This window comes from Phocoena sinus, chromosome 3 (genome assembly GCF_008692025.1).
Source record: "Phocoena sinus isolate mPhoSin1 chromosome 3, mPhoSin1.pri, whole genome shotgun sequence".
Classification (NCBI taxonomy): domain Eukaryota; kingdom Metazoa; phylum Chordata; class Mammalia; order Artiodactyla; family Phocoenidae; genus Phocoena; species Phocoena sinus.
In genome coordinates this window covers 95098784-95170872 of record NC_045765.1, presented here as the reverse complement: position 1 = coordinate 95170872, position 72089 = coordinate 95098784, and the positions used below count along the sequence as shown (strand labels likewise).

The 72089-nt window shown below is 40.1% G+C and overlaps 1 protein-coding gene across 1 annotated transcript; it reads right to left on the bottom strand.

Annotated features, from left to right (window-relative positions):
- Positions 1–25946: 25946 nt before the first annotated feature.
- Positions 25947–66351, bottom strand: PCSK1 (proprotein convertase subtilisin/kexin type 1). The gene is made up of 14 exons (XM_032627234.1): positions 66053–66351; positions 62791–62895; positions 59402–59512; positions 57314–57460; positions 55925–56001; positions 50216–50304; positions 47401–47573; positions 46172–46384; positions 43579–43679; positions 35303–35536; positions 32038–32195; positions 30521–30654; positions 28782–28943; positions 25947–26659 (listed from the first exon to the last, which is right to left on the bottom strand). The coding sequence occupies exons 1-14, from the start codon at positions 66230–66232 to the stop codon at positions 26282–26284; spliced, it is 2262 nt and encodes a 753-aa protein (XP_032483125.1). The 5' UTR covers positions 66233–66351; the 3' UTR covers positions 25947–26281.
- Positions 66352–72089: the final 5738 nt, after the last annotated feature.

The window sequence follows — 72089 nt, the reverse complement described above, 5'->3', positions numbered from 1 at the left end:
GGGTAGTAGAGTCATTTTCACAATGTTGATTCTTCCAATCCAAGAACATGGTATATCTCTCCATCTATTTGTATCATCTTTAATTTCTTTCATCAGTGTCTTATAATTTTCTGCATACAGGTCTTTCGTCTCCTTAGGTAGGTTTATTCCTAGATATTTTATTCTTTTTGTTGCAATGGTAAATGGGAGTGTTTTCTTGATTTCACTATCAGATTTTTCATCATTAGTATATAGGAATGCCAGAGATTTCTGTGCATTAATTTTGTATCCTGCTACTTTACCAAATTCATTGATTAGCTCTAGTAGTTTTCTGGTAGCATCTTTAGGATTCTCTATGTATAGTATCATGTCATCTGCAAACAGTGACAGCTTTACTTCTTCTTTTCCGATTTGGATTCCTTTTATTTCCTTTTCTTCTCTGATTGCTGTGGCTAAAACTTCCAAAACTATGTTGACTAAGAGTGGTGAGAGTGGGCAACCTTGTCTTGTTCCTGATCTTAGTGGAAATGCTTTCAGTTTTTCACCATTGAGGATGATGTTTGCTGTGGGCTTGTCATATATGGTCTTTATTATGTTGAGGAAAGTTCCCTCTATGCCTACTCTCTGCAGGGTTTTTATCATAAATGGGTGTTGAATTTTGTTGAAAGCTTTCTCTGCATCTATTGAGATGATCATATGGTTTTTCTCCTTCAATTTGTTAATATGGTTTATCACATTGATAGATTTGCGTATATTGAAGAATCCTTGCATTCCTGGGATAAACCCCACTTGATCGTGGTGTATGATCCTTTTAATGTGCTGTTGGATTCTGTTTGCTAGTATTTTGTTGAGGATTTTTGCATCTATGATCATCAGTGATATTGGCCTGTAGTTTTCTTTCTTTGTGGCATCCTTGTCTGGTTTTGGTATCAAGGTGATGGTGGCCTCATAGAAGGAATTTGGGAGTGTTCCTCCCTCTGCTATATTTTGGAAGAGTTCGAGAAAGATAGGTGTTAGCTGTTCTCTAAACGTTTGATAGAATTCACCTGTGAAGCCATCTGGTCCTGGGCTTTTGTTTGTTGGAAGATTTTTAATCACAGTTTCAATTTCAGTGCTTGTGATTGGTCTGTTCATATTTTCTATTTCTTCCTGATTCAGTCTTGGCAGGTTGTGCATTTCTAAGAATTTGTTCATTTCTTCCAGATTGTCCATTTTATTGGCATAGAGTTGCTTGTAGTAATCTCTCATGATTTTTTTTATTTCTGCAGTGTCAGTTGTTACTTCTCCTTTTTCATTTCTAATTCTATTGATTTGAGTCTTCTCCCTTTTTTTCTTGATGAGTCTGGCTAGTGGTTTATCTATTTTGTTTATCTTCTCAAAGAACCAGCTTTTAGTTTTATTGATCTTTGCTATCGTTTCCTTCATTTCTTTTTCATTTATTTCTGATCTGATTTTTATGATTTCTTTCCTTCTGCTAACTTTGGGGTTTTTTTGTTCTTCTGTCTCTAATTGCTTGAGGTGCAAGGTTAGGTTGTTTATTCGAGATGTTTCCTGCTTCTTAAGGTGGGCTTGTATTCCTATAAACTTCCCCCTTAGAACTGCTTTTGCTGCATACCATAGGTTTTGGGTCGTTGTGTCTCCATTGTCATTTGTGTCTAGGTATTTTTTTATTTCCTCTTTGATTTCTTCAGTGATCACTTCGCTATTAAGTAGTGTATTGTTTAGCCTCCATGTGTTTGTAGTTTTTACAGATCTTTTCCTGTAATTGATATCTAGTCTCATGGCGTTGTGGTCAGAAAAGATACTTGATACAATTTCAATTTTCTTAAATTTACCAAGGCTTGATTTGTGACCCAAGATATGATCTATCCTGGAGAATGTTCCATGCGCACTTGAGAAAAATGTGTATTCTGTTGTTTTTGGATGGAGTGTCCTATAAATATCAATTAAGTCCATCTTGTTTAATGTATCATTTAAAGCTTGTGTTTCCTTATTTATTTTCATTTTGGATGATCTGTCCATGGGTGAAAGTGGGGTGTTAAAGTCCCCTACTATGAATGTGTTACTGTCGATCTCCCGTTTTATGGCTTTTAGTATTTGCCTTATGTATTGAGGTGCTCCTATGTTGGGTGCATAAATATTTACAATTGTTATATCTTCTTCTTGGATCAATCCCTTGATCATTATGTAGTGTCCTGCTTTGTCTCTTGTAATAGTCTTTATTTTAAAGTCTATTTTGTCTGAGATGAGAATTGCTACTCCAGCTTTCTTTTGGTTTCCATTTGCATGGAATATCTTTTTCCATCCCCTTACTTTCAGTCTGTACGTGTCTCTAGGTCTGAAGTGGGTCTCTTGTAGACAGCATATATAAGGGTCTTGTTTTTGTATCCATTCAGCCAATCTTTGTCTTTTGGTGGGAGCATTTAGTCCATTTACATTTAAGGTAATTATCGATATGTATATTCCTATTCCCATTTTCTATGTTGTTTTGTGTTTCTTGTCTAGAGAAGATCCTTTAGCATTTGTTGTAAAGCTGGTTTGGTGGTGCTGAACTCTCTCAGCTTCTGCTTGTCTGTAAAGGTTTTAATTTCTCCATCAAATCTCAATGAGATCCTTGCTGGGTAGAGTAGTCTTGGTTGCAGGTTTTTCTCCTTCATCACTTTCAGTATGTCCTGCCACTCCCTTCTGGCTTGTAGGGTTTCTGCTGAGAGATCAGCTGTTAACCTTATGGGGATTCCCTTGTGTATTATTTGTTGTTTTTCCCTTGCTGCTTTTAATATGCTTTCTTTGTATTTAATTTTTGACAGTTTGATTAATATGTGTCTTGGCGTATTTCTCCTTGTATTTATCCTGTATGGGACTCTCTGTGCTTCCTGGACTTGATTAACTATTTCCTTTCCCATATTAGGGAAGTTTTCAACTATAATCTCTTCAAATATTTTCTCAGTCCCTTTCTTCTTCTCTTCTTCTTCTGGAACCCCTATAATTCGAATGTTGGTGCGTTTAATGTTGTCCCAGAGGTCTCTGAGACTGTCCTCAGTTCTTTTCATTCTTTTTTCTTTAGTCTGCTCTGCAGTAGTTATTTCCACTATTTTATCTTCCAGGTCACTTATCCGTTCTTCTGCCTCAGTTATTCTGCTATTGATCCCATCTAGAGTTTTTTTAATTTCATTTATTGCATTGTTCATCATTGCTTGTTTTATCTTTATTTCTTCTAGGTCCTTGTTAACTGTTTCTTGCATTTTGTCCATTCTACTTCCAAGATTTCGGATCATCCTTACTATCATTATTCTGAATTCTTTTTCAGGTAGACTGCCTATTTCCTCTTCATTTGTTTGGTCTGGTGGGTTTTTACCTTGCTCCTTCATCTGCTGTGCATTTTTCTGTCTTCTCATTTTGCTTATCTTACTGTGTTTGGGGTCTCCTTTTTGCAGGCTGCACGTTCGTAGTTCCCGTTGTTTTTGATGTCTGTCTCCAGTGGCTAAGGTTGTTTCAGTGGGTTGTGTAGGCTTCCTGGTGGAGGGGACTAGTGCCTGTGTTGTGGTGGATGAGGCTGGATCTTGTCTCTCTAGTGGGCATGTTCACGTCTGGTGGTGTGTTTTCGGGTGTCTGTGGCCTTATTATGGTTTTAGGCAGCCTCTCTGCTAATGGGTGGGGTTGTGTTCCTGTTTTGCTAGTGTTTTGGCATAGGTTGTCCAGCACTGTGGCTTGCTGGTCGTTGAGTGAAGCTGGGTGCTGGTGTTAAGATGGAGGTCTCTGGGAGATTTCCACCGTTTAATATTATGTGGAGCTGGGAGGTCTCTTGTTGACCAGTGTCCTGAAGTTGGCTCTCCTACCTCAGAGGCAGAGCCCTGACTCCTGGCTGGAGCACCAAGAGCCTTTCATCCACACGGCTCAGAATAAAAGGGAGAAAAAGTAGAGAGAATTAGTAGAAGTATGAGGAAAGAAAGAAGGAAAGGAGGAAAGGAAGGAAGGAAGAAAGACGCAAAGTAGGAAAGAAAGGAGGGAGGGAGGGAGGGAGGAAGGAAGGAAGGAAGGAAGGAGGGAAAGAAGGAAAAAAGACAGAAAGAAAGAAGATACAGTAAAAATAAAATAAAGTATAATATAGTTATTGAATTTAAAAATATTTAGAAAAAAAAAGGGATGGATAGAACCTTAGGACAAATGTTGGAAGCAAAGCTATACAGAGAAAATCTTACACAGAAGCATACACCTACACGTTCCCAAAAAGAGGTAAAGGGGGAAAAATCATAAATCTTGCTCTCAGAGACCACCTCCTCAATTTGGGGTGATTCGTTGTCTAAAGGAGGGAAGGAAGAAAGGAAAGAAAGAGAGAAAGAGCGAAGGTAAAGTATAATAAAGTTATTACAATTAAAATTAATTATTAATAAAAAAAAATTTTTTTTAAAACTATGGACGGATAGAGCCCTAGGACAAATGGTGGAAGCAAGAGTATACAGACAAGATCTCACACAGAAGCATACACGTACACATTCACAAAAAGAGGAAAAGGGAAAAAAATCATAGATCTCGCTCCTAAATTCCACCTCTTCAATTTGGGATCATTCCTTGTCTATTCAGGTATTCCACAGATGCAGGGTATATCAAGTTGATTGTGGAGCTTTAATCCGCTGCTTCTGAGGCTGCTGGGAGAGATTTCCCTTTTTCTTCTTTGTTTTCACAGCTCACAGGAGCTCAGCTTTGGATTTGTCCCTGCCTCTGCGTGTAGGTCGCTGGTGCTCAGACAGGACGGGGTTAAAGGAGCCGCTGATTCGGGGGCTCCGGCTCACTCAGGCCGGGGGTGGGGGGTGGGGGGGAAGGAGGGGCACTGCGTGCAGGGCGGGCCTGCAGCGTCAGAGACGGCATGACATTGCACCAGCCTGAGGCCCGCCCTGCGTTCTCCCGGGGAAGTTGTCCCTGGATCCCGGGAACCTGGCAGTGGCGGGCTGCACAGGCTCCGCGGAAGAGGGGTGTGGAGAGTGACCTGTGCTCGCACACAGGCCCCTTGGTGGCGGCAGCAGCAGCCTTAGCGTCTCCCGCCCGTCTCTGGGGTCCGCGCTTTTAGCCGCGGCTCGCGCCCGTCTCTGGAGTTCCTTTACGCAGCGCTCTTAAACCCCTCTCCTCGCGCACCAGGAAACAAAGAGGGAAGCAAAAGTCTCTTGCCTCTTCGGCAGGTGCAGGCTTTTCCCCGAACTCCCTCCCGGCTAGTCGTGGTGCACTAACCCCTTCAGGCTGTGTTCAAGCTGCCAACCCCAGTCCTCTCCTTGCGCTCCGTCCAAAACTGAAACCCGAGCCTCAGCTCGCAGCCCCGCCCGCCCCGGCGGGTGAGCAGACAAGCCTCTCGGGCTGGTGAGTGCTGGTCGGCACCGATCGTCTGTGCAGGAATCTCCCCGCTTTGCCCTCCGCACCCGTCGCTGTGCACTCCTCCGCGGTCCCGAAGCTCCTCCCTCCGCCTCCCGCAGTCTCCGCCCACAGAGGGCCTTCCTAGTGTGTGGAAACTTTTCTTCCTTCACAGCTTCCTCCCACTGGTGCAGGTGCCGTCCTTATTCTTTTGTCTCTGTTTTTTCTTTTTTTCTTTTGCCCTACCCAGGTACGTGGGGAGTTTCTTGCCTTTTGGGAGGTCTGAGGTCTTCTGCCAGCCTTCAGTAGGTGTTCTGTAGGAGTTGTTCCACGTGTAGATGTATTTCTGGTGTACCCGTGGGGAGGAAGGCAATCTCCGCGTCTTACTCTTCCGCCATCTTCAAGGTCCCCCCCCCCCAGCACCACTTATTGAAGAGGCTGTATTTCTCCATTGTATATTCTTGCCTCCTTTATCAAAGATAAGGTGACCATATGTGTGTGGGTTTATCTCTGGGCTTTCTATCTTGTTCCATCGATCTATATTTCTGTTTTTGTGCCAGTACCATACTGTCTTGATTACTGTAGCTTTGTACTATATTCTGAAGTCAGGGAGCCTGATTCCTCCAGCTCCGCTTTTCTTTCTCAAGATTGCTTTGGCTATTCGGGGTCTTTTGTGTTTCCATACAGATTGTGAAAATTTTTGTTTTAGTTCTGTGAAAAATGCCATTGGTAGTTTGATAGGGACTGCATTGAATCTGTCTATTGCTTTGGGTAGTATAGTCATTTTCACAATGTTGATTCTTCCAATCCACAAACATGGTATATCTCTCCACCTGTTTGTATTATCTTTAATATCTTTCGTCAGTGTTTTATAGTTTTCTGTATACAGGTCTTTTGTCTACTTAGGTAGGTTTATTCCTAGGTATTTTATTCTTTTGGTTGCAATGGCAAATGGAAGTGTTTCCTTGATTTCTCTTTCAGATTTTTAATCCTTAATGTATAGGAATGCAAGAGATGTCTGTGCATTAATTTTGTATCCTGCTACTTTACCAAATTCATTGATTAGCTCTAGTAGTTTTCTGGTAGCATCCTTAGGATTCTCTATGTATAGTATCATGTCATCTGCAAACAGTGACAGCTTTACTTCTTCTTTTCTGATTTGGATTCCTCTTATTGCTATGGCTAAAACTTCCAAAACTATGTTGAATAATAGTGGTGAGAGTGGGCAGCCTAGTCTTGCTTCCGATCTTAGTGGAAATGGTTTCAGTTTTTCACCTTTGAGAATGATGTTGGCTCTGAGATTGTTATATATGGCCTTTATTATGTTGAGGTAAGTTCCCTCTGTGCCTACTTTCTGGAGGGTTTTTATCATAAATGGGTGTTGAATTTTGTCGAAAGCTTTTTCTGCATCTATTAAGATGATCATATGGTTTTTCTCCTTCAATTTGTTAATATGATTTATCACGTTGATTGATTTGCATATATTGAAGAATCCTTGCATTCCTGGGATAAACCCGACTTGATCATGGTGTATGATCCTTTTAATGTGCTATTGGATTCTGTTTGCTAGCATTATGTTGAGGATTTTTGCATGTATGTTCATCAGTGATATTGGCTGTAGTTTTCTTTCTTTGTGACATCTTTTCCAGGTTTTGGTATCGGGGTGATGGTAGCCTCATAGAATGAGTTTGGGAGTGTTCCTCCCTCTGCTATATTCTGGAAGAGTTTGAGAAGGATAGGTGTAAGCTTTTCTCTAAATGTTTGATAGAATTTGCCTGTGAAGCCATCTGGTCCTGGGCTTTTGTTTATTGGAAGATTTTTTTATCACAGTTTCAATTTCATTGCTTGTGATTGGTCTGTTTATATTTTCTGTTTCTTCCTGGTTCAGTCTCTGAACATTGTGCTTTTCTAAGAATTTGTCCATCTCTTCCTGGTTGTCCATTTTATTGGCATAGAGTTGCTTTAGTAGTCTCTCATGATCCTTTGTATATCTGCAATGTCTGTTGTTACTTCTCCTTTTTCATTTCTAATTCTATTGATTGCAGTCTTCTCCGTTTTTTTCTTGATGAGTCTGGCTAATGGTTTATCAATTTTGTTTATCTTCTTAAAGGACCAACTTTTAGTTTTATTCATCTTTGCTATTGTTTCCTTCATTTCTTTTTCCTTTATTTCTGATCTGATCTTTATGATTTCTTTCCTTCTGCTAACATTGTGCGTTTTTTTTGTTTTTCTTTCTCTAATTGCTTTAGATGTAAGGTTAGGTTGTTTATTTGAGATGTTTCTTGTTTCTTGAGGTAGGATTTTATTGCTATAAACTTCCCTCTTAGAACTGCTTTTGCTGCATCCCATAGGTTTTGGGTCATTGTATTTTCATTGTCCTTTGTTAATAGTTACTTTTTGATTTCCTCTTTTATTTCTTCAGTGATCTCTTGGTTATTTAGCAGTTTATTGTTTAGCCTCCATGTGTTTGTATTTTTTACAGATATTTTCCTGTAATTGATATCTAGTCTCATAGCGTTGTGGTCAGAAAAGATACTTGATATGATTTCAGTTTTCTTAAATTTACCAAGGCTTGATTTGTGAGCCAAGATATGATCTATCCTGGAGAATGTTCTGTGTGCACTTGAGAAGAAAGTGTATTCTGTTGTTTTTGGATGGAATGTCTTATAAATATCAATTAAGTCCATCTTGTTTAATGTATCATTTAAAGCTTGTGTTTCCTTATTTAGTTTCATTTTGGATGATTTGTCCATTGGTGAAAGTGGGGTGTTAAAGTCCCCTACTATGATTGTGTTACTGTTGATTTCCCCTTTTATGGCTGTTAGTATTTGCCTTATGTATTGAGGTCCTCTTATGTTGGGTGCATAAGTATTTGCAATTGTTATATCTTCTTCTTCTATTGGTCCCTTATTCATTATGTAGTGTCCTTCTTTGTCTCTTATAATAGTCTTTATTTAAAAGTCTATTTTGTCTGATATGAGAATTGCTACTCCAGGTTTCTTTTGGTTTCCATTTGCATGGAATATCTTTTTCCATCCCCTTACTTTCAGTCTGTGTGTGTCCCTAGGTCTGAAGTGGGTCACTTGTAAACTGCATATATACGAGTCTTGTTTTTGTATCCATTCAGCTAGTCTGTGTCTTTTGGTTGGAGCATTTAATCCATTTCCATTTAAGGTAGTTATCCATATCTATGTTCCTATTACCATTTACTTAATTGTTTTGGGTTTGCTATTGTAGGTCTTTTCCTTCTCTTGTGTTTCCTGCCTAGAGAAGTTCCTTTAGTGTTTGTTTTAAAGTTGGTTTGGTGGTGCTGAATTCTCTTAGGTTTTGCCTGTCTATAAACTTTTAATTTCTCTTTTGAATGTGAATGAGATCCTTGCTGTGTAGAGTAATCTTGGTTGCAGGTTTTTCCCTTCATCACTTTAAATATGTCTTGCCAGTCCCTTCTGGCTTGCAAAGTTTCTGCTGAAAGATCAACTCTTAACCTTATGGGGATTCCCTTGTATGTTATTTTTTGGTTTTCCCTTGTTGCTTTAAAATTTTTTTTTTTTTGTATTTAATTTTTGATAGTTTGATTAGTATGTGTCTTGACATGTTTCTCCTTGGATTTTTCCTGTATTGGACTCTCTGTGCTTCCTGGACTTGACTGATATTTTAGTTCCCATATTAGGGAAGTTTTTAACTATAATCTCTTCAAATAGTTTCTCAGTCCCTTTCTTTTTCTCTTCCCCTTCTGTGACCCCTATAATTCGAATGTTGGTGTGTTTAATGTTGTCCCAGAGGTCTCTGAGACTGTCCTCAATTCTTTTCATTCTTTTTTCTTTATTCTGGTCTTCAGTAATTATTTCCACTATTTTATCTTCCGGGTCATTTATCTGTTTTTCTGCCTTAGTTATTCTACTATTGATTCCTTCTAGAAAAATTTTAATTTTATATAGTGCATTGTTTATCATTGTTTGCTCTTTAGTTCTTCTAGGTCCTTGTTAAACATTTCTTGTATTTTCTCCATTCTATTTCCAAGATTTTGGATCATTTTTACTGTCATTACTGTGAAGTCTTTTTCAGGTAGACTGCCTGTTTCCTCTTCATTTGTTTGTTGGGTTTTTACCTTGCTCCTTCATGTGCTGTGTATTTCTCTGTCCTCTCATTTTGCTTAACTTACTCTGTTTGGCACACTTTTCTCAGGCTACATGTCCATAGTTCCTCTTGTTTTTGGTGTCTGCCCCTAGTGGCTAAGGTTTTTTCAGTGGGCTGTGTAGGCTTCCTGGTGGAGGGGACTGGTGCCTGTGTTCTGGTGGATGAGTCTGGGTCTTGTGTTTCTGGTGGGCAGCACCACGTCAGCTTGTATGTTTTGGGGTGTCTGTTCCCTTCTTTTGATTTTAGGCAGCCTCTCTGCTAATGGGTGGGGTTGTGTCCCTGTCTTGCTAGTTGTTTGGCATAGGGTGTCCAGCACTCTAGCTTGCTGGTCGTTGAGTGGAGCTGGGTCTTAGCGTTGGGATGGAGATCTCTGGGAGAGCTTTCGCCATTTGATATCATGTGGATCCAGGAGGTCTTTGGTGGACCAATGTCCTGAACTCGGCTCTCCCACCTCAGAGGCTCAGGCCTGACATCCAGCCGGAGCACCAAGACCCCATCAGCCACACGGATTTTGGGAGGTCTGAGGTGTTTTGCCAGCGTTCAGTATGTGTTCTGTAGGAGTTGTTCCACATGTAGATGTATTTCTGATGTATTTGTAGGGAGGAAGGTGATCTCCACTTCTAACCCCTCCACCATCTTGAAGGTCTCTACAACAGTCCATTTCTCTGTGTTTTGTACCCTGAAATTTCCTCCTTCTGTAGTTCAGGAACTTTCTGGTTTGGTCAGTTGACTGATCATAAGGTGCCCAAGTGAGGACTTTACAAAGCCCCTGTTCTTAAAAGCCTGGATGGAGTCTCCAAGGTGTCCTGTGTTTTCCTTGACACTTGAAGCCACCAATTTCAGAAACAGGGCACATTTCTCAGTATAATTGCTTTACAATGGTGTGTTAGTTTCTGCTTTATAACAAATTGAATCAGCTATGTATATACCTATACCCCCATATCTTAAGGAAGGAATTTTTAAATTAATCTCTGAAGGGCAAATAGAAAAGAATTAACTAGAAAATAAATTGAGAAAGAGCATTTCTGGCAGAATAGTGCATAGTCATGACTAACTCGGGGCATTGCAGTAAAAGAAAGAAGGCCAGTGTGCTACACCCAGAGAGCAAGTAAGGCAGTAAGTTGCATGAAGCTATAGAAACACGTTAGGGCCAGATTTTTCAGAGCTTCAGAACCAGGTTAAGCATTTTGGTCTTATCCTAAATCCAGTAGGATTTAAAGAAGAGAGTGATGTGGTAAGATATACAATTCAGAAAAATCACAGTATGAAAGGACAAGAGGGAGAACTCTGTTGAAAGAAGATGGCAGTGTGGACCAGGATAGTGGGTAGGAGATGGAGAAAAGTGGGTAGATTTGAAAGATACCTGTGGTATAGACTTCATAGACTTGTTAACTTAGAACAGGGAGATGAGCAGGAGGCCAGTCCAGATTTTATGGGACCTAAAGCTTATGAAACTGCAGAGTTCCTCCAGAAATTGATTTCCTGTATAAAGGAAGGTCCAAAGATGGCTGGCAGAGGCCCAGAGACATTGGAGACATGCAGAACACAATGAGGTCTGGACGAGGAAGAGGAGGGGCTTCCTTTCCTGCATCTCTCTTTACTGAGGGGCAACACTTTCCCCAGAATCCTTCACAGCATTTCTCTCAAGTGTAGGAGGTTGGATAGAAAAATAGACGATCCCTTCCAATTCTGAGGCTCTCTGATTGTGGTGGGCAGAAAACAATTTAGGCAAGTGCATTATCATCTGTGAGCCAAGAAGGCAATGCACACCCATGCTCTAGTAACAAAATACAGTTATTGTACAACAAGATACTGTTGAAATAATAATTTATGCTTGGACAACAGAGGTAAACTGAGCTGTACTCAACAAATTGGGAAAATGGCCACTCTATCTATTATGGACATGAGTGACTGCGTAGGCTCCCTCTTTTTTCTCACATCTCACTTGTCTCCCCTCATGAAGATGAGTTCCAGCTCTCCCCAGGGATCACTGTGGGTGGGCTCCAACTCATCTCCTCATTGATAACAGTTGGCACACGTTTTCTGTCAGCTGACGGGTGCTGTAGCACTTTGTACTGAGGCAAGGAGAAGGCATGAGCTGTACAGTCTCAGAAAGAATCAGGCATGTGGTGATTGTAAACCTTACCTCTGATAGAACCCAGAATCACGCTAGGAAAGTATTAACTGGAGGTAGTTTTCTGGCAGATCATATCTCCCCAAGTGAGCTGAGAGAACACTGGTCCTGGAAGACGGTCCAGGAAAAAAGGATTCTGTCTGGAGAAGTACATCTGCCTCTTGAACAGTTAGAATGCACAGCATTGTATTGAGAGGACTTCTGAGAACTCCTGCAATAAGGGAATACAAAACACTCAGTTTTTCATTCACTGTTTCACAACTGTACATGACCAGGGAATCCCTTTTTAACACACACACACACACACTCACACACACACACACACACACACACGCCACTGATTAATATGCTGAAAAATACACTTTCAGGGAAAAAAGATACATCAGCATCAAGGCAGGAAGGGCAAATAAAATGGCCCAACATAGTAGAAAACTCCTAGAGATCATGCCCAGACTAATAACATCCATTTTCAATATGTTTTGGCAGCCCTTGGGCTGGACTACACATAAATTCATGTGGAGTTGATTCTTGATCCAAAGAATGCGTGAGTTATTGGATTGGACTGTTGCTCTCTTAAGAGAAGAACTTTGGTTCATTTCAAGATCGGTCATAGAGTGATTACTGATAAAGACAACTGCCTCTCCCAGCTTTAAATTTATTGAGATTTGAAAATTTGAAGTAAAGAAGCAGTATAAAATCTATCTAGTTGTTTCTGGAAGCATAAGATTGTCTATTGAGGCATCAGTTTGAAAGTTGGAAGTACAACCGAAAGGTCAAACAGGATGGCATAGTGAAAAGGTGGGGTCAGATAGACCAGTTTTAAAATTTTGGCTTAGCTGTGTAACCTTGGGTCAGTGACTTAACCTCTCTGCATCTCAGTTTCAATAACTATGAAAACATTTCCCTTGTAGCATAATGCAAGCATTAGAAATAGTACATCCATTCTCGCGAATTATTATCTCATCATTGTGAAAATATAGAACCTATGTGCTTATCATGTAGTAAATGTTCACTTAAAGCTATTTCTATTAATTCTAATAGAAAAGAACTAAGACACATACTATTCATTTGATTCCCATACTATAAATATTTTCTCAAATCTATGTCACCTTTTTGTCTTGCTAATATAAGGCATAGCCTGGGATGTGGAATTACTGCCAGGTTAAAATCTCAATTCTACTACTTGTTATCTATGTGACCTTGAACAAACCACAGTACCTCTCTCTGCTTCAATTCTCTAATCTACAAAATAAGGACACTCATATTATCTATCTCCTATTTCGTTTACAATTTTTGTGAGAATTCAACTAAACAATGCACCGTGCTGCAGATACAGTTAAGGCCTCATTGTTTTCAATTGTTGTTAGTATCAACAATTCTCAATGCTTTAAAAAATGTTTGCATTTGAAAACTCTGACTCATTGCACACAGAAAAAGTGATTGGACATAAGACAAAATGTAACAAATGATTTCTTTATTTCTTCATCTCCTTTCTCTTCACATGTCACCTGTGGCTTTCCTTGGCCTTGGGTAACTGCTCTCTGAGTCTTAACTGTCACTTTGACACTAACTTCTCATTGCAGTCCAATCTTCATTGGCTACAATTAAATGCTTTCCAATATTGCCTTAGGAGAAGAAGGTTCCCATTGCAATGACAATTTCCAAGGCAACATCACCTTGGCCAGTAATAATTTACAGTATTTCCATCTTTTTCTTTTTTTTACATCTTTATTTGACTATAATTGCTTTACAATGGTGTGTTAGTTTCTGCTTTATAACAAAGTGAATCAGTTATACATATGTTCCCATATCTCTTCCCTCTTGCGTCTCCCTCCCTCCCACCCTCCTTATCCCACCCATCTAGGTGGTCACAAAGCACCGAGCTGATCTCCCTGTGCTATGCGGCTGCTTCCCACTAGCTATCTATTTTACGTTTGGTAGTGTATATATGTCCATGCCACTCTAACACTTTGTCACAGCTTTCCATTCCCCCTCCCCATATCCTCAAGTCCATTCTCTAGTAGGTCTGTGTCTTTATTCCCGTCTTATCCCTAGGTTCTTCATGACATTTTTTATTTCTTAGATTCAATATATATGTGTTAGCATACGGTATTTGTCTTTCTCTTTCTGACTTACTTCACTCTGTATGACAGCCTCTAGGTCTATTCACCTCACTGCAAATAACTCAATTTCGTTTCTTTTTTTTTTTCCTTTTTTTTTGCGGTACGCAAGCATCTCACTGTTGTGGCCTCTCCTGTTGCAGAGCACAGGCTCTGGACGGGCAGCCTCAGTGGCCATGGCTCACGGGCCCAGCCGCTCCGCGGCATGTGGGATCTTCCCGGACCAGGGCACGAACCCGTGTCCCCAGCATCGGCAGGCGGACTCTCAACCACTGTGCCACCAGGGAAGCCCTCGTTTCTTTTTATGACTGAGTAGTATTCCATTGTATATATCTGCCACATCTTCTTTATCCATTCATCCTATGATGGACACTTAGGTTGCTACCGTCTCCTGGCTATTGTAAATAGAGCTGCAGTGAACATTTTGGTACATGACTCTTTTTGAATTATGGTTTTCTCAGGGTATATGCCCAGTAGTGGGATTGTTGGGTCATATGGTAGTTCTATTTTTAGTTTTTTAAGGAACCTCCATACTGTTCTCCACAGTGGCTCTACCAATTCACATTCCCACCAGCAGTGCAAGAGTGTTCCCTTTTCTCCACACCCTCTCCAGAATTTATTGTTTCTAGATTTTTTGATGATGGCCATTCTGACTGGTGTGAGATGATATCTCATTGTAGTTTTGATTTGCATTTCTCTAATGATTAATGATGTTGAGCATTCTTTCATGTGTTTGTTGGCAGTCTGTATATCTTCTTTGGAGAAATGTCTCTTTAGGTCTTCTGCCCATTTTTGGATTGGGTTGTTTGTTTTTTTGTTATTGAACTGCATGAGCTGCTTGTAAATTTTAGATATTAATCCTTTGCCCATTGCTTCATTTGCAAATATTTTCTCCCATTCTGAGGGTTGTCTTTTGGTCTTGTTTATGGTTTCCTTTGCTGTGCAAAAGCTTTGAAGTTTCATTAGGTCCCATTTGTTTATTTTTGTTTTTATTTCCATTACTCTAGGAGGTGGGTCAAAAAGGATCCTGTGGTGATTTACGTCAAAGAGTGTTCTGCCTATGTTTTCCTCTCACAGTTTGATAGTGTCTGGCCTTACGATTAGGTCTTTAATCCATTTTGAGCTTATTTTTGTGTATGGTGTAAGAGAGTGATCTAATCTCATACTTTTACATGTACCTGTCCAGTTTTCCCAGCACCACTTATTGAAGAGACTGTCCTTTCTCCACTGTACATTCCTGCCTCCTTTATCAAAGATAAGGTGACCATATGTATGTGGGTTTATCTCTGGGCTTTCTATCCTGTTCCATTGATCTATCTTTCTGTTTTTGTGCCAGTACCATACTGTCTTGATTACTGTAGCTTTGTAGTATAGTCTGAAGTCAGAGAGCCTGATTCCTCCAGCTCCGTTTTTTGTTCTCAAGATTGCTTTGGCTATTCGGGATCTTTTGTGTTTCCATACAAATTGTGAAATTCTTTGTTCTAGTTCTGTGAAAAATGCCAGTGGTAGTTTGATAGGGATTGCATTGAATCTGTAGATTGCTTTGGGTAGCAGAGTCATTTTCACAATGTTGATTCTTCCAATCCAAGAACATGGTATATCTCTCCATCTATTTGTATCATCTTTAATTTCTTTCATCAGTGTCTTATAATTTGTACATACAGGTCTTTTGTCTACTTAGGTAGGTTTATTCATAGATATTTTATTCTTTTTGTTGCAATTGTAAATGGGAGTGTTTTCTTAATTTCACTTTCAGATTTTTCATCATTAATGTATAGGAATGGCAGAGATTTCTGTGCATTAATTTTGTATCCTGCTACTTTTCCAAATTCATTGATTAGCTCTAGTAGTTTTCTGGTAGCATCTTTAGGATTCTCTATGTATAGTATCATGTCATCTGCAAACAGTGACAGCTTTACTTCTTTTCTGATTTGGATTCCTTTTATTTCCTTTTCTTCTCTGATTGCTGTGGCTAAAACTTCCAAAACTATGTTGAATAAGAGTGGTGAGAGTGGGCAACCTTGTCTTGTTCCTGATCTTAGGGAAATGCTTTCAGTTTTTCACCATTGAGGAAAGTGTTGGCTGTGGGTTTGTCATATATGGCTTTTATTATGTTGAGGAAAGTTCCCTCTATGCCTACTTTCTGGAGAGTTTTTATCATAAATGGTTGTTGAATTTTGTCAAAAGCTTTCTCTGCATCTATTGAGATGATCATATGGTTTTTCTCCTTCAATTTGTTAATATGGTGTATCACGTTGATTGATTTACGTATATTGAAGAATCCTTGCATTCCTGGGATAAACCCCACTTGATCATGGTGTATGATCCTTTTAATGTGCTGTTGAGTTCTGCTTGCTAGTATTTTGTTGAGGTTTTTGTATCTATGTTCATCAGTGATATTGGATTATAGTTATCTTTCTTTGTGATATCCTTGTCTGGTTTTGGTATCAGGGTGATGGTGGCCTCGTAGAATGAGTTTGCAAGTGTTCCACCCTCTGCTATATTTTGGAGGAGTTTGAGAAGGATAGGTGTTAGCGCTTCTCTAAATGTTTGATAGAATTCGCCTGTGAAGCCATCTGGTCCTGGGCTTTTGCTAGTTTGAAGATCTTTAATCACAGTTTCAATTTCAGTGCTTGTGATTGGTCTGTGCATATTTTCTATTTCTTCCTGATTCGGTCTTGGCAGGTTGTGCATTTCTAAGAATTTGTCCATTTCTTCCAGGTTGTCCGTTTTATTGGCAAAGAGTTGCTTGTAGTAATCTCTCATGACCTTTTGTATTTCTGCAGTGTCAGTTGTTACTTCTCCTTTTTCATTTCTAATTCTATTGATTTGAGTCTTCTCCCTTTTTTTCTTGATGAGTTTGGTTAATGGTTTATCTATTTTGTTTATCTTCCAAAGAACCAGCTTTTAGTTTTATTGATCTTTGCTATCGTTGCCTTTCTTCTTTTTCATTTATTTCTGATCTGACCTTTATGATTTCTTTACTTCTGCTAACTTTGGGGGATTTTTGTTCTTCTTTCTCTAATTGCTATAGTTGCAAGCTTAGGTTGTTTGTTTGAGATGTTTCCTGTTTCTTAAGGTAGGATTTTATTGCTATAAACTTCCCTCTTAGAACTGCTTTTGCTGCATACCATAGGTTTTGGGTCATCGTATCTCCACTATCATTTGTTTTTAGGTACTTTTTGCTTTCCTCTTTGATTTCTCCAGTGATCACTTCGTTATTAAGTAGTGTATTGTTTAGCCTCCATGTTTTTGTATTTTTTACAGATCTTTTCCAGTAATTGATATCTAGTCTCATAGTGTTGTGGTTGGAAAAGATACTTGATACAATTTCAATTTTCTCTTATTTTACCAAGGCTTGATTTGTGAGCCAAGATATGATCTATCCTCGAGAATGTTCCATGGGCACTTGAGAAAAATGTGTATTCTGTTGTTGTTGGATGGAATGTCCTATAAATATCAATAAAGTCCATGTTGTTTAATATATCATTTAAAGCTTGTGTTTCCTTATTTATTTTCATTTTAGATGATCTGTCCATTGGTGAAAGTGGGGTGTTAAAGACCCCTACTATGAATGTGTTACTGTCGATTTCCCCTTTTATGGCTGTTAGTATTTGCCTTATGTATTGAGGTGCTCCTATGTTGGGTGCATAGAAATTTACAATTGTTATATCTTCTTCTTGGATCGGTCCCTTGATCATTATGTAGTGTCCTTTGTCTCTTGTAATACTCTTTATTTTAGTCTATGTTGTCTGATATGAGAATTGCTATTCCAGCTTTCTTTTGGTTTCCATTTGCATGGAATATCTTTTCCATCCCCTCACTTTCAGTCTGTATGTGTCCCTAGGTCTGAAGTGGGTCTCTTGTAGACAGCATATATATGGGCCTTGTTTTTGTATCCATTCAGCCAGTCTATGTCTTTTTGTGGGAGCATTTAATCCATTTACATTTAAGGTAATTATCGATTTGTATGTTACTATTCCCGTTTTCTTAATTGTTTTGGGTTTGTTATTGTAGGTCTTTTCCTTCTCTTATGTTTCTTGCCTAGAGACATTCCTTTAGCATTTGTTGTAAAGCAGGTTTGGTGGTGCTGAACTCTCTTAGCATTTGCTTGTTTGTAAAGTTTTTAATTTCTCCATCAAATCTGAATGAGATCCTTGCTGGGTAGAATAATCTTGGTTGCAGGTTTTTCTCCTTCATCACTTTAAATATGTCCTGCCAGTCCTGTGTGGCTTGCAGAGTTTCTGCTGGAAAATCAGCTGTTAAGCTTATGGGGATTCCCTTGTGTGTTATTTGTTGTCTTTCCCTTGCTGCTTTTAATATGTTTTCTTTGTTTTTAATTTTTGACAGTTTGATTAATATGTGTCTCGGCGTGTTTCTCCTTGGATTTATCCTGTATGGGACTCTCTGTGCTTCCTGGACTTGATTAACTATTTCCTTTCCCATATTAGGGAAGTTTTTAACTATAATCTCTTGAAATAGTTTCTCAGTCCCTTTCTTTTTCTCTTCCCCTTCTGGGACCCCTATAATTCGAATGTCAGTGCGTTTAATGTTGTCCCAGAGGTCTCTGAGACTGTCCTCAGTTCTTTTCATTCTTTTGGCTTTATTCTACTCTACAGTAGTTATTTCCACTGTTTTATCTTCCAGGTCACTTACCTGTTCTTCTGCCTCAGTTATTCTGCTATTGATCCCTTCTAGAGTATTTTTAATTTCATTTATTGTGTTGTTCATCGTTGCTTGTTTCCTCTTTAGTTCTTCTAGGTCCTTGTTAACTGTTTCTTGCATTTTGTCTATTCTATTTCCAAGATTTTGGATCATCTTTACTATCATTATTCTGAATTCTTTTTCAGGTAGACTGCCTATTTCCTCTTCATTTGTTAGGTCTGGTGGGTTTTTATCTTGCTCCTTCATCTGCTGTGTGTTTTTCTGTCTTCTCATTTTGCTTATCTTACTGTGTTTACGGTCTCATTTTTTTCAGGCTGCAGGTTCGTAGTTCCCATTGTTTTTGGTGTCTGTCCCCAGTGGCTAAAGTTGGTTCAGTAGGTTGTGTAGGCTTCCTGGTGGAGGGGACCAGTGCCTGTGTTCTGGTGGATGAGGCTGGATCTTGTTTTTCTGGTGGGCAGGTTCACGTCTGGTGGTGTGTTTTGGCATGTCTGTGGACTTATTATGGTTTTAGGCAACCTCTCTGCTAATGGGTGGTGTTGTGTTCCTGTCTTGCTAGTTGTTTGGCATAGGGTGTCCAGCACTGTAGCTTACTGGTCGTTGAGTGGAGCTGGGTGTTCGTGTTGAGATGTAGGTCTCTGGGATATTTTTGCCGTTTGATATTTCGTAGAGCTGGGAGGACCAGTGTCCTGAAGTTGGCTCTCCCACATCAGAGGCACAGCCCTGACTCCTGGCTGCAGTACCAAGAGCCTTTCATCCACACGGCTCAGAATAAAAGGGAGAAAAAGTAGAAAGAAAAAAGAAAGAGGATAAAATAAAATAAAGTAAGATAAAATAAAATAAAGTTATTAAAATAATTTTTAAGCAAAAAATATTTAAGTAAAAAAAAAAATCGGACAGACAAAACCCTAGGACAAATGGTGAAAGCAAAGCTATACAGACAAAATCTCACACAGAAGCATAGACATACACACTCAAAAAGGCGAAAAGGGGAGAAAATCATAAATCTTGCTCTCAAAGTCCACCTCCTCAATTTGGGATGATTCGTTGTCTATTCAGGTATTCCAGAGATGCAGCGTACATCAAGTTGTTTGTGAAGATTTAATCCGCTGCTTCTGAGGCTGCTGGGAGAGATTTCACTTTCTCTTCTTTGTTCTCACAGCTCCCTGAGTTCAGCTTTGGATTTGGACTCGCCTCTGTGTGTAGGTCGCCTGAGGGCGTCTGTTCTTCGCTCAGACAGGACGGGGTTAAAGGAGCAGCTGATTAGGGGACTCTGGCTCACTCAGGCAGGGGGGAGGAAGGGGTGCGGATGCGGGGCGGGCCTGCAGAGGCAGAGGCCAGCGTGACGTTGCACCAGCCTGAGGCGCGCCGTGCGTTCTCCCGGGGAAGTTGTCCCTGGATCCCGGGACCCTGGCAGTGGCGGGCTGCACAGGATCCCGGGAGGGGAGGTTTGTATAGTGACCTGTGCTCGCACACAGGCTTCTTGGTGGCGGCAGCAGCAGCCTTAGCGTCTCACGCCCGTCTCTGGGGTCCGCGCTGTTAGCCGCGGCTCCCGCCCATCTCAGGAGCTCCTTTAAACAGCGCTCTTAATCCCCTCTCCTCGCTCACCAGGAAACAAAGAGGGAAGAAAAAGTCTCTTGCCTCTTTGGCAGGTCCAAACTTTTCCCCCCGACTCCCTCCCGGCTAGCCGTGGTGCACTAACCCCCTGCAGGCTGTGTTCACGCCGCCAACCCCAGTCCTCTCCTGGCGCTCTGACCGAAGCCCGAGTCTCAGCTCCCAGCCCCGCCCGCCCGGTGGGTGAGCAGACAAGCCTCTTGGGCTGGTGAGTGCTGGTCGGCATCGATCCTCTGTGCGGGAATCTCTCTGCTTTGCCCTCTGCATCCCTGTTGCTGCGCTCTCCTCCCTGACTCCGAAGCTTTCTCCCTCCGCCACCCGCAGTCTCTGCCCGTGAAGGGGCTTCTTAGTGTTTGGAAACCTTTCCTCCTTCACAGCTCCCTCCCACTGGTGCAGGTCCCGTCCCTATCCTTTCATCTCTCTTTATTGTTTCTTCTTTTGCCCTACCCAGGTACGTGGGGGGAGGTTTCTTGCCTTTTGGGAGGTCTGATGTCTTCTGCCAGCGTTCAGTGGGTGTTCTGTAGGAGTTGTTCCACATGTAGATGTATTTCTGATGTATCTGTGGGGAGGAAGGTGATCTCTGCGTCTTACTCTTCCACCATCTTCCCCCTCTAGCCCATCTTCTTCATTGATTCTAATTTTTTCCCCTTTCTTGAATTTGTAGGTAAGAGCTGCAAATTCAAATCTATTTGGCTTTAATGTCCATTTTGTTTTCACAGCACCACAGTAATAATAACAGTCTCACTAATTATAAAAACTAAAATTTATTGAATATTTATTAGGTCAAGAACCATACTGAATTATTTATCTCCATTATCTTATTTAATTCTAACAGGGAACCTATAAGCTGTAGACTTCATTGTCATACATGAAGAAACAAGACCCAGAGAGGTGAAGTAACCTTCTCAAGGGCACACAGCTGGGACATTGTAGAGCCAGAATTTAGATTCACTTGTGGCTGACTCAAGAACCTATACCTTTAGCCACTTTGTGTTGCTGTTGCATTTTCAGACTTTTCTTGCCCTTTAATAATGATGATGCCAGAAGTAACTCTAAAGGATTTAAAGCAGAACCAGATATAGAGGCTACTCTCCTCACATCAAAGCGGCATCTAGATTTATAAACCATCTGCTGTTAGGGCTACTAGGGCCAGGGATGAAGGAACTGATGATGGAAGGGAATAGTCATGACAGCCCTGCAGGAGCAGACTTGAGAATGTTTCCCCCTACCTTCTCCTATGAAGACCCTTTTTGAGACTGTGGCCCCTTCCCCAGGTAAATATTCAGTGAAAATACCTACAATATGGGCTTCTATGGAGGTGGAGGGTATGTGGGTGTGGATGAGAGTGAATGTCCTTTATGGAGTTCCAGGCAAGTTGTCTGAAAGGAGCACATATGATAGAGGTCCCATATAGAAAGTGATTTTTGCCTCCCTTGCACATGCCCTGAGAATGGTGGACACATAATGACCATAGTCACCTCTTTGCCCATACACTGATGGTAGATTAGTGCTTACCTAACATCTATATGTAGCAATATACAGGCAACACAAATTGTGCAGATGTACAAATTGCAAGCCAAAACCCAAGTGAGCAAAAGTTACTTCATTTTTTTTTTTGTAACAGAACTTTGTTTATGTTGAAAGTTGTGTTTCTAATAAGTGGTGTCAACTTGATCTCAGCCAATCAAGTTTTCTTCCCTTATGCTGGGGTTGCTTCTGAGAGCGGCTGGTGGACCATGAAGGCATTGGATGGGGTAGGGATGGGGGAGAGAAGGGAGCATAGGTGTCTGCTCTGAGCTACCTTCTACCAATGCCATTGTCAGCTGAAACGTTCATTCTAGTCTTTGGGAAGTCTTGTGCTGATCAATGTTACTCCATGCTCCTTGAGAGTTATGTGAGAGTCATTTTTGCTCTTGGCTATTACCTCCTAAATGACTACCTGTATGCCGTTGTTTATTATTTGAGGCTCTGCTTCCAGGTGGAACTAAGCTTGGGCAGGGTTTTTGTTTATCTATTGGATCAGCATTAAGAGGTGCATGGTTTAATACTGGCTCTGTTTTTGTACTCTAGGCTCAAGAAGGCACAATTTGAAAGGGATGGTATTGGCAGTGGAACGAACAAATGGAACTTTTATTAGTTTTGTTGATATAGTAAGGCTGTGTAATCAACTACCTGAAGACTCAGTTGCTTACAACAAGCATTTATTCTCAATTCAACTTGCCAAGGTGACGAGTTCAGTTTATTTAGGCTGCACTCATCTGGACAGCTCTGGTTCCTGCTGTGAGATGGCTGGGGTTTGTTCCAGAATGTGGGTCTGCTCCACATATATCTGTTCCGGAAACAGGCCGAAGGGGCAATAGCTCCCAGGAACATACTCTTCTCATAGCACGGAACCACCGAAAAGTAAGCGCCACGCCAAACTGCGAGCAGATTTAGGGCCCTTATTTGCACCACGTTCACTAATATTTCGTTGACCAAAGCAGATCAAGCTTAGCATCCATAGGACAGGAAAGTACACTCTGTCCACTGGGGCAGAAAGAGTAGAGTGAATAATCATCATCGTGTGTATTGGTGCTATATAGCCTTGTAAAATTATGAGGCAGTTAGGAAAACATTACTCTTCCTGCTTATGGGTTTAAATTTCTATTTAAGAATTAATGTCTATCCTTGAGTCATGTGTGTGTATCTGTGTTTGTACTCACAACCTGCACATCGTTAGTCCAACAGTTACCAAATGGGCATTCAAAAGAAAACAGAGATATATCTTCAACCCTCCTGGTGGGAAGACTTTGAAGGTGGCTGGATATGGAGGACAAAAGCCAGTTGAACAATCCTCTGGAATTCTGGAAAAATTATTTTAGTTTTACTGAGTATTTATAACTTAAGGGGAAGGAATGGGGTCTGGGGGAAAACCAACACTCCCCCTCCCACCCCCCGGTAGGAAGAGGTCAGATTCTGAAATGGTGGGTGGAAATTCCTGGAATGAAGGTTTGAAGCAGGAGAGAAAAATGGGCCTGAGAATAGGAGAGCAGAGTTAGGAATTGGGGGCTTCTAATGAGGGGCCCTCTGGGAGGGAGTTAATGCTTAGTTGCTGTAATCTGGCCTATAAACAATGTCATGATTAGTGAACTGTTGCAGATGACTTCTCTCACACGCAGTCCCTGTAGTTCGGGTTTTTTGTTTTCTGTTTTTCCCTCAACACTTTAGTTAACGCTCAATCATACAACTCACACAGTGAAAGACGGGGCTATAAAGGAAAATGAAATATACCTATTTAAGCAGATTCTTAAATTACCTTCAAGAAAGCCCATTTAGGGACTTCCCTGGTGGTCTAGTGGTTGAGACTCTATGCTTCCACTGCAGGGGGCTTGGGTTCAATCCCTGGTCAGGGAACTAAGATCCCACATGCCCTGTGGTGAAGCCAAAAAATAAAGAAGAATAATTAATAAAAAAGGAAAGAAAGCCCATTTAACTTCTTAATGTAAACCTTCACCTTTTCCTTTTTACAGTTCATTTGGGAAATATAATAAGTAAGAGAAGGAGGTCCTGTTTTTGTTGGAAACATAAGCTTTTTTTTTTTTGACTTTGTGAGAAACCATTTATTCTTTTGATTTATAAGCATATTGTACATATTCTAGTTAATACATCAAGTATATAATGTGGGAGTTCCTTTAAAAATGCTAAGACCATACATGTTAAACTCAGCTACACATTGTATTAGGCTACTAGACAAATGTCATTTTTAATACCACAACACATATATATTACACTTTTTTTTTTTCACTGACAGAGGAACATGCCTTTCAAAAATATTTTATTGGATGAAACTCTTATTCTCAGGAAAATTTTGGTTTTTGATATAATTTATTATGCCTTTTAAAATTCTGTTTGATAAAAGCATTTGGTAAAGCATTATAAATACCTGTAAAGAAAATATAGTTTAAAATTCTGAGGGAAATATTATATAAGTTTCCTTTTCTACATTTTCACAAAAATCCACACAGGCACTAAGAAAGACTGACAAAAATATTTTATGTCTGAACAGTATGTTCCAGGTTGGAAACATTCAAACATGACTTTATTTAAACATTAAAGCTTCTCTTGATTGAACCTTTGGCTACAATCCAATGGTTGGTTGGGGTTTTAACCAGGAAAAGATACTGTCAGAATAATGAAAAAGAAAGCTTCATACAATTAGCACTAGGTTAGGAATGGGGATAGGATGACTTTTCATTTTTTACTGTTTATTGGCCTCTCTGGGCCTTAGCTTTATTTTTTTAGTTGAAAATTGATCTAACAACTATCTGGTACTTTTCAGCTTTATTTAATACTTTTTGTTGTGCAGAAATTTTCAAAATTCTATCTAACACTGTGTATCAAACATGTGATACTTCCAAGGACAGAGTGATACTGCAATTCTTTCAGGAGAACATCCTAGATGCATCATGGGTATTGCTCTGGAAATACCCTCATTCTGCACAAATTCAAATGGTAGAATTGGGGGTGAAAGTTTGTCTTACCAAACACACTTTAAAGCAAGTGACAGACTCTAGGGTTCTTTTCCTGATCTAGTTCAATGTAGTTCTCTTCCTGGTCCAGTGCATGTGTGGCCTTAAGAAGTTCAGACTTCATGGAAGAATTGCAAACAGCAAACTCAGTGGGAGAATGCCAGTATTGTAGGCAACTGGAACCTTTGTGAGCATATAGGAAGTGGGAAGTGAGGGGATTGGCAGTTAATGAATTAGTATAAATGAGCATCTGGGTAAGGTGAGATTAAACACATAAGTCAAATAGGATTTCAGAGCTACTTTCAGGGGTCTCAAATACCATTTTTTTTTTTTGGCCTATAAATTAGATCATGACAGATTCTTATAATTATTGATTATCATACAGAAAGAAGTTGGGGATATTTCTTTCCTAATGCATTTACACTTTGTACATGTTCATTAGTGCAGGAAAGGGTAAAATCAAATGCCTATTGAATGCTGACCTGTAAGGTGCCCGTGATAAGCAGCACGGAACAGGGTATCATGGGGGCATGTGTTCAAGTCTAGCTGGGAAGCTGCTACTCAGCTCCAGCCAACTGTTGCGATGAGGGAAGATGGGTCTGAGAATTAGGTTTTATGTGAAATCTCATATTTTCAATAATCACTCACATATTTAAAACATTTAACAGGCCAAACAAAATCTAGCCTTTGGGCTGCCAGCTTGTGTCCTCTGAGTTGAAGCTTGGAAACAGTTTGGTGAGAATTTGGATACTATCATCTATAAGACTGAAGAAGGGCCTTTCGTGTCAAGGAATAAACACTCAGTTTCAAAGATCCAGAAAAATCTGCTCTAATGAACATAATTTAAAAAACAAATGAAACCTCCCACTGGCTCTCCTTATTATGAATATTTTCCTGTTATTGGTTTTCCATGTTATGAGTGGTTTCCTATTATGACTATTAAAAATATTATGATTAGGAATTTGCCAAGTCCCGAGTATAAGGTTGTTCTAAGAAAGTGGTATCAGTAGCTCTCTCAGTATTTAGTTTGTGGCTGAGAAAGGAGAAAGTAATGAGGAAGAGAGGAAGGCCAGAGCTCACAGCATGAGTCACAGTCACCTTTAGATCCATGGAGGCCTCTCCATGGCACACCAAGCCAAGCAAAGAAAAATGCTCTAAAACTGCTCAAACCAGAAAATGCAGGGTTTGAGGCCTGTTTCTGGATCTAAATAACCCAGCCTTTCCCCAGAATGATCTAATGGCCACTTCCTGAATGAGCAGTACTTTGGAGTAGAAAGACCCAGGGTGTGAGTCTGATTGTGAACTCCTTCATTAGAGACTTTCCAAACCCTTCTTTGGCATCAAAATTTGAATCACCACATGGCAAAGACAGAGGACAAGCTGTTAAGAATAGTTTCCCTTCCTCTCATTTTTTTGCAGATTACTTTTTCAAATTAACTGTTGCCCAGGTGATGCCTTTTCTTTTCAGACAGGAAATGGGAGGCTTGAGGAGGCATTCTCATGTGGTATGAGGACCACGTGTGAACCGTGGCTCCAGAAAGAACAAAACATTTGACTTGTGCAGGCAGGGAAGATGTGTTTTGAAAGAGCTATAATCAATTCAGGAAGTTGGATTTGCTGCTTGAGCTCATAGCTTTCAACTTTCCAGGTTGGGGAGAAAAAGAAAAAGTACCGCAAAGGATATTACAAGCAGAAGAATCAATGACAAAACAACCACTTCAGACACAGGCAATATCTAACGGGAAGGAAAAAGCATGACTATTTCCAATTTAGGACCACCACTCATTTTAATTTTCCTTCCTCAGAATGTCCACCAGAGCTTGCAGCAGCCGATCATCCCTGTGCTTATAAGGTTTCGTGTTATAGAAAACATCAACGTAGTCATTATACAGACTATCCTCAGAGTCTTTAAGCTGGGAAGGTTTGTTCAACCTTTCCAGGGCTTCATAGAAATTTTCGTAAGGGATGTTGAGCTTTGCACTTGGAGACTTCTTTGGTGATTGCTTTGGGGGTGAGTTTTTGCTGAAAGCACTTTGTAGGAGTTGTAGCATGGCCTCAGAAGGGACTCCCTCTGCCAGCTCATCCCTTCTGCCCCCCACACCGCTGCTGCTGGGGCTTTTGGATGCCAGAGGGTTCTCATTCAGGTTCTCTTGTGTGGGCTGCTCCTGAAACACAGAAAGCCACCGGCAAAGGGGAGAAGGCTCATTATTTAGGAGCAGGCAAGCCAGCTGCAGCACACGCCCACTGCCTGCCCCTTGAGAGGCAGTCTGGGGAGCAGAGAGAGCACAAGGCTTGGAATCACACTATCTCGGAGTTCAATCCTCATTTTCTCATTTACTGCGGCACCTTTGGCACCTTTTTAAACTCCGTGAACTTCTCCTGTAAGATGGCAATAAGAATCCCTCCATTTCTGGTGGTTTTGAAGACTGAACCAGATGATGTATGTAAGCGCTCATACCTATCGGTCTCCTTCACTTGTCAGCCTGCTGTAGTAGAATTCATGTTAGGGAATTTAACAATATTGAATTCATTAATTTTAATGTCTGAATTCTGGATGAAAAAATAAATTTTAAAAGATAGTAGGGGGCTTCCCTGGTGGCACAGTGGTTGAGAGTCCGCCTGCCGATGCAGGGGATACGGGTTCGTGCCCCGGTCCGGGAAGATCCCACGTACCGCGGAGCGGCTAGGCCCGTGAGCCATGGCCGCTGAGCCTGCGCGTCCCGAGCCTGTGCTCCGCAACAGGAGAGGCCACAGCAGTGAGAGGCCCGCGTCCGCAAAAAAAAAAAAAAAAAAAAAAAAAAAAAGATAGTAGGGTTTCATCCTATGGAAAAGAAGCAGTTTCCCACTCCCACTCCCTTTCCTCCCACCCATGTTTTGGGAAGGAGCTGATAATAAAGTAGGTAATAACTCGTACAGAGGTGCCAACCGTGCTGTCATGTGGGAATAGCTTTCTAGAGGCCTCTTGCTCTGTCAGGAGCTGCACTTTCAGCCTCTGAGTTGTCAGAAGGGGCCTGGGAAGAGATTGGGGTGGTGGGCGGGGAAGGAGGGAACTGGAGAAATCAGAGAAGCGGCTCTTTGTCAACATTGTGGAAGCATTTCAGTATTTTAACAGCCAAATGGTCCCGTTAATACCCCTTAAGGAATCTTGGAGGAAGAAATACCCACAAGGTCCACCTGCCTCCAGAATTGGGAAGAGGAGGCCTCCAAGGTGGAGTCCCAGAGGAAAGCTATTCTGCAGAATGTAAGTGGGGCCATAATATGAGCTGAGGCCTTCTCACAGCTAGTTTATAAATTTCTTGAATAAATAATGTCTTTGTACCTTCCAAAACACCTGTCACAGAGCCAGACCTATTCAGGAAAGGACATTCTGGGAATTCTGATAACCTACCTACTACATCTGAGGAACTGTGCTAGAGGCCTGGGGGATACAGAGATAAAGAAAATGTGTTTTCTGCCCACCATCTGATAAGGGAGAAGCCAGCAGCCTCAGTAGGCTGAGACCTAGGAATGTAACTGACTGACTTCAGCTTTCCTTGGCAATTTTCTGAGAGAAACTGTGATTCTATAGCTCCTCTTGGAGTTGCCAAGAAGTGTCAGTTAAGGAATTAGTAAAGAGAAGCCTGCATGATTTGATCAGTTGGGCCTTGGTCTTCTTTCTGTAAAATGGATATATTGAGGTCTATCCTTTCTAGGTTACAAGGATTATAAGTTAGATGAGACAATGTGAAAAATGCTTACAAACTAGGTACAATACAAATGTTAGCTATACGTGATCATACAAAAAGACAGCTCTCTTTAAAATTTGATATTGTTATAAATGGAGAAAATTCATGTTAGAGAACTGAATAATTTTGAATTCATTAATTTTAATTTCTAACTTTCGGATAAAAGAATAAATGAATGAAACAATTTCCTGTGGAAAATAAAGTTTACTCCTACTCCCTTTCCTCCCAACCCATGTTTTTTTTTTTTTTTTTTTTTGCGGTACGCGGGCCTCTCACTGTTGTGGCCTCTCCCGTTGCAGAGCACAGGCTCCGGACGCGCAGGCTCAGTGGCCATGGCTCATGGGCCCAGCCACTCTGCAGCATGTGGGATCCTCCCGGACCGGGGCACGAACCCGTGTCCCCTGCATTGGCAGGCAGACTCTCAACCACTGCGCCACCAGGGAAGCCCTGCCAACCCATGTTTGATTCACTTCCTGCCTAAAAGTTACGGGCAGCTTCACCCACTACATTGTCTACTACAGTTCACAAAAGAACATGCCAGTAAGAACAGAGCCACACAGACCTCCCCCGAATCCACCATCTTCTCCACCCCTCTTCGGTCATTCTGAACGGTGTTGTAGGACGTGTACACTCGGGGCTGTTTCATGTGTTCTGGTTGAGAAGAGGTCCCATGCAGAATTAGCTTCCAGTTCACGATTCTTCCTTCATTTTGCATTCTTCCAGACTAATGAGTAAGCATACATAATTTTAGTGTATGTTCTGAGCAATATAAACTCCTTCAAAATAGCTAAATTTTATAGTTTAATTTTAAAATTCTGTGCATTTCACGTGTAGAGCTCTGGGTACAAAGACAAAAATCACTGGCCTCACTCTTCCTATGAAAATAGATAGTTGACAGGTTCAAAGATTTAAAAACTGATCAATTGCCTTCAATTAAAAAAGGAGAACGCTCTACGTGAACCTTCTTTTCTATACTGGGTGTGTCCTTGAAAAGTTGACTGTATCTTATATAATGAGAATTATATTTATCAATTATCAACTTGTAGAAACATTCCAGTGGGGAAAAAAAAAGTCTGCAGAGTAATATAAATAGCCCTCCCTCAGCATTAAGCAGTCCTTAAGAGCTGTATATTTATGGGAAGAGTAATAATTTTCACAGGCTCAACAATTATGTTAAAAATAATGCTGAAATCTAAAATATATTTTTTAAAAATCTAAAATATCTTTTTAAAAAATCTAAAATATCTTTTAAAAAAATCTAAAATTGTAGAGTCAGATTTTGCAGACTTGGTATAAAATAGTCCCATCTTGGTAAACAGATTTTCTTAGTTTCCTTATGGTGAAACTGAATTAAAGAATGGAGGCCAAGGTCAGGAACAGGACCATAAACTAAGAATGTTTTCTTGTTCTCCCTATGAGAGCAGAAATTTTTACAACTTCCATTGCTAAATCACAATTTTAGCAGTCTTTAGGTGAAAGCTATTCTCAGAGAAAAAAAAGTAACAATGACTGTAGAATTTTTATTAACTTAATTAACATCCCCAGGAATTTAAAATCATTTATTTTTAAAAAGTTATCTAGACATTGATTCTGGTGCTACTGGTACTTATAACACTGCTATTTCAGAATAAGTTGGACCTGAAAAACCATTCATTTATATGCTCACCTATAGAAAATGCTGGAGAAATGATATAAAAATAAATAATTCAAATGTATTTGGCTTTTTGCTCATACACTTTATTTTTGGGACTGTGTGTTACAATTATAGAAGAAAATCAGTGTTAGCAAACAGAAAGAAAACTGAGAAATGCTTTTGTTTCATAACTGAAACAAAACCAAAACAGTCATATTAAATAAGATATGTTATCTAACAAGTAAGCTACTTTTAAATAGCCACTGCAGTAAATATTGGTAAGAGTTCTGTCATATGACCCCAGCAGAGTGTCATAGCAAAGTTGGTGTAGCATTTAACTATGGTTGTAAATACAGCTGATTCTGGTGGCTGAGTAGGTCATGTGGCTGGCTGTGTTCTGACATGGGTATACTTGGATTTGCCCCACAGTCTGTCACATTGTGTATCAAAATATCTTTTCTTCCTTCTTATATGGCTGGTGCCTAATTTTTTTTAAATTTATTTTCTATATAGCCAAGTGGGGAGAACTTGAAACACTAAACTTTCTCCTTACCTCTATAAGGAGTGATCAAATTTCCTTTGGGCCCTTTCTTATGCACTGACTTTAAAAGAGCTTCAGAGTGTTTAAAAGTGAGCTTGTGGTTCTGTATCCTTTCATTCATACTTACAATGTCTGTAATTCCCAAAGTCCAAGTGCCTATGGGATTCTCTCCCCATGTGTGAACAGACATGAAGTCCCAATTCTTAAAGCCATTAGGAGATGTATCCCGCTCTCTTTCAGCCAACAGTATGGTGCTGGTTCCTGTTTTCAAGCAAGCATCACAAATTAACAAGTGTCCTAACAGATCTGATAGTAGGACACACTTTAGCATTTGATAACTGGAAATGGAAGCTGGGAAAAACTAGCTCTCTTAATTTTCCCTTTGAGTATAATACTAGGATGGAGACATTCTCAGGAAATAAAGAAGTTTTTATTCACAGTACTTAGTGCATTGCCTGACATATAATAAGTTGTCAATAAATATTGTAGAAAAATAAATAATGGATGAATATATTGAGTAAGGTTTATCTGAATAAGGAGAACTCAGAGAACTATGTTTATGAACTACATTAAAGAAGAGCATCAAAGACCTAACATACATATTAATGGAACTATCATTTTGAAATTAAGAGGAAGTTTTGAAAATTTAATAGGTGCCTGAGTCTATAATGTAGCATAGACATAATAAAATAAAGGCGTATATAATTTAATCTCTTGTCATATAAAACTACTAGTAAGAAGAGTTTACTAGTAAGAGTAGTTACTCTAAATTTTCAAATCCAAGTTCTCTATAGATCAATAAATAACATTTTTTAAGAGAAAGTGTCAAATGAACTATAGGGCCATTAGTGAAAAAGCATTCTGCCAATATTTCAGGCCAATTCCAAGGTATTAAGGAAGCATAATTCCAGAATTAACAGAACTTACTCCAAACCTCTAGGAAGTTCATATCCTGGAAGGGCATTATAGAGATAGTTCATCTTTCTCATACATCACTTATGGGAATTAAATTTAGTCAGTTGAATCCTACTAAAACATGAAAAAGGATTAGGACAGCTTCTCCTGGTTGGATCGTGGTTTATGTTTCACAAGCTCTTTACCATCTATGATCTTGTCTGACTTAGTAACCTTTCAGGAAAGGACAAATTGTCCATATATCATATCATATGCCTTAATCATATAATTGTGGAAAATTTGTTAGTCTCCTCAACTCTCTTTCATGGATCAGAATTCTCAGTTTTTCCACTTAATTCCTTGGATGAGACTGATATATCTGTCAGCTTAATTATTAGAGTAATTTTCACTAATGTGTTACCTGAGAGAAATGAATTATAGATCAGTGACCTGGGATAATGAGCACAGTTTGAAAATGCATAACTCAGAAGGGTTTATTAATTGGTATTATTTGAATAGGCCTCATTCTTTGCTTATCTAAGGATCAGTTTGAATGAGCAGAGCAGAGTTCTGATGCAAAAAAAAACCAAACAAACATATTTTTTAAGACCTGAAAGTGTCTATGGGAAGACTTAGGTCTATATATAAACAAAAATCAAGCATTGATTTGAAATCATTTAATTTATACTGAAAAATTTAAACACATAATTCAGAAGAAATTGAATTTTGTTTTGTTTTTTTGAAATTTACCAGCAGCAGAAGTGAGGGTGACATGAAGGTCTCCTCTGCGGGAATATTCAATTGTTGCTTCAAATTGCACATGTTCCAGTGACTTGATAGCATTTTCTTGTCCTTCACAAGCTCTTGTTGGAATTTCTATGATAACTTCTCCATTAGCTTTCAGGGCTCTAAATACATTAAAGAATCATCACTGAACAAAGTGTATCTCTTCTTCCTTGCATTTTATGGAAATACGTACACAACACTCTTAAGGAGATACTCAGCTAGGCTTGTTGTCTCTCTCTATTACGAGTAGAAACCAATTCAGGATTAGGTATAAACTAATTTTAATGCACAAGAAAATGATAAGGTTTTTCTGGAAATAGAAAAAAACAATTCTACAATTTATATGGAACCACAAAACACTATAAATAGCCAAATCAACCCCAAGAAAGAAGATCAAAGCTGGAGGAATCACACTTCCTAATTTCAAAATATAATACAAAGCTACAGCAATCAAAACAGTATGGTACTGAAGAAAAAAAGCACTAATTCGAAAAGATACATGCACCCCAGTATTCATAGCACCATTATTTATAATTGCCAAGATATGGAAGCAGCTTAAGTGTCTATCAACAGATAAATGGATAAAGACGATGTGATACACACACACACACACACACATACAATGGAATACTAACCAACCATAAAAAAAAATGAAATTTTGCCATTTGCAACAACATGGCTGGACTTGGTGAGTACTATGCTAAGTGAAATAAGTCAGAGAAAGACAAATACTGTATGATATCACTTATATGTGGAATCTAAAATACACAGCAAACTAGTAAATATAACAAAAAAGAAACAGACTCACAGATGTAGAGAACAAACTAGTGGTTACCAGTGTGGAGAGGGAAGTGGAGGGGCAATACAGGGGTAGGGGATTGAGAGGTATAAACTCTTAGGTATAAAATAAGCTATAAGGTATATTGTACAACACAGGGAATATAACCAATATTTTATAATAATTATAAATGGAGTATAAACTTTAAAAATTGTAAATCACTATATTTTACATCTGCAACTTATATAATATTGTACATCAACTATACTTCAAAAGAAAAAAAGTATAGTACTGGCATAAAGACAGAAATACAAGCCAATAGAACAGAATAGAGATCCCAGAAATAAACCCACCCATTAGACCTGAAACTGTAAAACTCCTAGAAGAAAACATAGGGAAAAAGCTTCATGACATTGGTCTTGGCAGTGATTTAATGGATATGACATTAAAAGCACAGGCAGCACACACACAAAAAAATAAACGAGTAGGACTACATCAAACTAAAAAGCCTCTGCACAGCAAAGGAAACAATCAAACTGAAATGGCAACCTGCAGAATGGTAGACAATATCTGATAAAGGGTTAATCTCTAAAATATATAAGAACTCCTACAACTCAATAGCAAAAAAACCAACAACCTGATTCAAAAATGAACTAAGGACCTAAATCAACATTTCTCCAAAGAGGACATACAAATGACCAACAGGTATGTGAAAAAAAAATGTTTACCATCATTAATCATCAGGGAAATGCAAATCAAAACCCACATCAAAACACCTGTCCAGGGGCTTCCCTGGTGGCGCAGTGGTTGAGATTCTGCCTGCCGATGCAGGGGACATGGGTTCCATGTCCCGGTCTGGGAAGATCCCACATGCCGCGGAGCGGCTGGGCCCGTGAGCCATGGCCGCTAAGCCTGCGCGTCCGGAGCCTGTGCTCCGCAACGGGAGAGGCCACAACAGTGAGAGGCCCCCGCGTACCGCAAAAAAAAAACACCTGTCAAGAGTCAGATGACTATTACTAAAAAAAAGAAAAAAGACAAGTGTTGATGAGCATGTGGAGAAATTGGAGCCCTTGCACAATTGGTGGGAGTGCAAAATGGTACAGCCACTATGGAAAACAGTATGAAGTTTCCTAAAAAAAAAATAAAACTGCCGTATGATCCAGCAGTCTCACTTCTGGATGTTTATCACAAGAATTGAAACCAGGATCTCAAAGAGATATTAGCACTCCCATGTTCATTGCAGTATTAGTCACAGTAGCCAAGATGTGGAAACAACCTAGATATTCATCAACAGATGAATGGATAAAGAATATGTAATATTCCATACATACAATGGAATATTAGCTTTAAAAAAGAGGGAAATTCTGCTTTATGTGACAGTATGGATACAACTTGAGGACATTGTGCTGAGTGAATAAACCAGTCACAGGTAGATAAATACTGCATGAGTCTACTTATATGAGGCATCTAAAATACTCATAGAATCAAAGAGCGGAATGTTGGTTGCCCGAGGCTTGTGGGGGGAATGGAGAGTTCCTAACCACTGGGCATAAAGTTTAAGCAAGATAAATAAGTTCTAGAGATCAGTTGTACATTGTACCCATAGTTAACAATTATGTATTGTACACTTAAAATTTAAGAGGGTAGATCTCATGTTAAGACTTCTTAACACAATAAAATAAAAAGGGAAAAAAGGAAAAAAAATGTTCAGGAAGACACAGATACTTAAATACAATGCTATTTGCCGTGGCATTGAATTCAAGCAGATTTGCCTTATAGCCATCAAAAAGTGGTCCAATACTGAAATATATCCTCTTAAGAAATGATTTTCTCTCCCTAATGCAGGCCCTCCAAGCCTCCCACCCTTGGGTATTTTGTGTGAGTGGGTCTTCAGTATAATTGCAGTTGCCTTGATACGAGATTCTGCTTCCGTAGCTAGATGTAGTGGGAGAGGTGTAGTCTAATTGAAAGCCATATGATAAAAGATCCTTCACGGAAGGAAAGTCATGAATCACAAAGCACTGTGGCATGAAGCGAGGTTCTTTTGGAAGTAGGTTTGGGGTAACACTGGTTGGCAAGTACTGCATTTCATCATTTCTAAGATGCATTAAAAAAAACTTTAACATCTTTGAATTTGGAATGAATATTAAAGAACTGATGGTTGGTAATAGTTTAATTGGCAATGATTTTTCTTAGTGATATATAGAACAATTGTGCACTTTAACTTACTGCTATCTGGTTGGTAGGCTATGAGAGGAAAATACAAATATGTTAACATGATTTGCAAATCTTTGATCTCTGTGATTCCTCATGGACACACAGGGAACACTGACAAATGCCATCTCCATCTACTTCAGAAGGGTAGGTGAGAAAAATTAAGCAGAGTGACAAACGTCATACTCAAATAGTGCCATGGGCACACATTTGTTTAAAATTCCTGGAGACACTTACCTGGGCTCAAAGTCATTGTCCTTTACAACACATTCCTTCTTCTCAGGCACACTGCTCCAGGTCCTGGGATCAGCTAAATCCACCAGAGCTTTGGCATTTAGCAACCCGAATCCAAATCGACTATTCACCATCAAGCCTGCTCCATTCTTTTTCCATCCAGGGTTATTGGCCAGTGGGTCATACTCAGAGGTCCAGACAACCAAGTGCTGCATATCTCGCCAGGTGAGATTTGGACTGGAGAGGAAGTGACCCAAAGAATCTTTAAGGGACAAAAAGAAGTTTCCTTGCAAAAGCAAGTGCTAAAAACAATCATCTCCATTCAGAGATGATGAGGTATCTTTTGCAACTGTGCTTATGTAAATTTTGTGTGTATCACTATTGTTATGTCTTTCATTCATAATTTAAAATACAGTCTTGAAAACTTCTCCTCATACCGCATAAGTTACGATCTTAGCATGAATAAAATTCGTTTTCAGCATTGTAGAAAAGTAGAACTTGGCCCCTGATTCCTATGTACTTACATTTAACTGGAACAAAAATGAAAAATGACAGCACTTCCTTTGTGCCCTCCAGTCGTCTGCTGTTCATTAACAGCCTTAGTATTTTCAGCATTATGAACCCACAGTTGAGCTTTTGACTTCCTTCTTAGGAAGACTCAGATTTAGACATAGGCTGGCTACCTACTCTTAAATAAATAAATAAATAAATATATATATATATATTTTTGGGCGGTACGCGGGCCTCTCACTGTCGTGGCCTCTCCCGTTGCGGAGCACAGGCTCTGGACGCGCAGGCTCAGCGGCCATGGCTCACGGGCCCAGCCGCTCCGCAGCATGTGGGATCCTCCCAGACCAGGGCACGGACCTGTGTCCCCTGCATCGGCAGGCGGACTCTCAACCACTGCACCACCAGGGAAGCCCAACTCTTAAATATTCTTTACCTCTTTTCTTTATATAGCAAAAGTGTCAAGAAGCTCTTAGCTACTTGAGATCATTCTTACAAGGCACCATGCTGAATAGTGTGGGGATATTCAAGGAGGTAGTTCATGTTTTTAAGAAGTGTACAATCAAGTAAATGAACTAAGTCTTTCAATAACTATAATATATCTGTTGAGTGCTGTATTCATAGCATAATGTATTGTAGAACTTTGAAGAGAAAGAATTCCTTTGGGATGGAAAGATCTAGGATGGCTTTTCTAGGAGGAAATATTTGAGTTGATTTTTAAAGGGTGGGTAGAATGTCAAAAAGTTGAAAGAGAGAGAACAGGGGTTGAGGCAATGGGTCAAAACCTCTGACAGGGGAAGGATAGGATGTGGCCAGAGTACAGTGGATAGTCTGGTTTACTGAAGCAAGGAAGAGGTGAGCTGGAGTACTGAGCCGGATGGTGAGGACCTTGAATGCCATGAAAAGGAGCTTATACTTTATCGTTTGGGTAAAGGGGAGCCACTGAGGATTTTTGAGCAAGGGAATGGTATAATGAGGAGCCTTGGCAAAATTAATTTAGCAGCAATATAAAGATAAATCAGAGATGCATGGGATTGTCAGGTCTGTTATAATGAATATGAAACCTTCCCTGATCACCCTATTTAAGATTTCAGTTCTCCCCAAATACTCCTGAGCTCTCTTACCTTGCTATACTTTTTTTTTTCTTTCATAGTGCTTATCATCTTCTAACATACTGAGCAACTCATTTGTTTTGTGTATTATTAATGTCTGTCTCCCCTGCTAGAATCAGCTGGGAGAAAGGCTGAGATTTTTATCCATCTTGTTCTCTGATGTGTACCAAGCACTCAGAAGAATGCCAGGCTCAGGGTATATATGCTGGGTAAATATCGGTTGGTTGGATGATTGAATGTGTGCAAGTGTTAACTAGCCTTAAATACAATTTTAAAACTTACTGCTATTAGTCATTAGAGTCTTTCATGATCTCAAGCTTTTCCTTAGCTTTGAGACCTGCATTGTTTCTATCAAGCCAATCAAGCATTATTTATTAAATAATAAATGCCTAAGTGTTGAGTCTTCAAGGTTTCTATCTTACCACTAGGTTGTGAAACAACCATCAGGGGAATCTGTCTCAACTTGCTATTTTCTCCCCAGAGCCCATCATGGACTGGTTTAACAATCCCCTGGTGACAAGCAAGAGGCAATACACATTCCTAAACACTGAGGAGTCCGTTGCTGGCTAAGATCTAAGTCCTCATCGTAAGCGCTGCAAAGGCTCTATCTGGTGGGCCTCATGGGGAAGCTGTCCTCTCCACCCCAGTTTGAGTGCACAGCCCGTGCATCACCATCTCTGAAGGGAGCTGCAGTCAAGGACTCAGGCCTTCCTCCCCCATCAAGCTCTTCCCATATTTACATTCCTAGGCCCTGCGCCTTCATTCCTAGGTCTCCTTATCTGAGGCCCTGGGCAAAGCTCTTCTTCAGGCGCCTCAGCCAAGGCCTCCTGATGGGGGGGGGGAGAAGAAGGAACCTTGAAGATACTTCTCCCCACTCTGACTCAGTACCCAGTACTTCTCCACTCTGAGCCTTCCCCCTCACCCCACCCCACCCCAGAGTCCATAAAGCTACCAGAGCCTTCTGTTGGGGCTTCCTCAACAGTGAGACAACCCCCATGTCCATGCTTTCACCTGACCATCAGCTGGTGCACCTTTCCATGGGGGAAAATGGAATAGGGAGAGTCAGTGTTTTCTCTGGTTTTAGACTCTGGCCTTTACCATCACAGTAAGTGATGAAAGGCTTAACCCTTTCATTTTTGGTCTGTTGCTTTAAAGCTACTCTGACCCCTGGCAGCTCAGTATGCTTTCTCTCTGCTCAGCTGAGCTCCTGACAAACAGCGCAGAGAGTGACTGATAAAGGTCTAAACCTACTGAATCAAAATATCTGAGGGTAGGGTATGATTTTCTATGTATATTTGAAAAAACCTGTCTAGGCAGTTTTATGTTATACCTAAAATAATAGGAGTTGGAAGAAAGAATACAAGCATATAACTAATTAAGACAATTAAGGGTCAGAATAGGGAGTAATAGAAGGCACATTAAATTATATTCTACTGCCAAAGACTTGTGTGACCTTAAGCAAAGCACTTCATCTCCCTGGGCCTGAGTGGACTCATCTATAAGATGAGTGGTTGAGTATGACAATCTTGAAAATTCCATATCATTCAGAACTCCAATCTGCCCAATATCATATATACTTCATTGTAGATCTTGTTTCCACATTGGCCATCCCACACGGAGGAATAATTAACTAGCTGAGCAGAAATGGCTTATTTTCTGAATGTGGAAACTAGTTCTGGCCTATATGGCACCTTATTGAAATTCTTGCTTCCAGTCTTTTAAAGGGAGTTTTAGGTAAAAGCCTCTTATCAAGGGGGTCTCTGGGCAACACACCAATTTCCCACTTGGATGGGCAGGGGTGTGTGTGTGTGTGTAGGTTGGGATGAGGATATGTAGTAAGGAGGCATGGTCTTGATAGTCATGATAATCAAGCACAAAGCAGATTTTCTACATTTCTATAGTTAGAGAATTGTTTTTTATTTAGTTGCAGATTTTGTTTTTTAATTTTCTTTTACCTATTCTTTGCAAAATATTCAAAGAGGCTTCATTGTCATGGAATTAGGAAAATTAAGTCTATTTTTCATTTGAGTGAGTGCATTTCATAAATGAAAAGGAGCTTCTAACAATAGTGCATCTCATTCCTGACAGTCTTCCTCTGTTAATTAGCAACTCACTCCTCAGTGGCATCCAGAATAATTAAATTTTTTTAAAATTACATTGGGTTGCTAATCAAGGCTGTGTTTATAGAAAATAAGGGCTTTGGAATTAAACACTGAAATTAAGCATTGCTTCTAATTAGAAGAGTGTAGGTAAAGTAATCTGGAGACAAAACTCTAAGGGGAAAAATCTTAAAGGCTACGTGGTTTAGCCTCTAATCACAATTAGATAAGCCTAGATGTTGAAGATTTTCTAACCTAGAGACTTTCCAACATTTCACAATCCACTGAGTCAGGGATTTCTTTGATGTGATTTATCCAAAGTTTTCATGCAACTTTGAAAGTCCATTTCCCATCCTCTAACCTTTAATCAAAACAGAAGATTGGTTCATCTGTTTGTTTAATACCTCCAAAGAGGTGAAGGGATTCAATGTTTCACTTTTTGCTCTTTATTAAAAATTATTCTGATTCTTTGCTCTCCCCTCAAAAGACTGGTTACTGTCTGCCATCTTTCTTACGTATAATAGTACCACAGGCATTTATCCAAGGAAGTCCTGTCTCTCTTAGTGTGTGTGTGTGTGTGTGTGTGTGTGTGTGTGTGTGTGCGTGTGTATTATTTATTATATATATATATATATTTCCAGGATATGCCTATTGAGTATCCTAATGGGCATCTTCACAGTCACAGCCCAGTGAGGTTGTAGGAAAATACAGTTGTAAGGTAACCCTTCATAGCAGCTGTTTCTCAAGTTTGGGCTAGGGTAACTACCGGCATAAACATTGCCTGGAATATCAGAAACTTCTGAATCTGAGTCGCTGGCCGTTGGACCCGGGAATCTGCAAACTAAATAAACACCCAAGGTGATGACTGTATGCTGGTGTTTGAGAAACACTCTTCTAGGGAAGGAAAGTATTCCTCAGAATACTATTCTTTGAGCCAGAAATCATTCTTTCTCCTTCCCTCTCCTCTTCCCTTTCCCCAGAGTCCCATATTTAATGCAGCATAGTAAGTAATATGCATGACAGGAGCCTTTATTCAGAACTCATAAATATGAGTTAAGATGTTTCTTTATCAGTCTCAATCTTCTTAACTCCTCTTTCTTTGAGGGGATGAACTTTTCCCTCCCTCACAGGACTATAGGAGGCAGTGTCCTGTAGCTGCTGGTCTTTTGTGGGAACTTGGTTACATTTCTCAACCTCTCTAAGTCTCAGTTTCTTCCTTAGTAAAATGCAATTAATAATTTCTGTGTCACAAGACTGTTGTAAGGATTAGAGTTGGTCTTGTATATAAAGAGGTTAGCACAATGTCTGGCCATGATAAGAGGCTGATAGATACTGAACGTTATTATCCTTGATAAATTTAGCCCAGAGTTGTTCTTCAGTCTCCATAGTTGTTCCTTGAGGAGAAGCACATGGTTAAATGATTCTTCCAATCTTGATTGTCTAGGGACTCTTCTAGAAATTCTGGCATTCAGATTTTCTGAAATAGTCATTTGGGTATAGACAATTGAATGGAGCTAAGAAAACTGCCCAGTTGAGAACAGACATCCCAATAATCTGTATGTACTTTGGCAGGAAGTTTATAAATGTTAAGATAGATTATGGCCATCTTACTGATGATTGAATCAAAACGAAAAGAATTAAATTCTTATTACATGCACCAGGGAGATCATAGACTCTTAATGTCTCCTAAATCATGAGCGGTGTGAGAATCTGATGGAACCTACAAACCATTCCCCCCAAAATGCCAGACACGCACTCCCAAACATTTCTGCATCTAGTTTCAAAGAAGTTCATGGACCCCATGTATTTCATAACAATCCATGGAGCCCCTGCTTTATAAATAGTCCATTAGGAATTAACTGAGATTAATGAGGCTAGATCATTCTTAGATCACTTTCTCCTTATACAGAAATAGAAGGTTTGAAATTTTAGAAGTCAGAGATTACACTTTTAAAATTTCAGTTCTTAGTCAAAATAAAATCACATCTGTTCAGCTAGATGGGTGTTTCTACTATTCTGGTCACTAGACAAGGATGGGCTAGGTCTGGCTAGTTACATTTGCATGCATTTGATAGGTATTGGGTAGGGAAGACAAGATTTTAAGGATGGTTTTCTTTTAAAAGCTCCCTGGAGCTAAAAGCTTGTATCCTAAAATCATAAATATCATGATATTGTTTCACTACCTGTGTGTAACTACTTGCCTTTATAGGACCTTATTTCTTTCACTCTGGACCTCTTACCACCAACCTCAGCAATTCATGTTGGATGATCTATATATGCTGATACCTTCAATTTCAAACTGGAGGATTTTATAAAGGGAAAAGTTTCGAAAAAAATAATCTGATCTGACCCCTCCATTCTATAGATGATAAATTGAGCCCTCTTAATTTGCCTAAGGTCACATAGCTAGTGATACGCCTAGAACTTGAAGCCAGGTGTTCCTTGCACTTTTCACTGCTTAGATTATCTTTCCTCAAATTTGGTTTGGGTCTGTTGATGCCAGTCAAAGCTTGTGTCTTTAGACTTTGCCCTCTGTCCATCCCCTTCCTGTTACAAGTGGACTCAGATTCTGAACATAGCTTTTCTGTTGGATTCAAGAGCTTCAGATTTCCCTGTTTCTGATCGGGCATCTGGATTTGCTCTTCCTTTATCAGTACCTTTCCAGCCTCTCCAAGTAGGTAGACTCTTGATACAAGCCTTACTAGGCATATCTTTCTTAGCCGCTGTGGCCGTTACATAACTGAGATACCAGGGACTAAACCACAACTCCACAGGTGGCTCCAGGGCTCCTGGAGCAATGCTGGACTCTCCTCAGCAGCGGCAGGGCTTTTCCAGCTATGGCCCAGCCCAAAGAGTTCTGTTCTTCTACTACTGTGAACCTCACCTCATCTACTGAACCTGACATGAAGGAACTGCTTTGTCCTCTCTGTAGAGAATATGGATGTTCTTCTAAGATAAATTCCTTATTAGGAAGGATAATAGTAATTTACAAGTTTTAACACGTCTTCTATCATGCGGCCACAGCACCTGACTTAACATTTAAAGATTTCTCACCACACAACATCAGAACATTTTTTCCTCTGTATTAAGTGTTAGACTATTGAATAACTATTATGAAGGGAAAAATGTTGCTAAATCTCTTTTTGGTAACATACACTAAAATAAATTCCAGGGAGATTTAGAACGTAAATATGGTAAAAGAACCATAATAAAAGACATATAAATAAATGTGTATATAATTTGGAGTTGTAAAGATTTTTCTGAGCATAAAAAGGAAAAAAAACCTTAAAGAGACTAACAAAGATAACTGTGTACATATTAACTTCATTACATTAAAAATTACATGTAAGTAAAATTAAAAGGTAAATGTCAAACTAACCAAGCATTAGTAGCTTTTCTAACTAAGGCCATAAAACAAAATCAAGGTCATAAACAGTCACAGATGATAAATGGCAAAAGAATATAAAATATTGAGCTTCATTAGTAATGAAATAAAAGCATATAGAGATGAGATGCCATTTTCACCTAACAAAGTAGCAAACATTTTAAAAGATAATAAAAGTAGGTTTGATCAGGGTTTAGGAAACTGGCACTCTCACACATATACTGCTGGTGGGAATACAAAATGGTACCATCTTTATCAACAGTAACTTGTCAATATGTATCAAAATCATTAAAACATGCATGCCCTTTGACCCAAAAATTCCAATCGTAAGTGTTTATCTTAAGGAAATTATCAGAAATGATAACTGATATCTATGGACAAGGGTGTTTGAGAATGAAATGGCCTTAATAAAATTTGCATTTATATAATGGTATACTACAAAAAGATAAAAGTCCTGTTTTTAATTCTCATGTCCCCCGATGATATGTTATATCAGCTCTAGGGTGGGGCTTATATAATCTAAAAAAAAAAAGGATGTTTTTTAAACTTATTATTCCTAACACTACCCACAGGAAATTATCTGGACAAAGTCTTTCTTGGTGGGAATAAACAGAAGTGAGAAGGCCTTATAGCTGAGTGGTAGGAGGACTGGGGAGGACTGAGTGGGAGGAGAGCATGAGTTTTTTTAAAGTCAAGGAAGATTGATTTAGCTATGAGAAAGTGCTCTTAATATACGTGGATTAAAAAAATTACAAAATAGGGCTTCCCTGGTGGTGCAGTGGTTGAGAGTCCACCTGCCGATGCAGGGGACACTGGTTCATGCCCCGGTCCGGGAAGATCCCACATGCCGCGGAGCGGCTGGGCCCGTGAGCCATGGCCGCTGAGCCTGCGCATCCGGAGCCTGTGCTCTGCAACGGGAGAGGCCACAACAGTGAGAGGCCCGCGTACGGCAAAAAAAAAAAAAAAATTACAAAACAGTGTGTGAATTAAGATTCCAATGTTGCAAGATAAGTGTGTGTATTAAATCTACATTGAGATGTTGACAGGAAAAGAGCTTATTTTTTATTATTTTTTGTAGTTTTCCACTGTAACCATATATTCAGAAAAAATATATATGCTATGAAAAAGAAGGAGAAACAGCTTTTTACAGGTGATTAGACGCTTTCTGGGCCTTACTTTGCTTCCAGGGCCAGAGCGAAGATGCCAGCAGCCAGGGGTGCTGAGGCAGAGGTGCCTGTGTGGGTCTCTGTGCAGTCGTTGTGCAGGTCAGCACTCGTCTGAGGGGCACCAGGAAAGAAAGAAACATGGGAGAACATGTGAGGAGTGTGATCCTGTCCCCGGGGGTTAGCCCTACCGAGGGCTGCATCTGTTAGGATCAGGAAGCCCAGCTGATTCGACTCCCTACTTCCTCCTCTAAACTACAGGCGGATGTTTGCCATCTGCTGATGTTTTAGCTCACTCTCCTCTATATGCAACTTGTCTATAATTCTGGCATCAGAATGCCTTTTTCTGGGGATGAAGTCCTCCCACTATGAATTTTTTTTCTCTTCTGAGATTCCCAAATGAAATGCTGTCTGTAAGAAAGGGAGTGTTTCAAAATCACTGTGAATCATACTGGCCCATTAATCATCAGGTCCATTGTGCTTGGCCTGGCATATTTAGAAGTTTTGCCCCAGGCACAATTCCCTTTTGCCTTCAGATTGACATTTGAATGCCTCTTCAGCACGAGGAGGTAAAGCCATCCTGATCTGGGCCACTTGAACTATTTGCACAAAACATGTCTAGTGTGTGGTTTGCACTCACTGTTGACGTAATCTGATGGCCATGAGTTAGTGTCACATTTGTACTTTGATGAACATGGTGAGTTTTTCAAATGAAAGTGTGCTGGACTTAGATCTGGGCTCAAATTCTAAACCTGCCACTCAGTAGATGTGTCCCATGGGCAAGCCACTTGGTTTCCCCATCTGTCAAATGAGGTTGATATTTCTCGACTCCTATTCTGAGGCTGAAATGAGATCCTGTCTGTGAAAGCATTTTCACACAATGTGATTGCACATAAGGAATTACCCAGGCTAATTTTAGCTTAGTGAAGAGGTTGCTGAGATGAAGGGAAGAAACCAGAGAGACTTCCCATTAGTCTGCCTGAGGACCACAGTGTTGTTGGTTGAACAAGTACTTGGGCCAAAGGATTACTAACAAGACACCCACCCAGACTCTCACACTATGATTTTTAGCTAGAGATTTCAAGGTGTGGGAGGCAGGTGCAAAAAAAACAGTTTGTTCTATTATCACCTCCTTTGGCTTCCCACTTGGAGTCGCTGAATATCTCAAGTTCTGGTGGCCCTGTTCCTCTGGGGGCTGCGGAAGCAAGGTTACCCTTTTTACCTGTTGACGCAAGTAAGCCCCAGAGATGACTGTGCTGAGGAAGAGGTTTGCGTAAGACAAAGGCTATGTTAGTGCAACTGTCTCAAATAGAATCCACCAGCTGTCTCTTCTATGGCTCATTTACCTAAGGAGGGATCTTTACAAAGATGGAAATTCTTCCTCCTGCTTCACAGCAGAGTGGCTCAGATGAGGGACCGTCTATGAAATGGTGACTCTGAAATGGACCACAGGCCATTTTTTGAAAAGCCACTCTGAACACCCACAGGGTCATCAAGAGCCAGGGGCTGTGAATGCAAGTGGGGCACACGTCTGGTAGGCTCCTTTACAGCAGGGTATAAGATATACCTGCCGTAAAGAACCCCTAGGTAGAATGTTACTGTCTCTTTGAGTAATTGAAGATATGGGCATGAGAGGTAGGCCAGGGCTTCTAAGTTGAGACCATAGTTTTACTGTCTAAACTAGAGTAGGTTGCAGAAACAGGCAGTTCCGGAAGAGTGATCCTGCATGAAGATCGTAGTTCTGACAATCTTGTTGAGATGCCATTAATATGAATTTTACACACATTCCAAAGGCTAATTATTAGGCAGGTTACCCACAATCTAATTGGATCATGACCTGGTTTTTTATTGAGATTAGGATCTACATCCTTTAGCTGGTTGGTTCTTTCTGTGTCAGGAGTTAAGTTTGAGGCTTTCAATTTTTAAATGAAAAGAAGTGCCTCTCTTTGTTCTCAAAGCCCCCGAATGGGCCTTCATCATCCTGCCCTTGAAGGGAAATCCAATGATTGCCCTTGGCAGTCTGACTCATGGAAATGAAGGCACAGCCAAGCGGGGGCTGGAGATGTTCTCTGAGCATATAACCTTCCTAAGCTCTTTATTTGGATGCTGAGAAGTTCACCTCAGGGGAAATTTAGACTGTTATTTTCCTGTAGGTCGTCCATCCTTAGGAGACATAGCTGGTGTATGCTCTGTATTTTTATCATCTGCTAAAGGGCAAGTCAGACATTTTCCCTGCTATTAAAGGATCAACAAGTACAAGGGTGATAAAGCTCCAACAACCCTTAAAATCTTCTTTAAGGCTGTTTTCAGGGAGGCATCACACAAGCTGAACAGACATTTGGAGTCTCGGCCATATGTAATGACAGATTGGTGGCTTCTCAGGGCTGAGTTTAAAAATGACTGAGAGGCGACATCATTTTGGCAGAAGCGTCATTATCCCTGGGAGAGAAAACTTCCCAATATATACCCACCCTTCAAGTGAGCAAAGTGTGAGTCTCCCCAACTGAGACATGAAGCTTAAGCAAATCAGTTTGACCAAAGGATCCTTTTGAAGGCGAGCCGTGTTCTCCTACCTAAGCAGAGAGAGTTAGACAAAAGCAACCTACGATTCGCTGGTCGGTGTAATCCCCGCTGCTGTACGAGGTGGCCAGCGTAGAGGAGCACTTCTCAGCGTACCAGGGGGATAGGCCTTGCTGCGAGGCACTGCTGATGGAGATGGTGTAGATACTGTCCGTGTACCCATCACAGTCACAGTTATCTCCCTGACGCCCCCCATTCCCAGAAGCCCAGACGAAGATAGAGCCCTTTCCTTGTCTCCCCTAAAGGAAAAGCCAAAACATATCACGTCTATTATCATCACTGGGGTCACTGTCACATCCCAATAAAATCCCCAACAAATATATAAATACATGCATGAAGTTCTCAGAAACAGTAATTTGGAGTCTGTTTCAACTCCAGGTCCTCCAGCATTGATATTGGAACTCTCGCGAGACTGTATGTTATAAGCCACTGAGCTCTGGTGCTGCCAGCCCTCCTCCATCTGGGCCCTCTCTGGGATGGCGCTGAGTGAGGACTTTTCTCTTTTTCCTTTATTATGTGGATTCATAATCTGGCCTTCAGCACTCACTCGAATATCTTCACTGTTCCCTTGGCTTATGTCACTACGCTTGAATCTTTGAACTTCCTTTCTTTCTGCTTGAATCTTCTGGCTGACTGATAGAATGACAAAATCAGGCATTATTCAGATCTGCTTTGCAGCTGCTTTAAAAGGGACTCTTCAATTGAATGGAACTCGTCAAGGCTACCCTTTCTATGATTTTTCAATTTGTGCTCTCCAAAATTCCTACTTTTGTTTCATCCTGTGCAGAATGAGGCCTTAGAATCCTGGCAAGAATGCACTCAACCCCAGTGACAGAGAAACACAACCAAGGCACAAGTATTCATCAGGCACGTGCAGAGAGGGAGGTGGCACATTGCTATATTTAAGGATGCATTTTCAGAGTATTTGAAAGAAGTCTGGGTAGTAGTTTACCTCATGTAGAAATCCAAAAGCAGCAGGAAAATGAGAAAGGACATATCCAGAGTATTTCTGAAAGTAAATATTCTAAGACTAATGAATATCTGTTGAATGTCAGACCCAAATGGGGAAAACTTTCTTAACCCTTAACTTCCATCCCTTTTAAGAACGATCTGGCCCTCTAAATGCACTTCAAACCATAAACAATAACAAGAAGTTCACAACCATTTCTTTGCATATAAACTAAGTGTCCTTCCCTTCTCCTCATATTCAAATGGTCAGGTTTCATTTCGAGTGGGTCTGTGTTAAGCATCTCACCTGTTTGACACCATATTCAAAAGCCTTCTGGGCTAGTCGGCCAGGCCCCTCCACAGTTTTCCCATCATCATTAGGGCCCCAGCTCGCACTGTAAATATCCACATGTCCAGGATTAAATCCAATTGAGCTGGCTTCAATAGCATCCGTCACAATGCCATCGAGCATTCTTATCCCTGAACAGCAAAACAGACAAATACATATGCTGATGTCAGTGTGTACGTGTAGAATGGCACGATGCTCTTAATATTCATTTTTTTAAAGGACTCCCAAAAGAGTCAAAAATAGGTAACCAGTGTATGTCCCAAATGACTGTGACCCAGCTGCTAAAAGCACAGCAGGGAGATCAAGTCACCGCCTGCATAAGCTTCCTTATGCGCTGTGCTGTGCTGTGGCCATGGTTGTTGTCGCTTACAAAATGTCTCCCCTCCCTCTGCTGCCCTGATAACCTGAAAATGACAGGATAGCTTTCAGCAAGAGGCATCAAACAGCTCTCTCTCAACATGCCTGCTCATGGCTATACCACGAATGGCTGTGGCCCGGTCAGTGCCTTACAGAGGACTCTGTACAGGAAACCGTGCAGCTTGAAAAGGTCTACTTACAATAGGAAACTCACAAATAGGGAACAAACTCTTGTTTCTAAGCACTGATTAAAAATAACCCAGAGGCCATTCTTTTATGTGTTTGCTAAGAAACATTTTCAGGGAACATGCTTCCTTTTCTTCTAAATAATCTCAAGGATGAAATCATTGCCGTGGATTTTACTCCTGAGGGGGAATCAGTTTTCATCAGGAGAAGGCAGATGCAGTGGCTCTATGCTTTCCAACAGGCTGTCACCCATCATCAGACTCATGTATTCAAGAGCCAGGAAGGCAAAAGCAATTTAGACGGATACAGGCAGCTACCTGGTTATTCCTGGCTTCAGGCTAATGATGCAATGGAGTGCACAGCTTTATATTTTCACACTATTATTTACTATGGAGCTTGGGTAAAAGAACATGTAGTTGACATGACTAGTAGAAGTTACATTTATTTTTTAAAAATTGTTTAAAATGCATTTGGGAAAAAAATCCCAGCTCTGCTATTTACTAGCTCTGTGATCTTGGGCAAGCCACTTAACTTCTATGTGCCTCAGTTTCTTCAGCTGTAAAATGCGGATGATAACAGCTCATGTGCATTGAGGATATACTATATGCGGCTACCATTGTACAGGCCTTAAACATATGAACTCATTTATCCTTATGACAACCATTTGAGGTGGGTGCTGTAATTCTCCCCATTTTACAGGGAGAGAGACTGTGGCCAGAGAGGGACAGGGACTTGCCCAAGGCCACACAACTTGCAGCTGGGAAGCTGGGACTTGAATCCCAGAAATCTGGCACTCAAATCCATCCTGTTAACTTCCAGGATGTGGATAATGTCTTGGAAGGTAAATGATGGACATACAGTAGGTGTGTTTTGGTTTCCTTGAGAATCTTGCTTCTGATTCCTCCTCTATAAAATGAAGGGATGAGATGATTCTCTCACAGACTATAGCTACTTAGTTCATCATTACTTAAAAGTGCATTCTTTTTCTAGGTGATTATGTAATTTGTTCTCCTGCCTCCATTTTCTTTAAATTAACATGGCATTTTGACGATGCTGTATAAAGGAATCAAGAATGACCCTTAAAATCTAGGAGTGTGCTGTAATAGTGAGAGATGCATTCTATATGCTAGGATGTATATTTATTTGGTTCCGAAACGGAATACAAAGCCAGATTCAAGGTATACTCAGGCACAGCTTAAAGGAGTTTTACTGTCATTGCCATGTTCTACAATGAATCTTTTTTGTTGTGGTTTTAGAAAACAAACTAAATGCAAAATTCATAGTATAACCATGAAAGCCTGAGGCAGGGCTAGTGTGAAGAGGAGAGACAAGTGTTTTATTCTCTGTGAGCCCCTGCATATCCACTCTGTACCCTTCTTCACGGGAACGTGGATGGCAGCAGTGGGTTCTTTTGTCTTCCCATTGGTTTCAGCCAACTGAAACAGCAGCAGGAGGTTTGGGGGTGAGGGGAGAGTGAGGTACTCATTCCTGGATCCCCCCTGCTTAGAAGCAGCTCCATTGTTGTACTCATGGCCACAGCTCCTATCCAGTGGCTGTCTCATGTGGTCACAGCTTTCTCTCTCCAGTTTCCATGACTACTCCCTCCCCTTGCTCCATTAAGTCTAAAGGTGGTAACATCTGCTTACATCAGTTAGTCCCTTGTTGGTTTCTTTTAGCTCTTGTAAATAGTTCCTTTATTAAATTGCCCTGATGGAACTTACCATATGCTTACCTATAAAGACACTGACTGAAACAACCAGAGATTCTAAATTTTTGCTACCACAGATAACCTTTGGCTTCTTACTATAAGAAGTATGTATTCTTTTTATTGTTTTTAACTGTTCTTTGTTATGAACTAAAGGACTACAGAATTGAGAGGCAGGGAAAATCTTTGCCTAAATTTACCTCCTCCTTCTGTTCTCTTAGCAAGCACTCAATAACAAATTCTTCTAAATCAGAACACAGAGAAAATTAGATTTGCTTCAAAAGCTATTCAACAATTCCTTTTCCCACCCAACAAAGACGTATGGGCTATATTCAGCTATCATTTTCTAAGAATCCAGGTCAATTGATTTGCTTGCAAATCACATTCAAGTCGTGTAGCAAATTTTGCATGGAGTTCATTTCTTCCTCTGGTTGTTGGAAAGTCCCCCCACACCACCCCATTTACACCAGGTAATGCAAGACTCAAATTAAGGTGCAAAACTACAGGAACAACCCTTTGCTTTACCTCCAACTTTGGAATTGTATGCAACTCCGACCCCACACTTGTGATTATTTGCTTGCATGGCAATTTCTCCTGCACATCTGGTCCCATGTCTGAGGATTAGAAAATAGGATTTATAAAACATAAATGAGGACAGACATTGGTGTTGCATATGAATCCATGGTACATGGATATGTTAACTTTTTGTCAGGCTTGTTGCTGGTTTTCTTCCCATTGGCATTAGATGAAGTGTAGGTATCAGATGAAGGGAACACGTACTGGAGCCCAAGTATATGAGTTCAAGTTCTATCTTCCGCCACAAACTAGTGATGTGACCTTGGGTAAGTTACTGGTCCTCAAAGAATTGTGGCATCCCATGAAAAATTGTATGCAGAACACTTAGGAAAGTGGCTGGTATATAGTAAGAACCCAGGAAGTGTTAGCTATTGATACCATCTCAAAGAAATGGTTTCTGTACCAGAATTTTGGTGTTAAAGTGACTCCTCACTTCCCCTCACTAGTGACTTCCTTGGATTAGTTTAACCTGTACAAGCCCTAGTAGGATGTGTAAAACAGAGCCCCCTCTCAAGCCCTCCTCTCCTCCTCTAACCATATACCAGACTAAAACATCTGAAGGTTTCCTGGTACCAAGAGGATTTTGAAATTTTAACAGGACACTACAGGCTATTTGGGAAACCAGGGTGCTCCTGCAACTCTGACAGGGACCAGAAACCTGAACAAGACTAGTTTTGCAACTAGGGACAATGAGGGTAATTTATGATTTCAGAGTGTTTGGGGACAAAAAAAAAAAATCCATCTCTAAAACAGACCAAAGTCCACCATTAAAGTATCAATTCTGAAATTCTGGGGATAGTGATTGTCTTTTCCCATCACTTCCCTGACCTCAGGAGGGTCAATAAGTTGAGAGAAACTTTAATGTGAATTTGTTTACTTCATGACTTTATACCATTGTGGAAGCTCCTGGGAGCAGCATGAAGACTGTTAGTGCCTTGGAGGAGCCACTGACCAGATATGCTGACATAGAGGAAAAAAGAGGAAGGGTTAGCTCTGAGCAACTCTGTCAGCCAGCTCCCTTTGAACACTACTGTACTTGACATCAATTAATTTAGCCCAGCATGAAATATAAAAATCCTAAATTGACTGGGTCATTTAAAATAAGCCTGTTTCAATTCCTGGTCTGGGAAGATCCCACATGCCACAGAGCAACTAAGCCCGTGCACCATGACTACTGAGCCTGCACTCTAGAGCCCGTGAGCCACAACTACTGAGTCTGCATGCCTAGAGCCTGTGCTCTGCAACAAGAGAAACCACTGCAATGAGGAGCCTGCACCTCGCAACGAAGAGTAGCCCCCGCTCGCTGCAACTTGAGAAAGCCTGCGCGTAGCAACAGAGATCCAATGCAGCCAAAAATCAATACATTAATTAATTAATTTTTTTAAATTGCCATCTCTCAAACCACTAAAAAAAGTTTAAAAATTCTAAATATTGATACTTGATTTATTTAATACTTGTATTATGAATCAAAGAAAGAATAATTCCTAAGAAAAAAATAAAATAAGCCTGTTTCACTTATTTTTTTTTCCTAAAATACCAAAGATGATTTCCTGTTCTCCTTCCACTAAATGATGTTCTTCCTTTATGTTACTACTGGATAGGAGTCCTAAGTCAGAACAATGTAATTATCTTTAATTCACAGTCTTCCCTAATGTAGCAGGCACCCACTTCTTTTTGGTCTTCTAGCATTTCCCCCTTTTGGGAAGTGGCCCTCGCTCACTTCTTGTGATTCTCTATCATGAGGCTTGTCCTCCCAGAGAGCATTTCAAGAATTGATGCAGATTCTGGGGGAAAGAATTATATTCTTTCTCAAGAATCTTCAGCTTTAAGTTCCACGTGAGCCATGTGGATCTTGCTACCAGGCAGTGTTCTATTGAGAATGAAGCTAAGTGGAGGTGAGCAGCACTAGGAGATGGATACAGAGTAATTGGTGTCCCGATGGCATACTATTTGAGTTTCTAGATCTTACAATGCTTGAAGCTGAACATCTCTTGGGGAAAATATTTTCATATCTCCATTTTACTTAATCTTTGTGTTAGGATTCTCTCACTTGCAACTGAAGCTCTCCTGACCAACACACCGATTCTCTGAGAAATGCATGCATATTGAACACATAGAAGGCACCTTATGCCTGTGGATTAGCCTTCTTTCCTTTTGTGGAAGGGAAAGTTCATTTGCCATCATCGGGGAAATATGCTACCAGAAGTCACCACCACCTGTATTTCCATTTACACAAGATGAAAGACAGCGCCCAAGATAGCAAAGTCTCCAGGTAGAGCCTACAGAATCAACCTGTTGGCAAACATCTCCAGCATTGTACCTCTGTCCTAAAAATGATTCAGTATGACACTACCTATTATTTATCTCTCCTTATATAGTGTTTATCTCTCTTTACATAGTACTATTTTCTTAAAATGTGCAGGATCGTGGTACAAATAGGGGTTGATATCTTTGCCTCCTCTTATCCTCACTTCTCACCTGCACACCTTGAGAAAAAAAGACTTTATTAAAGTGGTTCTATATCATTCTTCCTAAACCTGCAGTTTTCTTTCTTTAAATCAGGCTCTGAGATAAAAGAACACTCTATTATCTTAGAACAATGGCTATAACTGGCATTTAAACAAATTGATTTTTAAAAAATTTTTCCAGAAGATAATTTAAAGACTACTATTGTACTAGTTAAAATATCCTTGCCACACATGTTATAAAATAGAAGAATAATCTGTAATTGGTGTTGAAATACTGATCACAAATTCATGCCAGATTAGTAGTAAGAGTTACCTGCACTTTTAAGATTTTGTTATTTAGTGATTCCTCATTTAATTTGCAGAGGAGAATTCAAATGTAGCTTTTATTAACCTCATTTACATAGTAATAAAGAACAGCAGCAACACAGATAGTTTGGAGAGATAATGCCCTTGGAATTGGGAGATAATAGGTCTCTAACTGCTATAAAGGCCAAGACAAAATGGGGCCATTCATTTTCTAAACCTAAGGGATTTATTTCTGACAATATGCTAGAAGGGTAACTCTACTTTTATTATACATTTTGATAAATGATGGGGATGCTAGTTTTTTAGTTGATAGTCAAGAGGACCGTGAGAGATAGCTGCTTATTGTGTAATTTTCAAATAGCAGATTCTGAATTGGCTTAGAAAATTGTCTCTGCTTCTGCTCTTACCAGATGATACTATTCTTGTCATGCTTTTTTTCTCAATGAAAGGAGGTCTACCTTAGTTACTAAATGAAAAACCTTGATCATTATCATCATCATAGCACACATTTAACTTTTTCTATATACAAGGCACTATCCAAGCCAATTACATATATAAACTTATTTAATCCCCCTAAGAACCCAATGAAGTAGGTACTATTATTACCTCTTTAGTAGATGATAAAACTAGTCACAAAGAAGTTAAATAATTTGCTCAAGGTCACTCACCTATTAAGTGGAAGATCTAAGATTTGATCTAAATCTAGCTGCAAAGTCTGTGCTCTCTTGTTTGGCCATGCTACACTAACTCTATGCTATGTGCAAGGGCCACGGTCTGCTATGCTCTGGAAGCTCAGAGTTTTCAGGCACAAAATACATACAATTATGGGTTGCTTCCTTGGGGCCTTTGGAACTCTGTGAATTGGGGGAAATGTGGCTATTATCAGTACCATAAGTTGAGAGTCCCCTTTTTTGCGGGGGAAGGGAAGAGGGACATCTGAATTCCCCTTCTCATGAGTACAAAACTCTAGAGAATGTCATTTCACCAGGTATTCACCTATCATGCATCTACCACACAAGTTATCACCCACTTTGGATCCTGGGCCAGACCCAGTACACACTGCCTAAGAAGGAGGCTGACACCTTCAGCTAACAGTCTCCTCAGCTGTGCCCATGTGGTCGGGAGCAGATTTCCCTCTTAGTCTTGATCAAGGGGATGGATTAAGAGTTGTCATTTTTACTTCATTCTAGGAAGAGTGTCCTTTTCTTCCAAGCACTTACTGCCCATTTCCTTAGGAAGCTTCTTTTAGGAGGGTAGGGAACAGATACCTTGTCACCATTTTAGGAGACGAAATAAAAAATAGAGGCAGAGTGAGATAAGTGATTTCCTCAAGGTCATCCTCCCTCCTGGTAATTGGCAAAGCCATCACTACCAGGCAGGCTAACATTACAAGGTCATGCTCTAAAAGAACATGTGTTCCTCCTGGTCTTGCACTGCCCTCACTCAGAAATATGGCTGAACGTTTGTCTCGGGGGGTCCTACTCTAAGTTCCTGAGATATCCCACTTTCCTCCAAGGGTGCCCTCTCATGGTTCCTTTTGTATTGTTACTGGAATGTTCTAACCTCAAGGGCTGTTTGCTGTTAACCCCTTTAAGAGATAAACCCTAAAAGAAGTAAATGGTACTGAAAGAACCCTCCCCAAGCCTCCCCTTCCCCTCAAGGAAGAAATATACACTCGGAAGTTGAGGCCAAGTCCTGGAGCCCCAGCCTCCCTTCCTGGGGTTTGTTGGCCTCCTGGAGGACAATCCAAAGTAACAACTTTAGGTCAACATTACTACACCAGCCACAAGGGAATTCTGAGAAAATAAGGGAGAAGGGGAGAGGGAAACTGAGAGCAAGAGAGAGAGAACTCTATTGACCCTAATTGGTTAATAATCTGAGAGAGGAAGAAAGAAAAGGGAAGCACTTTATGTGGCATCCACAAAGAGCTTTTCACTACTTGCTCTTTCCATCCCCACTTGTAGCAGCACTCATTTTGCCTTGGCTTTCATCTGCTTTGGTGCAAGTTTCTTTTGGGTGGAGCAAATGAAGAGGAAAGTGTGAATGTCTCCTTGAAGTCTGTGAGAGACATCATTATGCACAAAGATGAGTTTTCACATGGGCATGGACACTTGAGGCTGTGTGCCTAGAGGGTGAAGTTCCTTTGGAGCTAAGAAAAAGAAGGTTAAAATGTCTCTTGCCTTTGGGTCTTTATTTGGCCTCTTGCTTCGGTGGGTCTGGCTCTTGGCCTCACTCGTCACCTTGTGGCTGCTATGGAGAGTTAATTTAGGAATCAGAAGATATCCTTTTTCTCTTCCCTTTAGCTTTAGAATACCCAGCAGAAATTCTGGAACAGGCTACTAATTAGCCCAATGCCCCGGAGACTGTGTTGGATTTGAGGGCCAAGCCCATGGTATATTTCTCGTCTGGTGCCTTGTCATATTCTTCTGAGGGAAATTGTGAGCATGGTTGTGGCCAACATAGGAAATCATGGGGATTTGTTACCTTGGTCATCTATATTTCTCTTCATGACTAACATCAAGCATGTTGCTAGTAATAAACGATTCATAGAGGAATTGGGGGCGGGGGGGGTGGACTCAGATTTTTATTCTTTATGTCTCAAACAATTTTTTTTAAAGCCATAACTATTCAGTAACATTTGAGGGGAACATTTCGTAATGTAAGAAGAAAGTTTAATTGAAATATGGTTCTATAAGCCCAAAGGAATATATAAATAGAAACTTTTGTTTCTGTTTTAAAAGCAACAAAATATTGTGGTATGGATGGTGTACATGAACATTTTCTGAGAGCTCAAATGTGGATTATATTTATAGTGTAATTTTCTCAAGTAAGATAAAAGCATTTTAAAGCACTTACCCCCACCCCCAAATCCACATTTACTCACTTGTTCTCATTTGTGGGATCATATCGGGGAAATGGATCATGGTCATTATCGTTAAAATCATAGCTAGCCTCTGGATCCTAAAGAGAAAACAAAAATAACACCGTAGCATCATAAAAAAAGCAGTACTTTCGAGTCTTCTATCCCTATCCTATTTCCATCCTGGCTGATAGCTCGAAAGTCTGCATTTTAGAGTTTCTGGTCCAGTTTCTGATCATTTATCATCCCCATAAACCAGGCAGAGGTGATATACACAGAAAAGTGAGCCATCATCCAATTCTCAGTGAATGTTTCCAAACCTCTAGCTCATAGACTCTCATAGGATATTAGAACAGAAGGAGTCAAAGTTTACTTAGTTCAACCACCTCATTTTCCAAATGAGAAAATTGAGGCCCAGAGAATTTGAATGGCTTAATTAAGCTAGAGCCCTAGTTAGTGACACTTTGATGCTCACCTTTCTTAAGAATATAGGTGCAAAGAGCTGGCTTTGGGCTGGGGCTCAGGTCTACAGTGATCTCCTTCAGCCTCCTCAGTTAAAATAAACATGTAATTTAATTAAAAAGGCTGTGCTTGAAATTCAAGACAAGCTTCCAGGTCCCACCCCCCTTTGCAATCAGATTGCTACACTTAAATATCTTCCACGTAAGAATTGTATCACTACTACTGCTACTTCTCTATATTTTCCATATCTTTTAATAATTCCTAATCTTTTTCATCTCTTCTTTTCCTTCCTGTTTCCTTTGCTCTTTATCTGGGGAATGTTGGTTGAGTAGAAAGGATGAGAGAAAGACAAGGGGCAATATTCAAGATGAAACACTGATTTAAAGACCTAAAGTATTATGGAGAACTTCATAACCAATTAAGTAAATAACTTTCATTTACTTATTTCCCATTTTTAGTAAACTTTTCTCAGCTTGTCATTTTTGTATTGTGTAGTGCACGCTTTGATTTGCATGGAAGGAATCACATTCACATAACTTCACAATGTGAGAGATATTGACCCATAAGGGATGTCAGCAGGAAGACTGTGAAAATGGTCTCAGGCATCAGGCTTGATTTGATTGCTTTCATGTCCCCAAATACTGAGTGGCATAGAGTTTGAATGGCTTTTAATAATTTAGCTGATGTTAAGTGCCTCCCCCTACCCCAACACACATGCTTTTGTACAATCCTTGGCTCCAGCAAATTCTTTCGATGCCCAGTGATAAAAAAAAAAAAAAAAAAAAAAAATTTATGTGCACTGACAGAAGGGTGAGGGAAGTGGCAAAACCGTGGCCCATCATTACCAGGACTGACATCAGAGTAGCCTCCTGCTTGAGGGAAGCAAAGTCCTAACTGTGTGTCAGTGTAGACAACTCCCTAAGTTGCAGCAATGGGAGGGCTTAGACTCACATAGTTGGCATAGATGTCTGTGTGATTCCACTCCAAGCCATCATCCAGTACAGTGATAACAACTCCTTTGCCTGTGATGCCTTTTTGCCAAACAGGTATCACATGGAGGTCCAGCTTGGGCAGGGCTGCAGTCATCCTAGTATCTTGCTGATAAAGAAAAACCAAGAAGCATTGGTAAAACCATGATTTGTTTGCTGCAAAATAAGAAGGGTCTGGAGACCCATCTTTCTTCTTCCTGGGGTCACTCTATTCATTAGAAGCGGGCAATTAGGTGAAATAAAAAAACAAAGTTAAGGGTAAGACCAAGTGAATCATTGAGTGCTGTTCTTTTTCCAGTTGTTCCAATGGAAAATCACTCAAAAGGATGAATCACCCTATGCCCCTTGTCTTTGAGCTGCGTGGCTTTGAAGAAGTTCATCCCTAAGTTGCTTTCATTTATAATTACATGCTCAAGCTTTTCATCTACCAAAGCTTTATTTGATGTCCCATGTTTCCATCTCCCCCCCAAATCCTGAGCCTCCACTGCCAAACTGAATGTACTTTATATTGTCTGGTTCACAGTTCTTCATGGATGTTTTTATAAATTTTCTAAAAGAAAAGACAGAACCTGGAATGCCCAGGAGGCTGTGGTCTTACCAAGACTTGCAATCTAACTGCCTATGTCCAAGTATTAGTGATTTAGGGAGTAAGTACCTGTGAGAGAAGATTTGGGATTTGTTTTCAGATAATTTTTCTGTTAGTTACTGTATGTGGGACTGTAAGGAAGAAGAGCTAGACAGCAAGGGAACACAGATATGAGCACATCCCCAAGCATTCAAGAGAGATGCACTAGAAAAATGCCTGATTTTTGGTGAAGAGGTCAACAAGATATTTATAAATAACAACAATCAAAAGTATCAGTGAATGCATTGGCCCCTGGCTGATGCTCCTCAGAAAGAGGTGGGGGCAAAACAAGAATTTACTAGGCCAACATGAAGCTGAATCACAGGAGGCTGGAACTACACACAGATTGTTGGCCAACGCCAGAGAAGAAGGACTCTCTGTCAGTCAGAAGAACAATCATAGAGTGTGGTTGTTAAGAATATGGCCTCTGGAGCCATGAATTATGCCCCCTCCACTATAATTACGTGATTTTGGCAAGTTATTCAACTTGCCAATGTCTCTGTCTCTTCATGTGTTAAATGGGGATACTTACTATACCTACAACAAAATGTTGTGTGAGAACTAGATGAGTTAACTCATGTTAAACATTTAGAATAGTATTTGACACATGGCAAATGCACCAGTGTTAGCTAATGAGTCTCTTCTGCTGCAAGGAGTAGGCATTGCCTAGGTTAAGAGAGTTTCAAGAGGAATTGATCTCCTTTCCCATCCATTATGCAACAAGGATGTCTAAGCATTAGCTTATGGTTGTCATGAAAATTCATCTTTTATAATATTCTCAACAATAAACACTTCTATTAACATGTATTACTACGATAGAGGCTTAACATTAAAACAGAGGAGAGCACTCCGTAGGCAAGCAGGAACACTTACAGTTTCTCCACTAGTTGCCTACATTCCAACAAGGATTTGATAACTATCTTAAAGGTAGAACTGGTTCGCAAGTCTAGACATCTGCAGATAGATGCCTTTTGCCTTTCCTTGTGTTCCTTCCTTTAGCCTAGTTCAGAAATTCTCACCTGTAAGCATGTGCAAATTGCCTCTCAGGGCTATATATACTGAATCATGTTCTCTGTACTCTTTGGGTGATTTAAAGGGTTCTCAAGAGTGACTTTGATCAAATATGTTTTTTTGCCATGAGTACTGTTTTGGAACCCCTAACTTGCAAGACATGATTCTTCTGTATTTATTCCAGATAAACTTAAGAAGACAAAAGGCAACAACCCTTCCTCTCATAGTAGCTAAAGATCTGTGTTTCAGACATCCTCACATAGTAAAACAGAAGATCCAGATCATGGAAGGTCCCGTCAACCCTAATCTCTAGGTAACACAGCCCTCTGCTGAATTATCTATCATTAAAAAAAATCTGTTGTTCAGATATAACAAATATCCCAGGTCCTACACAGTCCTCCTGTAGGTACTTACCAAGTACCACTGCTGATTCCACATCGGATCATTGAAGAGATCTAGTGCTGAGTCTCTTAGAACTGAACGTTTACTTCTCTCTTTTTCATACTGTTGTTCAGCCCATAGCACCTACAAGGAGTTTTAGAGCAAAAAAATCAACAAACAGCCACCTCTGGTGTAATCATCTTCCCTCTAACTAACTCTAGTACTCTCTCCATCAGAGTTCAGGCAGCTCCACAGTGTTTTCGTTTGACTATAGATCAAACTGGCAGCTCAGTGAGAAGAAGGGATTGCCCACTGGTGAGATGAACATTTCCTCTATTACAGTAAAATGTACCTTTAGGGGGAGGAGAAGCAGTCAGTGAAGTGATGATTCCCTCAAATTATTTACACTGTGATTACAGTGGAAGTAAAAGTTCACCCTGCTTTCATCAGCAAATGGACCATATTACTCACTTTTATATTGAGGTTCCAGGGTTCTGTGGCAGAAAATCTGTGCATTTTCGTGGAATGAGTCAACAAGCTAAGAGATCCTAGGGACTGCCGTTATGTTGCTCTTACAGCTTAATTCCTCTTTCTTTATATACAAAAATAGAAATTGCAAATGTGACAAAAGACAAGAGAGGCGCTATGTCTTGGCAGATTTGAAATTCTGCCTCCTCTATTCTTCAACCTTCTGTTTAAGTGTATTTAATATGAGAAACAGATCCAGGGTGATGAATGAGCACTACTGACCATGCACACTTACCATTGATTTAGTTTCATGTATTATGCAAAGACACCCGACAATACAAAAATTACCTTCCCCACATTTATAGCATAATCCTATTATACTTGAGGCCCTGAGAGGGTGAGGGGCTGCCTTGTGGTTATATTCATTAGGAGATAATACCATGCTCTAATTTTGCTGAGCAACATGACTCTTTCCTACCCAAAACATATCCCCTCTTCTGTACACATGACGATAATCCATGGTGTGATAGGATATTTTTAATGTGAGAATACTAATGAGTCAGATCCAAAAATAAAAACTGAAAAATAATTTGCAACTAAAGGATAAAACCATCCACTAAGACTGTCCTGAATTTCCAATTAGAAAATATACTGCAAACCTATTATAAACATTGGGAGGGACTTGAGAGTTGGATATCAGTCACTATAATTTATTTTTAAAGCGCCTGTATTTTCAAGCGTAAGTGTTTTGGCTTAAAATACCTCAATGCTTGGAATATACTGCCTGTCTTCTGAGTTGGTCTTTGGGAACTGGCTGCTAGGGAACAAGTACTAATCTTTGAGGGAGAGAGTCACTTACAGTTGGAGATTTCATTAACAGACTTATAAAGATAGCTTATTGCTGCATTTCAGAGTGCTAATTTGAAAGAATATCATCCCTATCAAAAAAAAAAGGAGCAATAAAATGAAAATCAAAAGCAATTTTTAAAACATGGAAGAGGAGACACTCTGTCATCTGATCAGATAAACATCCAATTGTTGGAAACAGTGTTATGATTAATGTCATTAACTCCAAATGCCATATTAATCTCTGTAAGAGCAGACCAAGTGGAACAGAGCAAATTAATGGTGTCCTTCTATTATGTATATAAGTATCATGTGCTTAATTGTAAATAATCCTTTTGATTTGAAAAGGGAATTAAAAATCATCTAGTCTAACCTCCTACTGCAAGCTTCAGTGTGTTCTGGGGTTTTTCCTGAACTAAAGTTATTCTGGGTATAACTTTTCATAGGATTATATAGACTCCTTTTTTATGAAGTTATGCTGAAGAGTAATTTCTTAGCTCTTCTTCCTTATGCTTTGAGATTTCTCCCCCAAATCAATTATTAAGAAAATATCTAAAGAATAGAACTGGGCCATCTGTTCATTTTAGTGAGATACTGGGTAATAGTAACAGTTAGGTCTGCTCCACTCTATCCAATTTCCTCCTATTAAGATGAGAAGGAAGGTCAGTTTTACTTTCTTGTGCATTAATGTCAGGCACGTATTTAGGCAGACAAGGAAATCTCTCTCTTGTTTTGCCCAAGGACTAAGCCTAGCCAGAGTGCTAGAAGTTGCCCTACTTTCAAAGCCCACATACAATTAGCCATCTGCCTTGGGACAGCGAAGAGAAGATTTCACTGGACAAGAAATGTTTAAAGTAATGTTCAGGGCCTCTGATTAGGTCTCTCACTTCTACCCATTAACTTGGGTAAAAGCCAGCAATGGTTGTTTGTGAGCTGTGGTGTTGCTGTCTGTGGTCCTGATACAGCATTCTTGGTCTGGGTTTGGTTGCTCTTTTCATGTTTGAACACAGGTAACCCAGGCCCAGTCATTTCCTACTCTCTTAATCTGTCTTCCTTTTCTTCTTTTTTTTTTTTAAAAATTCTATCAGTTGCATAACAAATAAAATAGCAAATTATTTTACAGGGTTCACGAATTCCTGTACTTTAAACAGTTCTAGCACCTTTCTGTCACTTATACTTTTCTTTATGGGAAGTTGAAAGTATGTGTTGTATCTCTCACAAGGCTTCCAGAATTCTTTAGAATGTCCTAGACAACAGAAATCATGTACACAGATATCAGGCCAGCCAGGATAAGTTTTCACCAGTATGGCACATTCTTGTGAAAAGGCAACATTGTGTATGCAGATTCCAATACTTCAAATTTCTATTTCATTTCAGCATTCTATTGGTGTGTTTGCTGACCTTGAAAACAGACTTCAAAATCAAAAGGTACATTAGATATACATGAAATTGGCTCCACACTTTACCTATATCCATTCTAGACATTTCCTGCTGTTGCCTAATCATTGAATATGTATACAGACCAGGATAAAAAGAGATCAAATGCTTTGGATCAGACTATACAATAATTACAGAAACATTTGCCTCATGAAGACACGGATTTAAAGCTCCTTCAAAAGCACTAGTTCCCTACATAACCAAACCAGACAGAATGGCAGAATGTTTTTCTCAGTTACACTGAAATATTAAGAACAGGGTTCATGTATTATATTTCTTTGGCATCATCACATCGGATATCAAAGTGCTTGGTACATAATAGGCATGTAATAAAAGTTTGTTGATTGATTGTATTGTCAAACAGTTCATCAGTGCTGTCACTTGATTCTCATATTCATTTTCATGCTCTTAGACTGGATTTGTGAGCTAGTGTTTATATATATAGTGCGTGTGTGTGTATATATATATATATATGTATGTATAAAATTTAGTCAACCCAATCTGATCCAGTTATTATTATGTGCAATTATAACACTATGAAGATAATAAGAAACACTACAGATTTTGTGAACACAATAAAAAAAATCATATTTGCTTTTGCTCTTGTTAGCAATCACAAAGAAGGCAGATAAGTCAGGTTACTGGTTTGAAGACAAATGCACAACACTTACACGATCATCATCAGATAATCTCTTAGTGATATGAAGGGCACTCCTTCGAGACCTCCGAGGATGGTTTTTATGTTTGAATAAGTAGTGATTTTCAAGTGACCCAATCTATAAAAGAAAAAATTAAAATAAAAATCCTCTTTCCAAAATAAGTATCTATAGGTTAGGTTGAAACACAGCTAACTTGGAGACAGGCAGCTTTTGTTAAATCCATTTCTTGTATTGAGGTTAACTTTTTTCTTCATGAGGAAGACACTGATAGAAGCCTTCCCTCTCAGTGTGTTGAGTGAGATGAGCTTCATGATATTATCACTTGGGCTCACAGCATACGTGGGAGCTGTTGATGATTCTGTTCCATGTATTTCAGAGGAACTACATTTGCTTTTCTAGGTGATGTTATTGTGTAGATAGACATTTCTTAAAAAATATTCATTTTGTCAAATTTATTCTGTCAGAGAACAATAATTTGTGGAAGGCAGGCAAACCCTTTGGTACGATATATAGGCAGTGCCACATTCAGCTAGAATAATTTGTTATGAAATATAGCCATTGAATCCATAGTGATCATTATTATAAGCTACTAGTAGTGACCATCTGACTTTCCAATAGTTCAAGGCTTTGAGGAAGAAACCAGCATGCCACATTTAGGACAGGTGTTCCACCTTGGAGTGTGTAAACTTCTCTGGGTGACTGTCAATACATTTGGTCCATTTAGAACTAAGTTCATTATTCTTCTAAGCTAGTTTCCCTTTATTCAAAATAGTACTTAATTTGAACCTACCAAATTCTCTAGATGCCCTGTATGTTTTTAAACTGAGACAAACAACTGACAATGGGTTATTTCAGAAGAACTACATTCTTTAAATTGGTGTTTCTTATCACCTAGAGAATTTTTTAATAGAGATGCTTAGGGCCTGCTCCAAGCCTGAACCTCAGGGGCTGAATCTGCTATAAGCTTTACATGGAGTTGGGGAGAGAGAATATTAGCCATAAGAAAAGATCACCAGTGCTTAGCTCTGTTTCTGCTATCAACTGGTTTTGCTTCTTGTCACCCCTGCCCCCAATCCTAGCTTTTGAGGCCTTAAGGAGCTCAAGATAGTGATGCTAAGTTAAGTGTAAACAAAGGAAGAAACAAGCAGAGCCAGGAAAGCACCATCAGTCTTTTACAAAGAATTATTATTTTAAAAACATTTACTAGTAATGCCATTTAACTGGAAATATGCATATGCAAATCACATGCAAGTATAGATAGGTTTTCCCACTATTTTCTAAAGCCTCTTGTGACTATGCCACCCCTTCCTCGAAGATCCTACCAAGAGTACTGATTTATTGTTATTTATTTATTTATTGAGACTTGTGAATTTGAAAGGCAGTCCACATAATGAATGGTCCGGGTTTGGATGTATGTCTGGGGCTAATAAGGTGAGAAAATGAAGAGGGAGTTATTTTTTGCTCTCTCCTCCAATCTCCTTTCACACAATTACCAATGCTATTTAGCTGCCCAAAAGTTCCCAGTTTTTTTTTTTTCCGTCATAGGACACACAAGATTTCCATGATGCCCACAGTACCCACCCATGCAGTTCTGCCCACTACTCACTCTCTTTTTAGATCCCAACAATGCCTTGCGGTTTCCAGACTTATAAGTAAGTCACTTTCCTTTTTAGCTCCCTGGTTTCCCACAAGCTGTTTTCTATGCCTGGAGTGCCTTCTCCAATGTCCTCATGTTCTCCAGGGCAACCTTTGATTCTTCTTCCTAAACCTGTGCAAGTGTTTCCTCCTTGGGCTGTCTTCTTTCACCCCTCCCCAATTCCCTTCCATCCTCAATCCTTCAATCAACAAGTATTGAGACTCCAGGAACAGCTTCTTTTGCTATACCAATTGCTTGCAATTGCAGTCATTTGTTTCTAAACCAGTCTCTAGACTCTTGATTCCTTGAAAGTTTATTTTCCTCCTATTATTCCTCAGCCCCTAACACGGAGCCTAGCACAGAACAAGGACTGGACAAAAGCAGAAGTATGGGTCTGCTACTGGGACACGAAGAAGAGAATTCAATATGCGTATTGACTTCCCTGCTGGTGATTTCAGACAGTTTGGCTCATGAAGTTGGAGAATGAAGCCTCTGGGAAGGAAAGGCACATTCCCCAGTGGATCTGGATCTATGGAATTGCCAACGCCCACACCCCATTACTCATCCATGACTTCAGCTGCATCTCTACCACCACCTCTAGAAAAAACGCGCCAAAATGTTTTACACATCCGTCCTCCCTCCCACAACCACACCCCCCCGCCCCCGTTTCCATGCACAGCAACTTACAAGGCAAGGAATGAGGGCTTGATTCTGAGCCAAGGTAAAGGAAAGCTCATATTAGAACTCACACCCCCCTGCGGTGCACAGCTAAGGAGCCCCCTACATAATGCCTTAAAGTCCCCCCACCCCCCAGCTGTCTATTAACCCAGGCCTTGCTTGGACGGGCAACAGCATTTTTCACTGGATGAAACCCCTGGAAAGCTAATACGCATTTGGCTGGGGAACAAGAAAGATATCCTTTCCCCAGTCACTTCGGCAGCTTGACCCTTCAGGGGAACTGACCGAGCAAAGTTGTGAAGCTCGGCCTTTGCAAGTTTCCATTGAGAATCCAGAGCTCGCGGTAGAGGCCCGGAGAGTTGGTCCCATGTCTTTCACCCACCTCATTCTGCCACTCCATAGCCCCCGAGCCCCCGGGTCGCGAGGCCCGGCCGCTGACACTCTCCCATTGCCCTGGGCGTATCCTCGAAGGCTGCCGGCGAACATCTCCAAGCCTGCTTGGCCCCTTGAATCAGGACTTGGATCTGCTGCTGCCATATTGAAAAGAATGAAACAGCCAGCTCCTGACGCAGACCCGCTGAGTCTCAGGGGACAGAGCGCACTGCCTCTCCTCTGGGCACTGGTTAGTAAGAGCCTGCGTGCATCTCAAGTTCCGTGAGCAAGCGTGGAGGGGTTTTTCTTCCAAACCGCGCGGGAACGGATTTCAATTCCAGAGCGGACAGCAGCAAGAGTAAGCTGTACCCAGCTGCAGCGGCTTGGTTGTGCCTGGCTGCGCCCAGCCCAAACAATAAATAAGGCAAGCCTTCTCCAAGCGCGCCAGGGCCGAGAGCTGGAGAAGCTCCCGCTCCTTGCCACTGTGCTCAGGAGAGTGCAACCTGGGACTCCCACATGGGAGATTACGCTCCAGTCCCGCCAGTCCCCTCGAGCCCCAGAAAGTTTTTTGAAAGTGCAAACTCTTACCTGACCCAAAAGGTCATAGCCCAGCTCCTCGGCTATCGCAGAGGCTGCCTCCGGTCCCCCGGGGATCTCCGCCGCCCATTCATTCACAAACTGCCTCTTCGCTTTTACATTATTCAATGCACACCAAGCGCAAAAGAGAGCGAAAGCAGTACACTGCAGAGTCCAGGCTCTTGGCTCCATGGCTCTCCCACTCGCTCGCACACGAGTGGGAAGGAGAGGGGGAATGAGAAGCAAGATAGAAAAGCCAGAAAGGATCGCCCCTTCCACCCTCCGGCTCTGGACCACTTCTCGCTCCCGGTTGTTCTGCGACAAGACAGAGACGCGCAGGAGAGGCTGGGCGGCGGCGAGCGCTCAGTGCAGCGCTTCGGTCTCCCGTTCTCCCGGCAGAGTGGAGCCCCAGCCCTTCCGAGTCGGAATGGAAATCAGTGTTTACACGTCAAATCTACGAAAGCCATCTCTTGACGTCAGATCTACCTGGACTAAGATCTGGATGGTATTCTCAGCGGGATGGAGAAGCGGCTAAAATAAGCAGCAGAGAAGAAAAGGAAGGAAACGTTTGCTCGTATCGGTTAAGTCTGCTCCCGTTCTGATTGTAAATTCTGTAGCCGTGAGGAACACCTTCACTTCTCAAAGAGAAGTGCCCCATTTGAATATAACTACCACGAATCAAAGATCTGGCGTGCAGCACACTTTCCTTCCCTTCTGTCCGTTTTCTTTATCTTTACTTGATTATCTTGTGTAAGAGGAGAAGGGAGGGAGGAGGATTCTTATAACGGCCCTGTGGATATCGGCACCTGCTATGAAGAACAGGGCTTTTCAGTCTTTCAAATCGGACAGAGGCTGGGAGGGCAGAGAGAGGGGAAGCTTCTACTGCCCGGATTCTAACCTAAATCGCCTGGGATAAACGAGCACTTCTGGAAGACAATGCTAAAGCAATACTTTTAAAAACGTATTTTTAACCGTTCAAACCACCTTAGTTAACAAGTTTACATCCTTCTCTCCTCCGTTTCTCAACCTCAGTAAAACAATATCTAAATTTCTATTCCAGATATTGCAGGACCCACTACCACCCACCTTACAGTCCTTATCAGAAAAAAAAAAAAGATTAATCTCGTGACTTTAAATTTTTATTTATTTATTTTTATTCACATGATTTTTAAAAACAGAAAATTATTTCCTTTATTTATAAACAAGGGAGTGTAGGGACCCAAGTGCTGTTGTGTTGACTCAGGGAGAGAAAGAGCAGGTTTCATTAACTCTGAACTTTCCATTCTTCCTTCAGTAGAGCTCTTCACTTTGGTGTTGAACTGAAGCTATGCCATTACTTTCCCATAAAATGCACAATTTCTTTTTGTGGAAGGGTGTTTTCCCGTGGAAAGAGAATAAGCAGACGTCTAAATGGTTCTCCCCGCCACCCACCCCTCCCCCACGATCCCAGAACAGGGAAATGGGTACAGTGCACTGTGGCTGAACCTATTCTGATCCTGAGGGGTTGAACCTGGCGGGAAATGCCAGGATCTCCATTCAGCACCGAGGAATGGACAGCGCCACAAGCGCTTTTTGCTGGAGCTGCCCTTCTGAGCTCCAAAAACTGTCGTCCTCCCGCAACCGCCTAGAACCAAACTGTTTCTCTTTTGACTGGTGCCTTTCCTCTCTTTAAAATGGAAAAATAAGAAATTGACCTCAAGGGAAAAGGACGGTTAGGTAATGATCGTGACTACCTCCGTCGGAGTTCGCGGGAAAGCGACGGTCTCAACCCAAAAGTAAAATTGCAGGGGATTCAAAGTCTTGCCTGAGAAAGGTCTTTTTCTTTTTTTAAGCTCACAGCCGCCGGGGGGCGCAGCCTATTCTAAAAGGAGAAAAGAGATAAGAGTGGAAGAAAGCATATGAGCTTGTGGAGAAAGGAAGCAAGAGATAACTTTTTACCGGAAGCAAGTGAGATGGAGGCTTGGTGGAGGATAAGGCTGAGAAATGCATTTGCCTCCATGTTTGCAGAAATGTGGAGTAGATTGATAATTTCTTTAAACATAAAGCTTCTTAACAAAAACAAATTCCAACGTTAATAAGCCATGTGATGCAGTTAAGTCTATTACTATAATGTAACTCTCACATGAGGTGCTGTAGAATGGGCTCAGATTGACAGTTCTTCTCTCAGCTCCGTAAATTCACATGTGTGAATGTTGATGGCTGGGTGAACTGTCTTCTTTTCTCTTCGTGCCTCAGCCTGAGTTGTGGCCTCAAGCTCTCTAGCGTGTTTCATTCTCACAACAGACAGATGCTAACTGTGTGCTAGCAAAGCAAAAGAAACTTGTGGCAAATATTTAATAATGGTGTTTCATTATTAAATATTTTAAAATATTTAATTTTATTTAATAAATATTTAATATTATTTAATAAATATTATTAAATATTTACTGTCAATTTGACAGTTCCCTACACACCTGGAAGGTTGATATATTTAATAGGACAAACTAAATTCTCACAGTAAAAAGATAATATCCCCATCCAAACTATATACTATATATATATATATATATCAGTAATTTATTTTGAAATTCTCTGAATCTTATCTGATGGACCTTATTTGCCACAGTTTCTGGGATGCAGAAGAAATGAATGCTTACCGAGGCTGGAGGGTGCAAATAGATGTAGAATTCATCTTAACTTTGTCATATCAAGGGCTAGTCTTATCCTGCTATGTGGATCATAGTAATAACCTCCAGGCCCATCACTGTCATATTTTATATCATGAATTAGAAGAGCCAATTATCACCCTTAAGTTGGTTTTAACAGCATTTGATTCATCTGATTAATTTATGTAGAAAACAGGATAATTCAGAAACTGAGGAGGACTGTGTTTCTATTATGAATTATTAAGTAAGTGTCATGCCTTTCATGACTGCTCCCAACTGCCCAGTGATACAGTTAATCATTTATTAGGTTTTCTTGGAAAGTAATAAGAGCAAGGCTATTATGAACAGGAAGTAAGAATATGTTCAGAGATGACCGTATCTCTTTAGTCTTAGAAAACAAAATGTTTAAACCTTTTGTTACAGTGAAATAAACTATGTACACTAAAGTGCACAAAGCCAGGTGCTCAATGATTTATCACAGCGTGAACACTGTATAACCATTCAGGTCAAGAAAAAGAGCATTGCTAGCCCTCCAGAATAATATTCCAGGTTTTTTTTCAAGAGGCATAGGAGAAGGAGTGAGGAAATAACTTAGGTTTAACATTTTCCAATTGTTATGTAGACTTACCTGTTTTATTTGGGTAATAGTAGCTATATATTAAGACAAATATATAATTAATTAGTCCGTATAATAGAAGATATTTGGTAACAGAACATATTATAGAGGGAAATCTGCCTATAGCAGTGTTCCCCCAAATAGAAAATTACAATATTTGTATGACACACCAGGGTAAAACTGGAGGAAATTTGGGAATATCTGTATGGTACTTAGTAAAGGTATTCATTACATTTTTTTATATGATACAGTTTTGACAAGAAAATAAAATACAATATTTGGAGCAATATATTAAAATTGAATATAGATAACATTAAATTGAGAACTGTGAATATACTTCCATCAATATAACTTTTTATCTCAGGTTTTATGCTTGAAAGCCTATATACCATTTCTAATCAAAACAGTAAGGCTTTCTGAATTGTTGATGGTTGCTGTCAATGAAAAAAGAATTTTGTACAAGAGAATAAAATTTTTGAAACAAGTTTTACAACCATTAAACAGTTTGCAACATTTGATTTTAAATATAGCAACTCTTCCTTTTAGCTCCTTGTGAGATTTACCATTGGAATTTCATAAGAGGGTGCTATAGATTTAGAATTTACCTAAACTTTATATGTCAAGTATTACAAAATCATTTTTCTAAATTGAAAAATACACATACCTTGTAGAGATGTTACCATGCACTTACTTTGCCACAAATGGATAAAAGTATTTAATGTATGGGAAGACTGATATCGGGATCATCACTTAAAGATACACCTGCCAAAAACCTCTTTCTTTCTCATTGTCTATCCTCCCATGGCCAAGTTTTGGTGGGCATGCTATGCTAGTGAAGCACTTAAGACCTGAACTTCTCCAACAGATCCACAGAGCCTTCTCCTAAGATAAAAACGGACATGCTTGCAGCAAGTTGCTGAAGTTGATATCAAGATGATAGACACTTGGCTTGGTTGAGCTCAATGTCTTGAGGCCAGACTAATGAGTGCTAGCTGTCACTCACTAATAGTGATTGACTAATTGCCAATCTGGTTGGGTCTTCTTCCCAGGAGCCCAGGATCACGCTACTTGGCTGGCCTTCCCAAAGGATAAGAAGACCGAATGAATATCTTGAAGGACATCTATAGTTCTACCAGCTGGAAAGCCCTAATCTATAGAAATGAAGGTAAGAGAATAATAAAGCAAAGTCAGTACACTGAAAGGCTCTGAAGTGGATGGATAATTATAAAGGGCTTCTGTTGAGTGAACTAGACAAACACTTAAAGTCTTGAATTTAACATAGATTTGGATTATTAAAATTGAAGAAATGAGTGCTATTAATTCTGATTATTGAACATGACTCGTCACTTCTAATGAAAGTGGATAATTAAATGTAGTCATATACAAGTATTTATTAACAATTTTTCTTACCTTAGAACAGGTTCCTTAAAAATATGCATTTACTGAGTAAGTTTTGTAGTATGGCTGCTTCTGTCTCCAGGCAATGCTCCTGCTTCCTCTATGTGCTCAAACACTGCCATTTTCATATGGAAAACACAGTACATAACTGCTTTCTTTGTTCCTGAAGTGTATTTTTTTAATGAAAATTATAGACTCTCAGTATCAAAAAGTAACCTTAACAAGTTATCTGGTTCCTTGCTTCTCAAAGTGTGGTCCATATACCACATGATAGGCATCACTTTGGAGCTTGTTAGAAATTTAGTCTCTCAGCCCCCACCCCAAAACTACTGAATCAGAATCAGTTTTTCTAATTAGTCCATGTCAATTCACATGCAATTAAAGTTTGAGAAGCATTGATCTAGTTAACACATCCCTAAATACATAACACTCCTCAGGAATAGTCCTTTTCACCATTGAGAATGATGTTAGCTGTGGGTTTGAATTTATGGCCTTTATTATGTTGAGGTAAGTTCCCTCTATTCCCACTTCTGGAGAGCTTTTATCATAAATGGGTGTTGAATTTTGTCAGAAGCTTTTTCTGCATCTATTGAGATGATCATATGGTATTTATGGTTTTTGTGACAGCTTTACTTCTTTTCTGATTTGGATTCCTTTTATTTCCTTTTCTTCTCTGATTGCTGTGGCTAAAACTTCCAAAACTATGTTGAATAAGAGTGGTGAGAGTGGGCAACCTTGTCTTGTTCCTGATCTTAGGGAAATGCTTTCAGTTTTTCACCATTGAGGATGGTGTTGGCTGTGGGTTTGTCATATATGGCTTTTATTATGTTGAGGAAAGTTCCCTCTATGCCTACTTTCTGGACGGTTTTTATCATAAATGGTTGTTGAATTTTGTCAAAAGCTTTCTCTGCATTTATTGAGATGATCATATGGTTTTTCTCCTTCAATTTGTTAATATGGTGTATCACGTTGATTGATTTACATATATTGAAGAATCCTTGCATTCCTGGGATAAATCCCACTTGATCATGGTGTATGATCCTTTTAATGTATTTCCGGTTTCGTTTTGCTAGTATTTCATTGAGTATTTTTGCGTCTATGTTCATCAGTGATATTGACCTGTAATTTTTTTGTGTGTGTGGTATCTTTGTCTGGTTTTGGTGTCACAGTGATGGTGGCCTCATAGAATGAGCTTGAGAGTGTTCCTTCCTCTGCAATTTTTGGGAAGAGTTTCAGAAGGATAGGAGTTAACTCTTCTCTAAATGTTTGATAGACTTGGCCTGTGAAGCCATCTGGTCCTGGACTTTTGTTTGTTGTAAGTTTTTTAATCACTGTTTCAGTTTCAGTACTTGTGATTGGTCTGTTCATATTTTCTCTTTCTTCCTGGTTC

Excerpts from the sequence above, each read along its gene's own strand:
- PCSK1 (XM_032627234.1), bottom strand. The coding sequence starts at position 66,232 with ATGGAGCCAAGAGCCTGGACTCTGCAGTGTACTGCTTTCGCTCTCTTT. Across the intron at positions 57,461-59,401 it reads GGAATCAGCAGTGGTACTTG|CAAGATACTAGGATGACTGC; the intron begins GTAAGTACCTAC and ends TTTCTTTATCAG. Across the intron at positions 56,002-57,313 it reads CAGACATCTATGCCAACTAT|GATCCAGAGGCTAGCTATGA; the intron begins GTGAGTCTAAGC and ends TTTTCTCTTTAG.